We start from the raw sequence: 72,089 nt of genomic DNA on the forward strand, positions 1-72,089 counted from the left end.
ATAGAAGGAAAACAAACACTAAAACTATAAAAAGTAGGATTAATGTACTATTTGTCTCCCAAAATTGTATTCAATTATCACTTTGGTACCTAAAGTTTTCAACCAATTATCAATTTGTCCCAACCATTAACGATGATCTTCGCGTGCCACATTACCCTTTTCTTCAGCATTATTAATGCTCGGGGTAAATTGATAATGAGATGAAAAATTTAGATACTAAACTACTATAAAAAATTTAGATACCAAAGTGATAATTAGGTACAATTTTGAAGAACAAATAGTATACTAACTCTAAAAATTAAGATAATATCTTAAATCATGAATCTTGTAATCCTAATATTTATAATGTTATGGAAGATCGCACACCATAGAATAAAACAATAGAACTGACAACGTTAAAACTAGAATTATAAGGGTTGTTGCAAAATACAAAGTTTGGGTTTTAAAATAATAGCACTTTGGTCTTCAGAGTTTAAAGAAAATAAGCCTACTTTCCAATACATGAAACATGAGATTGAAATTTTGAGAAAGAAATGACACCGATAGACAGTGGCTGGTGGCGACTACGACAACGACCATTGCTTGATTTTTGAAAACAAAAATGAATTTAATGATGAACATCATCTTTTCTTAAGAGAGAGGTACAGAATTTGAAAGAGATGATAAACTAAAGAGATAAATGTTGGTTCTTGGAGTTGACCTAATTGTTATTAGAAATTATGAGCTCATATTAGATATCTTTCATGTCTACAAATAGAAGATAAAACACAACTTGGTTGCTTTTTCTATTTTTGTTTTTGCCAAGATGTCAAAAAATTAAACTGTTTTTATTTTGTTGGCAGGTACTTGTAGAAGCAAGATGTTTGTTGTTTCCTAATGCAGAAACACTAAACTGTGTTAAACACTTACATTAAAATTTCAAGAAAGCTTCTTTCAAAACAAAGACTTTGAAATACTTGTTTTGGAAAGCTGCCAGAGCAAGCACTCCAAGGGATTTTGAAGATATAATGGTTGAATTGAAGAATACCAATCAAGATGCTTATAATTGGTTGATGGGAAAGAACTTTGCTGACTAGTCAAGGTCCCTCTTCTCATTAAGGAGCAAGTCTGACATGCTGGTGAATAATCTTTGCGAATGTTTTAATAAGGTAAACCATATTTTTTTCTATATGCAGTTTATTTTTTTATTTGTAAATTGTTTTATGATTTTGTAATTGATATTCCTTTCAGCTACTTACACAAGTTGATACTGAAAGTGTAACAACCTATTTTCAGTAAAATCGGAACAGTGATTTCGGGACCACAAATTCGAGTCAGAAAGAAAATTTACTTTAATATTATTGCATGGTTTGTATGATGATAGGAAAGATGTATAAAAATTTCGATAAGAAAATTTTATCGATTTTGTGTTTAATTATAGAAAGAACCAATTTGCATGAAATGCAAAAGTTGAGTTCTAGTAGCTATAGGTATTAAATAGTTATGGAATTCAAAACTTGAGGTCCTTATATAGTAATTAGACCATTAAGAGAAGTTAGTAGATATTTTTGATGATTCATCCATGGAAAATTAGAAAAAGAAAATGACTACATTGGAAATTGAAATAAATAAAAGATGATAAATTAAATAAATGTTTAATATTATCATTTTAGATCATCTTTCCCAATTAAAAGCCATGGAAACCCTAGTTTGAGAGCTTGAAGAAAGAGAAAATTTGTTTGGCCAAATTGGGTAAGTAATCATGTCCTCTTTTTAGTATTTTTTACATTTCCAAGATCGTAATAACTTAATCTATCTATTTTAGGGATCAATTTGTAAAGATATCAAAGTATTGAAATTTTTCCATGGATGAATATGCTGAAATTTTGAAATTTGTGGTAAAAAAAAAGAAAGGTTGTTGATAGATAAACAACCTTTGTAAAGGAAATTTTGATGAAATTGTGATTTAGGGAGTAAATTGTAAAGATGTAAAATTCATGGAATTTTTTTGATTTTTGTGAAATACATGGGTTGTAAATGTTATATGTACAAATTGATTAGGCCTGGAATAAGGATTAAATTGCATGAATTTCAATTTTCGAGCCTAGGGACGAAATTAGAATTAATAAAAAATATAGAGGCAAAATAGTACTTTTGCCTAATATGTGAATTAGGTTGATTTAAATGTGAAATATAATAAATTTATTATTAAATTTATTTATGTAGATTCGAAAACCAAATACATAATTGGATCGAGGAAAATAAAAAGTATCGGATTAGTAGATTCTTATATACGAACAAGTATAGAGGTAAGTTCGTTTAACTAAATTATGTACATTTATATGTTTGAAAATGTTGTAAATATGAATGTTGAATTGTATAATTGTTATGTTTATGAGATTAATCATAAATCCGATAATGCTCGATAAATATAAAATCCTGTTTGGATACATGAAATTCGATTGGATACTGGGCCCCTGTATTGGTTGTGGTCTTGCATATGTTGCAGACACACCATGGCCCGAAAGAGCATTTCGATATTAGCTCTCATGAGCTTCCTGTTTAATGGTTCTTGCAAACTTCCCGTTATAGCTTTTCGGAGCTTCCCAATAGGCTGTGATACTACATGTGTTGTGGACACACCTTAGCTCTTATGAGCTTCCTGATTACAACTCTTCGTGAGCTTCCCGTTTATTGGCTTTTTGTGAGCTTCCTGATATGACTCGCTTGAACTTCTGGATATATGGCTATCTAGAGCTCCCTAATTAATGGCTCTTCGGAGCTACCTATTATAGGCTCGCACGAGCTTCTTAAATATTGCTCTTATGAGTTTCCTGTTTTAGCCTAGATGAGCTTTCCGTTTATGTGCTTTATCAGCATTCCTGGATATGAGTTGACGAATTTACTGTATTATACACCTTGAGTGTATTTCCCATGTATCCATCGAGTTTTCAAATGATTCAACGGGTAACGGCTTGGAAAGGGATAATATGAATTCAAAATGAATTACAATGAAATTTCTTGACATGAAAAAAAAATGATACGTATATGTTCCTTGGAAACTTGAAATGACAAATACATGTATATGGAAATGGGACATTGATGAGCTCATCCATATTTCTTGATACTTATGTGAACTGCTTAACTAACGAGCTTGATGAGATTTTATGTGTGACTAGGTTATTGATTTCATTGGTTTGGATGTACTATGAATGTTTGTTTTAAATGAAAATAATTGGTAAGTAATTTCCTATTATACGAACTTACTAAGCATTTGAAAAGCTTACTCGATTTTTTTCTCTATTTTATAGTGCTCGGAAACCCGTAAAAGTTGGAATCCGTCGGAGCATCATCACACTATCCTTCAGCTTGTTTTGGAATAAATAGCAAACTTATTTTGGTATAATGGCATGTATAGGCTAACTTGGCCAATGTTGGCATGTAAATGGTTGTTTGTAATCTAGCCATTGGTATGGCTAGTGAAGGTATGTTTAGTGAATATATATATGAGATTATAATATGGTTAATATATGTATGCTTGGTATGGTTAGATTGAATTGTAGTAAACATATTTGTCTTACAAAAGAAAAGTTTGAATACATGTGATGATATATCATATATAATGTTAATGTTGACTTGGTTTTAATGTCTTGAATTGATTGTTTTATGTATGCAAGTATTGATGTAGGTTGAAGACAAATTGGGTGAGAAAAGTGGCATTGAAAATGACCCATTTTCATCCATACGAGTAGACACACGGGCGTATGTCTCAACCGTGTGTGACATACGGCCATGCGCACAGGCGTGTGGTTTGGCCATGGTCCCTTGCATCTTTAAAATTGAGAAACAGAATGCTTTGAATTAATCACATAAGCAGAGACACGGGCGTGTGTCTCAGCCGTGTGTGACACACAACCTAGCACACGGGCATGTGTCTTGGCCGTGTGAATCCTACACTTAATTTTTTAAAATTAAATTGTCCACACGGCTTGGTACATGAGCGCGTGGCTGGTCGTGTGACCCAAGCCAGAGGGTTACACGGGTATGAACATGGGCTGGTACACGACCGTGTGCCTTACATCAAATACCCACATGGCTTAGGACACGGGCATGTCATTTGGCCATGTGAGCCACACGACCTACCCACACGGGTGTGTGACCCCTGTATTTAAAAAAAATTGAAATTTTACGAAAAAATCTCTGTGTTTCTGATATAGTCACGGTTTGTTTTTAATGCATAAATTGAGCATCGAGGGTCCATTTAAGGGATGATATGATTGAAATATGATTGGTTTCATATATGAATAATAAATGACATGAATTAATATTATTTGATTTGTAAACTCCAATTATGCTCTGTAACCCTGTTCCGATGACAGATATGGGTTAGGGGTGTTACAGAAAGTAAGAGGGAAGCCCATTATGACAATGATGGAAACAATTAGGACCAAAATTATGCTGTTGATGGTCAAAAAGAAAGAATCTAGAAATTTTAAAGGAAACTTGTGTCCAAATATCAAGAAAAACCTAGCTGCTAATATCAAATATTCAATAAGGTAAATAAATTTGTTTTCAAATATTATTTCTCCATGTATGCCTTTATTCTGCCAATATTCATAAAAAGTTGAATTGTCTCTGTCTCTACTCCTTATATGTTAAACTGTTTTTAGGTGTTTCCCATTACATGTTGTCGGGGAGAGATATCAAGTTGAATGAGGTCTAGGCAGCCAGCATGTGGTGGACCTAGTTGAACATTCTTGCAAGAAATGGGAGATCATTGGCATCGTTTGCAATCATGCAGTAACTGTCATCCATTTAAAAGATGAGAACCCTGAAACTTATGTACATAACTGCTACACTAAGAAAACTCAGCTTGCCATCTACTCCAACTTCATCAGGCCAATAAGGGTTCTAAGCAATAGGAGCTTTTGCCGGACATGCTGCCAATATTGCCTCATCCAATAAGAAGGTCACCTGGAAGACCTACTATGATCAGAATAAAAGAAATTGATTAACCATAAATAACAACAAAGTTGACCAAAAATAGGGGTACAAATGAAATGCAGTAAATGCAAGAAATTGGCCACAATAAGAGGAGTTGCAGAGTGAAAGTTGGCCTAAACCCTCCAGTAAGTCATCTGCCTTGAACACTTAGCTTCATTACTTTACTTTGCATATGAAAAGTGTTTGATGGATGACTTGACTTGTTCATGTAGGTCATAAGACACACAGTTGGTGTTCATAACCAACATATGCTACAAACTCATCAAACTGCTGCTCAAACTCACTAAGAAGCTGCCCCAAGAGAAAAACTTTCATTCAAGAGGAAATCAACTAGATAATCAACCACTATTAGATGGATGCCTTCTACTCAAGAGTCATCTGTCTCAGACCCATTGATGACACCTTACGGATCAAGCTTTACCCAATATCACTGAACCAAACTGACAAGATGTAAGTTTATTTTGTTAATTGTTTTGAGCTTATTGTGTAAATTGCCTATTATTGCTATTGATTTGTAAACTTAGGCAGATAGCTACATTTTTTTTTTGTAAATTTCCCTACAATTCAACTGAGTTCAATTGTACCGAATTGTAGGCAAATTTGAAATAGCTTGGCCTTTTAAGCATATGTAGTTACAAGTTATATAGGGTTATCTTGTTTTTGTAAATAGTTTAGCCTTAATTAATGAATGAATTATAATATTTTGCAATGTTTTATGCTTTTGTTTCATCTGTACAAAATATCTTTGTTGTTTGTAATTCATTCCATAAATTAAACTTTCCAACCTCCATTACATAAACTAAATTACAGATAATAATGCATTTAACTCACACCCTAAACCTATTTTTACATTTAACACTACCTCCACCAATGTCCCTCAAACCATTGATCTAGAAAAAACCATAAACTAGTTTTTCATTTCAACAACTATAACAAAATTACAAATAACAACACCATTAACCATATTTTTCTCTCCCTTTTTCTTGTATCTTCCATTGTCCTAACTTTTTCGAAACACCCAACAACATAATTCTTGAATGAGTCTCAATGGTGGATCAAACCAGGCAAAAAAAACAACATGCATTTTGAAACCCACTCCCATACTTCTTGCACCCAAAAAACCTCCTACCTGGATTGTCATTAGACCAAAAAGTCTTTAAATTGGCTAGGTTTCCACAATAGCATACTATAATCATAATGGTTATCTTCATTTCTTCTTTTTCTTCTTCTTTAGGCTAGGATTCTTCTATTTAGCTATTAATCCATATAAATTAATAAAAGGATTTGATATGGACATCTGATAATGGCCAACGTGACACTTTAATAGGCCACATCAGCTGTCTGTTACGTTTGTAACAAAAAATAGACTTAAATGACTAATTTGTCACTTTTCGTAAATATTAGTAATTAATTTATCACTTTTAAAAATTTATTAACTGAAATATTATTTTAATGAAAATTTTATAACCGCTGATATATTTTTCCCTTATTTTTACCAAAGTAATTTTTTAACATTTAAGCCTACTTTTTAGTATTGCTTTATTTTATTTTTTTATCTTAATGTTTTAGAACTTAAAAAGTAATGTACGAATGCTTCAAAAAAGAATAAAAAAAATTTATGTACGAAAAATAAAGAATGAGCTGCCTGCAAAATGCAAATTCAAAAGTCCCACTTCCAACGCGACATTTCCCGCACAAAGCCACTGAAACACCAGAAAACCAAAATGCACTTCAATTTCTGAACCCTAATTCCCAATCTCCCATCTCGCTTCTTAGCAAGAATGGCCTCCAAATTCCCCGACGAACCACCATGCGATACGCAGGGAACGGACGAAGGAAGCATCGCGTTCAGGAAGAAGCGGTCGCGGCGCGTTAGCTTCGCCGACCGAGAGATCACCTCAATCCACATCTTCAAGCGCGATGATGACTACGAGACCCCGCCAGACTCTACTCCGAAGCAGGCCTCTGAACCGGAAAAGGAAGTAACGGATCTCTTTAGGGATTTGGTGGATAGTGAAGACTCCACCAGTGGTGGCGACGACGAGGATGACAACGACGACGTTATGAGTGCTAGGAAGTCGTTCTTGAGGCCGATAGACACGCTATCTCCTGGTGGAAGTAGCACAGTTGGATCTGCTACCTCCAATGATGGTCAGTTTGGGCTGCATTGTTAATTTTTGTAAGCATTTTTTAGTTTAACAAAATTTTGAGTTTTCAGGAATGGTATGGAAAGCAAAATGCATAAATTGTGACTTCGATATTAAATCACATGGTTTTATGTCTTTAGTAGGTAGAAGTTAATAGTTTTTGGTGAATAGTGAAATGCTCCATTTTGCTTTTAGATACAAAAATTATGTTTGAAGATGAGTTATGTTTTAATGTTTTGTCCATCTTTTAGTAGATATGAATTGTGAATTTTCTTTTTAGCAATTTCTATGAATTTCGTTGGTGCTTATGCTGTTTGCCTAAGTGAAGGAGCAAAAAGTGTGTTTCAGTACAAAAGCAAAGAAAAATTTTGAAAGATTATGAGAAAATATGCAATTGCTTTAGATGAAAAAGTACTGGATTTTACTTCTATATGGACAAATTATGTTATACTCGGTGTTACATTTTCAATTATTTCCTCATTTTAAATAAATTGTGCTGCTGCTTTTTACTTCTTTCATTTACTTTGTATCAATTACCCAAAAAAGCAAAAACAAGCAAGTAGCAAAAGCATCATAAAATGGAGCCTAATTAATATTTTATTACTGAAAATTCTTTATGTTCTATTTATAAGAAAAATCCAATGATTTAAGCTAATAATTAGAATGGTTAATGGTGGCAATTTCCATGGTTTGCAGAAGATAATTTTTTTGGACCCGTGTCTGCAAACTTTATTCGACCTGGAAGGTTATCTGATTCTGCAGCTTCAGATGATAACCATGATATCACAATGGATTCGACAGCATTTTCGATGCATTTTCGCAGCATTTCACGATCAGAATCAGGAGATTTCAATACTTCAACGGGAGTTCCTCTTCCATCTGAAGAAAAGACTCCTTTCCAAGCTAGAACATCTTCTGATCTGGAGAGTTTTATGGTGTTAACAAAAGTGGGGAAACTAAAGTCTCCATTGGCTGTACCTATTAATAGAGATTCCAATGACATGAGTCTTGTTGGAGAAAGCATGCATCGGTATGATTATGGGAGGCTCTCTCCTGCATTAGAAGCACTCTTGGCTGAAGGCAGTGAATTTAATGCCATCTCTGCTTCTGATTCTGCTAGGCCAAAATTATTAACAGGTGCTGTATCTCATGGTAATGGTAATGACTGCATGGAACCCTTGCATTTTGGGGATTCAGAGCTCTGCACCCGTAATAATAATGATATTTTGGGTAACGGCACTTCTATTGCTCATAACTCACTGGTTGAGGCAACGAGTGATACAACAACCACTCTTGCAGCTAAAATTTTGCGTGACTGCTCGTCGAACTCAAAGGATAGTCCAGTTGCTGATGATTTTGTTGATCATCAAACTCCTAAGCAGCTGAACAAAGTGCGTTATTCTATCAACTTGGTGCTACCTAGATTGCTGTTATCTGTGTTTTGGTAATTTGTTCTTAATAATTTAATTTGATAATATCCGGGAACAAAGTATGTTCTCCTCTCAATCTAATGGTACTTCGGATTGTTTTCTCAGGATTTTGGTTGTTTTATTTTTAATATTAAATTTGATAATTTCAGTAAGTAGATTAATATGGGTTGTTGTAGCACCATGGGATTCTAGCAGTTCTCATTTATACTGTTCTTCTTTTGGATCCTAACATCTGCAGAGTTGTCATTTTCTTTTTCTTGAAATCTGGGATGTGGTTCTGTTCTTTTTAGAAATCCATGTTTCATCATGATGACATGTCATAGATGCAACTATATTGCACTTGTCAACTCAAGAAGAGTTACTATTCTAGTTTTCACCGAGACAATTTCATATTTTTCCTCTGTAGATGCCTGCATGTGGAGATGGTTAATGACATTTATATACTTAATTGCAGTTTAGTAATTATCTCCATTTTCTTCAGGAGGAACTAAGGCATGGATTTGCTCTAATTTTAGTTGTTTCAATTTCAGGGAGACAATGAGAATTCTGAAGTTCAGTCTGTAACACGTGTGTTAAATTTGGAGTCCATTGCTATCACTAATGGTACTCCAGTGAACCAGAGCAGTGAAGCTTTTCAGTTAGAGGTGGTCAGACATTTTGAAAATGGAAATCAGCTGCCAACTATTGATGGGCTGAAAGAAAATTTTCCTCAGCTGCATGGATCTCCATTAGCGGGGTCCATACATTCATTATCTGCTAAAAGACAACAAATTCTTCTGGATACTACTAATTCACCCAGACGTATGCTATTTGTTACTCCACCAAAGCAATCAGGTTCTGTTTTGAGCAAGGGAAGTATAAATGAAGGTGGGACTGTGGCTTCCAGTCTGGAAAGTAATTCTGAGTTAAAAATTCCAGAGCCTTCTTCCTGTGCTTCTGCTTTCAGTGATGGAGGTCCAAAGTCAAAACTTGGATTATCAGATTCACTTTCTTCTAGAGCTTTGTCATTCAACACAATCATGGAGGAAATGAATGAGGATTTTCAGTGCCAACAGGAAAATGCCTTCACTAATAATAGAGAGGAGAAGTTGTCTGGTGTTGGTCTGAAGCAGGGGGAGAAAGATTGCAGTGGTCTTGGAACTCCAAAAAACATTAGTAGTTTGAGCCAAGATGGAGAGACCACAGGACTTGCAAAAGATGAATATAATGACAAATCTACTGAAATAATGGCCAAAATTACTTCACCTTCTAAGTTCACTCACTCAGGAAAGAAAGCGACGAATCATTCGTTGACATCAGTAGATTCCGCAGATGCTGCACTAGTAGCTTCCACTTTTAATTCCTCGCCAAAGGATATTGCACGTGAAATCAGCAAAGATAAGAGAGATACTGATACACTTTATAAGCTTGTTTCTCCTCTAGCGAATAGGTTAACTGAGAAGTTGTCATCACCAACGGGGCATAAAGATAGTCTGTTTGGCAGTTTAAAGCTTCACAATGAGGATAATATTGCCATTATTTCTAGACAAGAGTGCAACTCAGTAGAAACCGTTCCTAGCAGTAACAATTTAACTGCAAAAGCTGAAAACAGAACACCACCAAGTGCACCGCTTGTTGACTGTTTAATAAACACTTCTGCAGTAAAAGTGGTGGATGAAAGAGAAAGTAATGGATTTGATTTGCAGAATACTTTCTCAACCTCAATGAACTTCCCTGAGGGGCCTATCAGGAAGTTGCAGTCAGGAGGCCCAGGGAAAAATGCCCAGACTGCAGTTGAAAGAACCCAGTCCAGTGAACATTTTGTTGAGGAACAGATGAAAGCTTCTGTTTATGCTTCCCCAGATGCACATGCAAGGAAAAATGAGAGGTCACCTCAAAAGGTTTATATCTTTTTCTATATCTTCTCTTGGTGTCTGTCAGAACTGCAATCAGATCTTTCTCTTCTTTCTTTTTTTTTTTTGTCAATACTGGCCCTTAATTGATACTATGGCTGACATTTAACCTCTGGTGCAATGATTGCTCAGAGTCCCTTTAGAAAGAAGCAAACTCGGAGTCCCACTTCAAAAGATCCAAGCCTAAGCCCCTGCAGGAAAGAAATGCATAATGCATTACATGGTGACAATATGCAACTCTTTGTTGCAAAAGATGTGGTATCTCTTAACTGCAGTCCAAATGTACACAGGATTGATGACTGTCTTCGAAGATCTAATCCAAGTCCTGTCCAAGACATCCAGAACATTTCAAAAAGAAAAAGGACTAGTGAAGAAGTAGCTTGTGTAGATGTGCAACATTCAGATAATAATATCCAAATGCAGCATGGTCTGAAATTTTGTAAAGTTGGAGAGAAAAATATGGACCACACATCAGAATATTCTTATGGAAGTAACATAGAAAATGAAAGGATTGAAGGTGTCAAGATATTGATGAATCAGACTGATGTATGTGTTGCAGTTCTAGGTTTGCTGATATAATAGCAACATTTTCTTTTTACCCTTCCTTTTGAATTTGACATATAGAGCTTGTATTGCAGATTTCTCTCAAACTATCAGCAGATACAAATCAGCTACTGTCTCCATGTTTAGATAAACTAAATGTAAAAATGGTACGTATCTTGCTTTTCTAAATTTACTGCATCCATTTAAACAGTTTTCTAAATGGGTTATAGATTTTGATGACATCTTTCATAACCTAAATTCCCATGTAAAAGTTTCCTCTTCTCTATGCATACATGCATGGCCTCAGTAACCTGAATGTGCAGATAAACATGTTGGAAGATAAATTGCTTCATCAGCAGAAGGTTAATATATTAGAGTTGCTTTGTTCTGAAATCCAATCCCAGCTTTTCTCAGTAAGTAAAATTGGAAACTTAGTTTTTGCAGGGATACTCATTGCTTCCTCTTACTCTAACCAAATTACACTATCATATTGCTGATACCACTCTTTTTTGTTGCTATCAGCAGGCATACAATGAATCCTGCAATATTCTACATAAAAGGTTGTTCCCCTCTGTGATTTTTATCACGGGCATATCACAAATGTCGCTAATATTGGTTTCTGGAATTGGTTTAGCATTACAAGTGGTAAAGTTGCTGAAATGATGGCCTTGCAGGGTAGCTGAAACAAGACAATTGCTCTATAGAATAGTATATGGAAAGGCTAAAATGCAGTTGATGCATGTTAAGCGTGAAAGAATGCTGGTATTTGCTTTCCTTTCTGTTTGTTTTTTTCTTCACTTCTCTTAAATGCCTACTCTCTATTACTTGATATATTTCTCATTTCAGAAACAGGTAGAGTTACTAAGAACCGGAGTTCGGGAGTCTCAAATGTTGAAGTTAAATTGTGCCAAACATCATTCTGTTTCTGCTGAAAAGGACACTAAACTTGGCGATAATTCATGTTCAGTTACATTCCTGGACAACCTTGAGGTACCCTCATCAGTTTTAAGATATGGATCTATTTGTTATGCCCTTTGCTGCTATAAAGGCTTCTGCTGGCCTTCATCTGCTTTATTTTACTATGTGTTTTCATCCTTTTTAAATCAAATCCATACAGGATTGGATTTGTATGGCACTCAGTTTTCATTTTAAAATTGTATTTTGATTTCTTTCAAAGACATTTGAGCGGATAAGAATTTGCTTAAATTAGAGTTATTATCTTGGAAGATTTTGGCTTTACATTTTCTTAAAAGTTCTATGACTTAAGAGTATGATATCTATGTTTTTCTTATGATTAATTCTGTATGCCTTAAATTTGAGTAACAATATTTGCACGCTAAGCGTGTATATACATGTCATGTAATTTTTCCAAAAAAATAAAAGAATATTTTTATGTTTTAAGGGCATTGGTTTTCTATATTGTAAAATACTACTAACATTTAGCTTGAAGCATACCTAAGGGAATATGTGAAGAACTCTTAAATCTGTTGCACTGAATGCTTCTATTTGCATTCTATGAACTATACCAAAATCAGCATTCTCAGTTATTATGATTCATGCTCTCTCTTAAAATGCTGTCTTTTACAGTTGAACAACACAGTGCCTCTTATATTGGTTTAAAAGATGTGGGTGGTGGATATTTGGTTAGCTTTGTGGATTCTATGTTAAGTTTCTTTGTATCATGACAGGGAGCCGGTGGTAAAGTTATCACGATGAAGCGTGAAGTTGAAGCTCTGGAAAAGAAAATAAAAAATTTAACCAAGTCTTTTCACATTCACTGCAAGATAAAAGGAGAACAGAGTTCTTCTGGCACTATTGAATTGGTCAACGATCATCTAAAGAAGAGAACTTGTTGCAGATTTATACGCCAGGATATTCAAGTATGTTGAGCTCTTGCTGTTTTTCTCCTTAAGTCACGGAAATTAATTTATATGACAAGAGGCATGACTTCTTGTTATTTCTTCAGTTGTGGGAGGTTGATGATTTGCAGAACAGGAATGGCCATCACAATATTGTTCTCAATTACCATGGGTTTATCAGTCAGAGGTTTTTGTTATTGTATTTTTCTCTTTCAAAGACTAATATGTCAGAAATGTTTCACGTTTATTCTTACATTGTACTGATTTGCAGTCTCACGTTAAATACTGGTCGAGGTTCAAGCATTTTTGTTGCAAACAAATTGAATGATATGAACATCAGTAAGGTAACAAAGTCAACCATGTAAATGAAGCCATTTCCCCCCCGTTTCATTTCTCATACTTATCTTTATTTGTTAATTAGAACTTCCCAAACATGGATGCTTGCTTTGCGTTTTGTTTTGTCTTTAACCATGAACCAACAAAGAAGTATGTTGGCCCCAAAAGTTTGGCACAGGAAACACAAGTAAGTACTTTTGTCTCATAATTTCACCTGTACCTTGCTTTTCTCTTCTGCAATAAAACAACTTATTTCAGTTTAACTTCTATCAGAAAAGTACACCTTGCTTATGTTTTGATTCGTGGTTGTACTAGAATGAAGATAATAGTACATATTTTTGGGTTTCAAGCAAGTAACTGTAATTTCTTGCAGTTATCTTTTCTGACTTTGCTTGTTGAACTTGAGATTTTCCTGGTGCACTTTGTTATCTCAGAAATTTCAGTGTTTCAGGATAAAGGCAATGTTTGAAACTGTTTTTATTTTATTTGTTCTGATTATGCAGAGAACCTGTTCACTTTTAAGAAATTTGCTTGATGTGGTTGAGGAAGTACAGATAGCACAATTAGAGATTAGAAATATGACTCTAAATAGCTTTAATTCTCCATCAGGTACTTTCTTTCCATCATTATGTTATTTGTAACAACATGGTTTAAATCCTTAAGTCAATGGCTTCGGAGAATTTAAAATTTTAGCCTTTTCTTTTTATTATTTTTATATTCTGGGTGGGCATTAGGTTGCTAAGGTTTGAATCAATCCTCTTGCAATTAGGCGAGGTGGTTGTTGGCTATTTGGTTCTTTTCGTCACCATAGCTTAGATGGATGACTAGATCACTTTTCTTGTTAAATATACTGCCTTTTAAGCCTGTGCATGTTCTGTCCTGCCTTGAAACTGTCTTATTTACTTCTTTTTTTTTCGTTTTAATTTTTATTGAGTGGAAAAAAATTATTAATTTTAGGCTCCTTAATGTGGATTGGGGAAGAAAACAGTAGCAATTAAAAAGAATTAGGGCTGAACAAATGAATAGGAAAGAAGATGGAACTTTAGAAACCTTAGGGTTATAGAAACCCTCTAGGTTTCTTAATGAAATTGAAAGAAATAATAATAAAAGTCCGCTGCTGTAAATTCTGTTACAGAATATACATAGGAGATTTACTTGGAAACAAACTTTCTACTCTTCCTTGCAAATAAAGTTTAATTAATAATCCTATACTTAACTCCCAAGTAATTATAATCCTAGCTGTCAAAAAAAGATATCTAATCCTTTAAATAAAATAAACTGAAATAATAAAATTTATTTATTTTTAATTTGAAGCTCCTGCGTCATTCCTAGATGTTTCTTTTACTAGTGGTAGGATGGAATAACAGTCATGAAACAAATAGTGGTCAGGTTTCTTCTTCAGTGAGTTGGACACACTCAAGGTTGAGTCTCTTGTGCAATTACCATCCAAAGTTTTAATGCTTCTATCTCATCCAATTACTTCAATTTTGTAGTAGTGTTGTATTAGGGCTTGAGCATAGCCATACATGGCTTGGCAAAGTAAAATCTCTGCTGAGTGAACTACTTTTGCACTTATATCTGTTGAAATTTAGCTTGAAACTTGATAGCACCTCTATGCTTTGCAGCTAAGCAGCTGGATTTGCAGTTTGCTTTCATTGATTTTGACAGTGGTGTAAAGGTGACAATGACTCTTGACATGACTTGTTTGAACTGGTAAAGTCTTTCATAAATTGTTTGTTAAATTTTCAATGATAAGCATTTTGCAAGGCTGATAATTTATCTTATTTCTGAATTGCCCGGTTTGGATGTATGATCATTTCATGTGGTTGAGAAATTTATGCTCTATTGAGAATGGATTAATTTGTAACCGGTAATGTCTGATGCATTATCTTATATCTGAATTTCCTGGTTTGGATGATGACTCTTGATAGCATGTGTTTGAACTGGTAAAGTCTTGCATAAACTGTCCTTTAAACCTTTTTATTGATAAGCATTTTGCAAGTCTGATTCTTTGTCTTATATCTGAATTACATGGTTTGGATGTAAGATCTTTTCATGTAGTTGAGAAATTTATGCCGTAATGAGAATGGATTAATTTGTAACTATTGTATAATTTGTATCCAGAGCTTTGATCTTCGATAGTTGCAAATAGTTTGTAATTGCTTTGTTCATTATGTTGATTTTATGCTAATTTCTATGGATTGGTTTGGTTCCATAATTAATGTAGACTTCAAATTAATGTCTTTTCATTTTCCAAAAAAACTTCTAGTTCAAAAAGTCGGATAATTTTATTGTACGAGTTCAGTTTTTTTTTAACTTTGGATTGACTGTTTACTGTATATTGAATGTTATATTATTGGTCTTGCTATGGAAGTGTCATCAATAGTGAGCTCTTTTAGGTCATCAAATTTTCCAGTTCTGGAACAGATTGTATTATAAGTGACAGATAATGATTCTTTACATGTTCAACAGATGCTGTAATTGTCTAAATATACAAATATTGGTTTTGTGCACATATGATGATTGCTTATTGTTGTATCTTATTTCATCTTTGTAAAATATTATATTATGCATCAACAAGAATCAAGGCAGATATGTTTTGTTATAATTTGTCAGCTAATTATACTTTCTTTTTTCTTGGTTTCTTACAGTGGAGTTTATCCTTCAGATATCCTACCTTATCAGTTACAGACTTCTGCCACTGGGACCGAAAATCTAGCACTCTCAGCTGAAATTAAAGCAGCAGTTGGGAACCTTAGATCTGGATATTCGAGGATTATAAGGATCTGTAGGTGTGTTTCCCAGGTGATTCAATCTTCAGGCAGGTGATGAGGGTTTCTAGCATCTTAAAGAAGACAGGAGGGACATCAACAATTTCTTGGAGTCCTTTCAATATTTGCTTGTGTGAAGCATGAAGTTTCTCTGTAAATTGTATTCTGCATGTTACAACTTGCCCTGACATCCTTAGTAAGTCATGATTACATTTCTTTCTCAAATTTGTGGAACAATTTTTTGTGGTTGTGTAAATTTTTGTCCTGGGGCACCTTAAAGTAGCCTGTTTACCTGGACCCGATGAGTTTGAAGTAAAATGAACTCTTTTAGCAGGCTAATCTCTTTTATCTTTTTCCCTATTTTTTCTCTTTGTTTTTTGTTCATTCCAAGTAGTAGTATTAATGATTTGAGGACTGACAAAGTACAGATATCCAAGACCTAATCCTAGTGAAGGAATCAACTTGTTAACATTCGAGAAATAAATCATGATGTTCAATCCCGGCATTGTGGACCGAAGTGCGGCATTTTGTATAGTTTGGACAGTGTATTTTTCACACAAGAAATAAGAGCCCTGCCCTGCTAACGAGGTTAGCTCATCTTTCCTTTGAAAAAGAAAAGTCCCCTGAGAATTAAATTTTAGTTGTTGAAGTGTGTACATCATTGTTGTTTGAAATCGTAAATACTAGGACCACCTGATTTATAATGTCGTGCTGTTTTGGACCACTTAAGCCATTGTAGGATGTTGAATGTGTTTTTTCAGAGATCGAAAATGTCTGAAATTGTGAATTTAGCTTCGGATGTACGTTCAATTGTATAGTGTATGCAGATTTATCCTGCAGTTATAGAGGTGTATATTTTTCTAATTGCCGCGTGTAGGGGTTACATTGATTTAGCAGTCCAGGTTTCTAGGTTCTAAATTTTGATAAATGGGAATCTGTATTTGAACACAGATTTTTTCTTTCAAAAATAAAAAAGGGAGAAAGAAAATCTATCCAAAAAAATGGATTTTTCTGACGTGTCTTAGGTTTGATGAGGAGGATAAGCTGTTTCTTTCACACACTTATTTTCGGGAATCAAACTTCACTTTATGCTGAAACATCATATTTACAAATCCCATATTTTTGTAATCCATTTTTTGTAATTCTCCTTTGGCATAATCTCTCGCTCTTTATTTTATTTTATATTTTCATATTGGAATCTCGAAAAAGGTACATTGGGATTTACTGGAGCAGAGAGTACTTGGTGAGTTGGTTGGTGCTATTAAACATATATAGGGGCTTTATCCCTTAAGGAATAAGGTTATATTTAATCTTTGAATTTGATAAATTTTTCTGATTTTATCTTTAGTTTTTTTTTTGCTATACATTAGTCTTAGAATTGGATATATTTTTTTAATTTGATATTTGAACTTAGATTTTGTTAGGTTACATAACATGACATAGAATTTGTGTGATATCATCATTTGATTTAAAAAAAATATATATATATATTTTTAAGGTATTTTTAAAATTTTTAAAAAATTTTAATTCTTGATTGATAAGGTGGTATAATCTTATATTATATGATCAAATTTTAACATAATTTAAATTTAAAAACAATTTTTTTAAAAAATATTAGATTTTAAAATTAAATTGAAAAAGGTTATCAAATTTCAGGACAAGATGTCTTATCTCTATGCCAAAAGTCGGTTCCATTCAGATTCTTGTTAACTAGCTTGAATCAAAAGCAGACCCTGGGGGGGATAACTTCAGATTCTTCAGGGAAAGGGAAAGAAAAGAAAGGGTTTTATTTTCAGGTTGGGTAGGTGAGAAACCTCTTCTGAGGTTCAGGTGGCTGTTCAGTCAACATTTCCCTATTTACTGATGAAAAATTGGACAGTAATTGTTGGGGGAATATGGAAAAATTTAGGAAGGGTGGGGCATGTCGAATTTTGTAGGTATAACATTAGAATATTATATTATATTAATAAAATCATTAATCATTGAGAGGGAAGGGCAGTTTGGGTATTTGGGTTTTTATAAAAAATGGAAAAAGAAAAAGTGAAGCACTTTTTGTGGGGTTAAATCTAACCTGTCTTTTCTGTGTGCATCAACTTGCTCATTACTCAATTACAGACAAATGCCTTCTGTGTGCATCAACTTGCTCATTACTCAATTACAGACAAATGCCTTATCTGAATAAATAGTTAACTATTTGTGCTGCCCTGATCTTTTTTAATTTTTTTTTATTTGTATAAATATATAAAGACAATATAATAAATGATTAAATATGCATATTTTGATTTATCTATTTTTATAATGTTGCATTATTATGTTTATTATAATTTATTTACATTTCCTTTTTTATTACAATTAAAATTGCATCTGTTCTCCACTCCGTTAAATCTTTTTCCAAACAAATTTCTCTACACTCATTCCCCCTTTCTTTTGCCACTTGTTTCTCTGCCCCTAAAATCACATTGATGCCATGGCTTAAAAATTTTGACTTGCTTTGCCCTAACTAAATATTCCTTTTTTATTTTTCAATTTTACATTTTAAGTAAATATTCAATTGTATATCAAATTTCTCAAAATAATACTATATCTTTTATTTAAAAAAACTTAACCTATGTACTTTTCACAACTGAACTAATGTATTTTTTCTTTTACAAATTAAGGGAAGGAGAATTGCATTAATTGAGTTCGAATTAAGCTTTAATTACTGCTTTTTTGTACTTTGATGTTATATATATATATGTGTGTTTTTGAATGAATATATTTGTTATATTATATAATAAGTTATGCAGTTTCAGATATTGATAATTTTTTTTAATTAATTGCCAGTGAAAGAAATAAAAGAGTATAGAAGTGTTAATGATAAGTTGGAATAAGATTTTGATTTTAATATCTTATTATTTTCTTGTCTAGGTTTAGATTGTTTTGGTAAAGTTCAATTTATTATTTAAAAATAATATTTAAATTAATTATATTATTAAATATATTTATAATTAAAAATGAATAAGAACATTTTAGAAAATGGCAAGAACATAAAGCAGCATAGAAAGAGAAACTAGGAATGAAGGTGACACTATTATTAAAGGTAAAAATAAACAGTGTACTATTATTATAATTATTGCTTTGGCTTCACTTGTTGAGTTGTTGACTAATTGGATTAAGCAATAAATTGGCTGATCCACAAGTAGAAAAGGACATTTGTAGAAAGCAAATAAAGAGGGTGGGGTGTCTTTTCCATTGGTCAAAAATATTTGAGTGTGGTTGTTAAGGTTTTCTTAAAGAAAATTACAAACACCATTCCATACCTTAAAGTTCCTCCTTTTTAGGTTAGAGGCCGCCAAGTGCACCCCCCCAAAAGCCAAAACTAATTTAAAATATCGCACACGTGGAAGATCCAATTCCATCTTACTTTAACTTTATTTCCTATTTAGATCTAAATTTTATTTCTTATGCCATCCGATGTCGTGGTTTAATTTTACAATTAATAATTTAAAAAGTTAAAATTTGGATTATTATATTAAATTATGTAAAATATGTAATAATTTGAGAAACAAAGATTAATAACATACGCCCGATGTAAATAAGATTTATATAAAACAAAACATTAACGTGTAAAATTTTATTTGTGTTTATAATACTTCTCATACACATAAAAATAATGTGAACACAATTTTTTTTATGAAATAAAACCCTATGAAAAATTATGTAAATATGAGATAAAATTGAGGCCCAACATTAAACTAAAATTATTCCTCTTATTTGTACCATCGTGACAAACTTTCTAAAATGTCACAATATGAAATATATCATTGCCAAGACATGCATATACCAAGTTCTGCATAAGATGAATTTTTAACATTATAAACATTGCATATAAATTTGTATTACATAACCTAAGAGATATAAACACGAAGAAAAACATGAAAATCAGTAAAAAAAAACATAATATCATTGAAAAATAACACAAAAATCACATTAAAATTTATATAAAATAAATTAGTAGCATAGAAGTTTATATAAATTTAAATATATGAAAAATAATAAAAACGTTAAATTAATATTATGATAATTTATTTTTTAATAGAAATACGATGAATACTTATTTAGTTTTGAAACTAGTATGGATGGTTTTGAAAATATATGTGCCTTATCTAGTTATCAAATCAAAGGTTAAAATTTATATTAATGTTACGTTTGGCAAGAGTTTTTTTTTTAATGTTTTAACATATGTAAGCAGTTTGAGAATTTTTAACTATTCATATGATTTGTTTTTGAAAAACAGAAGGAATTGCTTTTATTTACTTTGAAGATCTCTTTATTTTTTTATAAAAAATTGTACTCAATTTTTTAATATATTTTATATTTAATTATCATATATATGTATTAAATAAAAGTTTTTATATTACTACACATATAAATGTATAATTTAATTTTAGAATAATGAGTGTGATTTTTGTGTTGAGTTAGAAAGAAATGATGATGAATAAAGATTGGAACACGAAGAAGAAAATGTGATGAAAAATATGTTATTATTAAATAATAGAATAGTGAGGCGACTACTTACAATGGGATTGTCTCTACAACTAACAAACAAATGGCTTTTGATGTATAAAATTACATTAATTGTGACATGATTTGTGCTTTTCAAATGTTAGTTGATTGAGTTAAAGTGGGATTTTGACACTTTCATGCCTGTAATTAATTTACTTAGAAATGAATCAAAATTTGTGTTGTTTGTATGTGGAAACATTTATTTAAATTAATAAAAAATTAAACACATGTCTAAACAATAAACCTACCTCATTCACGACAAAAAAATTTAACAATATCCGGTCACTATTTCTAAATTCTTATTACAAAATTGTTTGTTATAATTAATAATAATTAAATACTAAATATAAATATATTATTTTGAAATTTTAATTTTATTAATATGATATTTTAAATGTTTTTGGATACAAATGAAATATAATCATTTTATTATAAAAAAATATATATAGATAAAAGAGTTGTAGTAAAATAAGCATAAGAAGAAATGGAGGTGGAAGTTGATGATAGGAGGGACCAAGAAAGGGGGCCTGACTTTTTCTTTCACGATTGAAAAGGATGGGGTCCCACTTTTTGCTTTATTTCCCCATTTTGCCTTTTTATTTATATTTTTCTAATATTTAATTTTCTCTCTCTTTGCACTTTTAGCTTAGTCATCATCTTTTTTTTCCATATACACCCACCAATTTCTATCTCCTACCTCCATAAACCCAAAACAGAGGAATAAATAATTAAATAAAACAGGGCAAAAACCTGAAAATAGAGCTCAAAACAGGGGAAAAATACAGAGCAAAAGCAGCAAAAAAACAGAGAGAAATTCTGGAAGGCTCCTTGCTTTGGGGTTTCTCGTTGTAATTTCCTTTTTATATATATATAAAATTCCCATTTCGATATTAGAGCTAGTAACCGATCTTGTCATCTTTTTTTTTCCCCTCAAGGTAAATTTCTTATTTCTCTTAAGATTAAAGCTTTTAATTTGATTTTCATTTCTGGGTCTGCTTTTAATTTGATTTTCATTTCTGGGTCTTTCTCTTTTCCTTCACTTCATTTTGATTTCATTTACGGTTGTAGATTCACTTTTTTTTTATTTGTTAGTACATATTGGTTTATTGGTTTGTTGATTGATCTCCTTTATTATTTTTTTTTGCTTAATTTGTTTGTTTGTTTGTGTGGTTTTTGCTTTGATTATGGAGTTCAGTCTTTAGATTGAAGTTCTAATTCTTTAATTTTACATGTTCTGGAATGGAATTAGTCTTGCTTGTAGTGCTTTTCATGGGAAGCTTACTCCCCTGCCTTTTTCCTTTTTATTAAAATTAAAAAATAGTTTCACTTTTTTTTTTTACTTGTTTTATTTTGACTGTTTGAGTCGTCATGGATGACTAAAATTTAATGAGGAATTTTCTCTCTTCTACTCAATTCTGTTTTGAGTGTGTCTATGTGTATTTCGCTTTTGCTTATTCTCTTATTGTATAATTTATTGTTTTCTGTTTGTTTCTAGATGCTTAGAACTGTTAACTTTTTGGCTGTCATTATAGAGAAAATTAGCGACTTTTAGCGACTTTTACTCTTAAACAGTGCTGATCATGTGAACTCTTGGATGATTAAAGTGACTTCTAGAATTTGAACCCTTCGCTATATCACTATTGTGTGATCAAATTTTAAGTAATTAAGCTACCCCATATAGTCAGTAGATGTTGATTGAGCTTGCTTTTACATCAAACATGAACTGAAATCTCTTCTAACAACAATCTTTTACTCTTCTCTATATGACAGCTATTGAAGGGAACGAAGAAATAGCAGAGTCCGGGATCATCTGAGAAGCTACTTGCCCCACTTGATGTATAGTTTGCTTAGAATCCTGTAAATTTTGGAGAAAAGCTCTAGTGTTTGGTTAGGACTAGTGTGATTGGAAAGATGGGTTACATTTGTGATTTCTGTGGTGATCAACCTTCGCTGGTATATTGCCGGTCTGATGCTGCTTGTTTATGTTTGTCATGCGATCGAAATGTCCATTCTGCTAATGCTCTGTCAAAACGCCATTCGAGAACATTGTTATGTGAAAGATGCAATTCACAGCCTGCTTTTGTTAGATGTGCTGAAGAAAAGGTTTCCCTCTGTCAAAACTGTGATTGGATGGGTCATGATGCCTCTACCTCGAATTCAACACATAAGAGGCAAACAATTAATAGTTATTCCGGTTGCCCATCATCTGGGGAACTTTCTTCCATATGGTCATTTTTTTCACAACCAGATTCTGCAGGCGAATCTGCTTGTGAGCAGGAATTAGGTTTGATGAGCATCTCTGAGAACATAGAGAGTACTTCCTGGGACCCTACAGTAAACACCATTAGCCACAACAGTGCTGTTGTTGTTGAGGTTAATGATGACTGCAATGTGGATAAGGGAAGTGGCTGGACCAGAACTTCGATTCCTGAACACAGACCTGCACCACAACTTCTGGATCAGCCAGCCGGATCAACATATACATCACTGCCCAAGGTAAATGATGAATTCTGAATATTTGTCTTTGACAAACTTAGATGCAATATCCTTTGAGGTACTTTCAGGCCCTTGATATCTGAGTCTCTTGGGGCAATATTAAAGAACTATGATAAGCTTTTCAAGAACGGGTCTAAATTTGCAAATGCATTCTGCAGTCCGTGCTTAGTGCTGAAAGCATATTTACAGCGAGTATTCTGTTATAGCTACTCCTTCTGACCAGCAAACTAGCTTAAGTGAAAACTTCTTGTTCCAATTAGTTTCTTCTGTGGAAGAACCTTATGCCAATTTCAATTCCTTCCTTTTATTGATTTCATTTTATGATGGAAATTGAAGTTCCATCCAGTTGAACTTGATTGAGTTTTCATTTAAATGTAAAAGATGTTGATCTTTCAGTAGACCTGCAGTATAACTTGAACTTTTATTCAGTTTTTTTTTTTTCTTGGCCCAAAAGCAACTCAAGTTTTACTGTAATATTACAGATGACTATTCAGAAGGCCTTCACAGTGGAATTACTATATCACTAACCTGGTCCTCAGTTATATTTGTGATCTTATGCCTTTTCTTCCATGGGTTCATAATTGGAATCTAGATCTCTCTGATTTCACCCAAATGAATTTCTTTCTGCTTCTAGTCTAATGCCATCATCTACATTGTTGAAGTATTACATTTATTTTAATTGAGAGGGAAAAGGACAGTGTGAAAGTGATGTACACAAGAAACAGGGAAAGTTGGTTGATGTTTTTGTTGGAAGTCATCAAAATTTTGTTCTGATCATAAGAAGATTGATTATTTGTAATTTTGTAGAATTTTAGTATCAGATGGTTCAAGTTCATTTTTGACACAGTAGAGATAATATATTCCCTTTTGGGAACCTTTGCTAATTTTGTACTTAATTTGCAGTTTTGTCCTCAAACAAAGTATCCTGGACTTTCTGAGGATGATCTGTACGATGACTTCAACATAGATGAAGTTGATTTGAACCTTGAAAACTATGAAGAACTCTTTGGGGTAACTCTCAATCATTCGGAAGAACTTTTAGAGAACGGTGGAATTGATAGCTTATTTGGGACAAAAGACATGTCTGCTGCTGATTCCACCTGTCAGGGTGCAGTGGCTGCTGAGGTTATCTCAATTTCTTTTGTTCTTGCTTTGTGGTGAATTTTTTAGATGTTATGAATTTTTTTTCATGGTGTTCTTGATTAGAACTTGTGATACATATTGCATATTTGAGCTATTTTCTTTTCTTAATGTGTAAAATGGAAGCATTCCTTGTCAGATTAAAATAGAGAAAAAAATTGACGATCATGAGAAGCTTTAATTTGGTGAACAGACTGTTAGTTTAGTTGTAGTTATAGTACATCCTACACAATTTCTACTAGATTTTCCATTCTGTTCCTCGAAGGAAATTATTCATTTTGGTGGGGGGATCAATAGCATCAATAACCTTAATTTCCAGACATGAGTAATGTATCCAAATGAAGTTTATTGTCCTTCCATTTGCTGTGTTTTCATTTTGAATAATGATGAAATTTCAGTAGTATCTGGAGAAAAACAATCTTGATTCTCAGACATAACCAATATAAAAAAGGAAGTTTATTTCTCCTTCCAGTTTCAGGAAAATGCTCCTCTTTTGACTGTGTCGATTATATAGCGCATTATTGGTGCTGAGATTGAGGATTCCTCAAGCTTGCAAGTACTTGATCTTTCAGTGCCTTCTTGATTATTATTAGATCGGCTTTCTTGTAAAATATGTATGTTTTAATAATCTGCTTATGAACATTGGCACTTCAATCTGCTTGGATATTACATGTTTGTTTCATCTTCGTTAGGGAGTCATATTGTACAAAATCATTCATGGTGCACTAAGAATTTCAAGTTGTACTTGGAAAATGTTCTTACAATATTCTTGTCCAGGGCTCATCCATTGGACTGGTCAATGCAATCCAGCCAGCATGCAGCAATGCGGCATCAGCTGATTCTGTGATGAGCAATAAAACGGATTCAATTCTGTGTTTTACGACAAAGCATGCACATTCAAGCCTCTCGTTTTCTGGCCTTACTGGAGAGAGTAGCGCTGGTGATTATCAAGATTGTGGGGCTTCATCAATGCTCCTCATGGGAGAGCCTCCCTGGTGTCCTCCATGTACTGAGAGCTCGATCCCATCAGCAACTCGAAGTGATGCTGTCATGCGTTACAAGGAAAAGAAGAAGACACGGAAGTAAGTATACGCTGATAACCCATATAAAGTGTACATATTTTCTAGTTATATTTAGATATAATTATTAGGTTGTTGCATTTGTTGTTTTAGTGCTTCTTGCATTAAAAATTTCTGGATTTTGAGATGTTCTTCCTTTCAATTCCTCTCCTGCGTCTGAATTTTTAGTTCTATGGATTGATGTACCACATGGGTTACTAAGTATACTATCATGGCTTGAGTTCATGTTCTCTCTTGCACTTCCTAGTTTTTTCTTCTTATGGACTTTCTCTATTGGCCTTTAAGTTTCAGTTTAGGCATGCAGCAATGGATTCACGTCTCCAAATAAAATATATCAAACCTGTAACGTTTTAACATTTGTATTTTTTCTTGTATCTGAGTATCATCATCTATAAGTTGTGTGTTTTCGTTGCTATTCTTGTCATTGAAGGAGCTTGTTTGATTGCGGTGCCCGCTAGCAAGGAAAGGTGGGTTGGCTACATCCATGTATATTTATCTCTGGGAAATGAGATATATATTCTCTTTACTGTCAGTCTCAACATTTTATTTTACCACTAGTCTTTGATTATAAAAAAACCATTCCACTTGTTGGAGGAATTTTATATGTTTATTAGTTTCATCCTTGTGGCATATGATAGGTTTGAAAAGCGAGTGAGATATGCCTCGCGCAAAGCAAGGGCTGATGTGAGAAAGCGAGTGAAGGGACGCTTTGTCAAAGCTGGTGATGCCTATGATTATGATCCGTTGAATCAAACCAGAAGCTGCTGAGAGTACAAAATTTTTTAACCATGCTTACAAAAAGGAAAGAAACACATGAATGTTAGTTTGAAAGAATTTATTATTCTTTGCCTAATAATGGAGAAATTGATGCTTGTACTTTTTTCTTTCCTGAACTAGTTATATGACAGGGTATATGTATGTATGGTTGTATCTCAGGGCCCCAGGTTTTATCAGGTGATGTTGGATACAGAACTGCCTTGAATAAATTCCCGAGGCCCGGTAATGGAAAGATTCTTGTATCAGGACATCATTCGCCGAGATCTGCCTTTGCCACCACCCAAGCCACTGCTTTCAACCTCATCAGTTCTTCAACCCATCCGTATTCATTCTCGGTGTTAGCGCTTCTATAAAAGCTGCTGCTGTCACCGCCACCACTGCGCCTTGGAATGTCTCAGTTATAGGCAAGAAAGCATGCAGCTGTAGTTTTGCGCCTTTTTTTTTTCCTTCACTTCTGATGGACATGTATGTATAGCATAGGTATTCTATTTCTAAGTTCAGTCTAGTATTTTAATTGTTTGCCAAAAGTAAATAATTGTGCCCGCTGGGTCAGACAACGGATATACACTTGTAGTTCTCTTTTATGGTTGGATTTGTACAGCACTGGATTTGATCACTTTGCACTTTGGATGGACATTGTGTGTAAACTTTTATACAAAAAAAAGAAAAAAAGAAAAAAGAAAAAAGAAAAAAAGAAAACATTTTCTACTCTTTTTTGTATCTACCCCCTTCACCATGAAACAAAGGCAATGCTTCTGAGAATCTGGTGTATCATACAATGCCAAGCAATAGAGCCTTAGGAATAATGGCGAATAACACTTTTATCCCTGTTGATGTATTGTAAGAGACATATTACCCACAGGAATGATTATTATAAGAGGGCATGGACATAACATCGATATGTATAAAAATTTCGTTAATTATTTTCAACAACTAAAACAAAATACATATTGGAAATCTGGTTTGATTACAGTAACTACCAGGATGAACGCATCATCATCAGCTATAAAAGAACCAATAAATCCATAGGCTCACTATGCTCCAATATCTTCCTTTCATGCATCAACAATGGAGCAATGAACGATCAGAGTGCAAATTAAGGCAGTATGGAGAACAATCATTCCTCTTGGTTTAATTCATTTATAAATAATAAATAGACCACTACACAAAATTGGGAAGAAGTAAAGAAAAAGGGAAAAAAATTCAGGTTCAGCTGTTATACTATGGCCTGCAAGAACACTACTACTTAATCTCAAGCTCAAAGGACATCAATCATCATCTGAACCACTATCTACAGACATCCTTCCAACATCATCAACTATTGCCGAGTCCTGTAAACAATTGGCAGAAAAAAACTTGTTACCTAAAATGAAGACGTAAACCCATGCAGTCACTTCCTGCACTCAAAATTCACGAGTAAATCAAATGATGGTGTCTACTAGAGAAAGAGAGGGACATGACTTGTGTAACAATCAAAAGAATTAGCATTCTTACCGCCATTTTATCCCAGTCCTTCAACTTAGGATTTGTTAGCATGTAATTATCACGCAATGGGGCCCAAGCAGGTCCTTCATCATTCATAGAATCAGAAGATGTATTACCCTGCATGTCATAAAGCTGCGTAAGCAATTACAGAAAAGTTTCTACAGAATCCAAATAACAAATAAAGAGGCAATTAATGTGACGTTCCCAGCAAATTATGAGCCTAATTAGATAATTCTTTTGTAGCTTAACACTGACAAGATGATACACATATATGCTAAAGTTTCGTAGATAGACCACAAAAACATCCAAAAGTACTAAGGAAAAAAGGATATCAGGAGAGATATAGCACAAATGCAAGGAATTTGTAAAATACTTAAGAAAATAACCAACCTTACTGGAATAATCGCGTGCTGGCAATGATGTCTTGCCTAGCTCTGAAAAGAAGGCTTCTTTCCTTCGCTTCCTTATCACTAGCAGGAAGCATGAACCACAAAGTCAGAAAACTGGAACTTTAAAAGTAACACACTTTTAAGGGTTATCCAGGGGCAAGCAAAGTTTTCCATAATCTTTTAAAAGTAGCATACGTTAAGTACCATGAAAATTGACATCCGCGCATAAAGAACCTAAATACTACTCAGCTCTAAATCTAGGGTATCAAGGCATAAATATTTTATGAAATCCATTTAATTTTTTCATTTGTACACCATGATAGAACTTAAAACAGCAAACATAGTTTCTATAAGCACCAATAACTAAGAACCATTCCGTTAGATTTAGAACTAGCTGCAGATACAGGAGAAAGATGAAGTTTACTTCAATAAATAAGAACCATTTCAAATCTAAGCTTTTGAAAGAATAAAGTCTCTACCATCTGATCAGATAAAAGTGACAACAGTTTGTATGTAAATGCATATAATATATATATAAAAGGCTCACTGTTCAAGGTGAGAACCACTGAGTGACAAATGTATGAGAAGACTGCCTGGTGATAAATCGATAATAGTATATCATGTCTTTTCTCACTGATCTAGCCATAAAGATGTTAGACATAACTTGAAAGAAATTAAGCAAGAAGCCAAGAACAAGCATTCCAAGTTATTTAAATGCCAAATGCCCATAAGAAGGCCTAATATACAGAACAAGATTTACATGGCAGCCGGGTATTGCACATTTCCCATAATTCAAAAAATTTGCTTTTAGATGTTCAATATAAAATTATAGTTGTAGTGATATAAATATACCTTTTGCATCTTTAGACCTCGAAGGGTCCAATCCTTTCTGAGCCTTTTGTGCTTTATTCACCTACATGATATATGAAACAACAAAAGATTACGCAGAGACTGGATAGTAATAACTATCAATCAGACTAAAAGACAAAATAAGATACTTCAACAAAGAAATTTTAGCTTCCATAAAACAACTTACAGCATTGAATAACTTCACCACTGAAATTTCCAGCAACACATAAAAAAACATAATTAGTATGAGAAGAAATAAGCAATGAACTAAGTTATATGTATAACATTAGAAGAAAATATGGTCTAAAAATACAATACCTCCTTTTGTAGCAATACCGATTAGAAACTTTTCCTGTGAATCCAATTAATTTGCAGGCTTCACATGCCCTTTCTCTGCATCCTGTAACATTAAAATCACATAGCCTAAAAAAAAGCATAACGCAAGCTGTCATTGTAAAATATTTAGCAAATTCCAAGGCAAATACCAAATGTTTTTCTTTCTTAGCTTCTCCTTTGACTTTTCTTTCAGCTTCTTCTTCAGCTAACTTCTTTGCAACAAGTTGCTTATCCCTGATAATACAGGACCCTGTAACAATTTTTAAAAAGAATTATTGGGGAAAAAGAAAACAAAATATTCTATCTGAAATGAAAAAGACCCAAGTTCAGAAAGTAGCATTACCAATGAATCATCAGCCACATTCCTCTTTATAATGTTCTTAAATGCCAACCTGAATGCTCTGACACCTTCCGTAAACCTCATAATCCCAGGTTGAATTTCACCTCCTCCTTGTTCTTCTCCTTCTGAATCATCACTTCCTTCAAAAGAAAGATCTCCGCCGCGCCCTCTCGGGGTATCATGAGAAACTGCCTCCTCCACTGTGTCTTCCTTTTCCTCCTCCTCCTCGTCATCAGAATTGTAGTCACGGGCACGTTTCTCAAACAGATATCTCATTTTTTTACTTTAAACTTTTTTCCTTTACCCTCCAACATCTTGAGCTTCTTATTTTTGGCTTTGTTACCTTTCTTTTTACCCAGATTTCTTTTCCTTTTTCCGGCTGTAAAACTGCCTTCCTCCATTGTCATTATCAGCTTCTTTCTTTCTTTGAACAGAAAAAAAAAAACAAGGATGACAAGAAAGAGAAGATTACAAAAACCCTTTTTAAACCCTAATTATACCGAGAAAACTCAGAAGCAGAACAGTCTTTTATTTTCTAAATGAATTTTCCTTCTCGCTTTATTATTACCATTATTATATTTTATTCAAAAATAAATAAATTAATTTTTATATATTAAATTAAAGAATAAATTAATTTTTATAAAAAATTTATAATTTTTGGTTGTTTGAATTAGTCTTTTCAAGAAAAATAAAATCCATACATTTCACTATTTATTGAAAAAAATTTCTCATGTTGTTTTTGTCAAAAATTTTATTCATTTTACTTGAATTAATCTTTTCGTATCAACTTGAAATATATATATGATACATTAAATGTTACTGATTACTCCAACAATCATATTAACACTTAACAATAAAAATATATGAAAATTTTAATAACAATCACTAATTTATTTTTTGATCTAATATATAATAAGTAATTTATTTTTTTTAATAAAAAGAAAAAATGCAATTCTTTTACCCTTAAATGCCAAAAACTTTTAAGTTCTTTGTTTCGGCCCTTTTATTTTATTTGCGCTCTACATTTCTTTTTCGCTTTTCATGGAATTATATTTTTTGTAGGCAAAATTAAGCATATATGTTAATTTTAAAAAATATTTAGGATATTAAGTTTTTTTTTCCTTAATTTAAGAGCATGGATCGATTTTGAGAGAGATGGCAATTTCTACAAGAAACTTTCTGGGGGGACATGGTAAGGAGAGAGGGTGAAACTTATATTTTCCTAAAAAGAATAAAAGAAAATGGGTGGATTTTGATCTCTTTCAAGGCAAATAAAGAGAATTTATATTTTTCCATTGATTATTTCAAGATTCTGTGGTATAACTTATTTCGGGAATCCCTTCTTTGAATTCTCTTATAATACATTTTCCTTCCCCCTTTAAAACCCACCTCTTCAAATTTATCTCCATTGCTTAAGAACTTTTTGGTTTTCAGATTTTATTCCCATTTCTCATATGGGGTTTCCCTCATTTTCTTCCATTTCTCTTTATTTTTTTTATTTATTTCTTTTGGTGTTGAATTCCAGTTGATTTAGGAAGAAAAAAAAATCAGAACTTTCCTATATGGGTATCCCTCATTTGCTTAGGAAATAAAGTCCCAGTTGGGTTCTGCAGCTTTAGAATGTTTCTCATCAAGTTAGTTTGCCATTTTTTTGCTCATAAAAAATATAAAAATCTAATCTTTTTGCAAAATTTCAAATTCTTTTTCAAAGCTATGCATAAGCTTGGGTTCTATAAATCAAAAGAAGTAGCGATAACATGGAAGATCATGGGCATCGCCATAATAGTTCTGTTCTTAGTGGTGATAACATAAAAGGATGAAAGGATTGGAAGAAGAAGAGTTGAGGAAGATGACACAAGAGTTGTGCTTGTAAAGGTTGACTTGAAAATTTATAATATTAGGCTCCATTTGTTTGTCAGTAAAATGTTTTTCGAAAAATGATTTATTTTTTTTATAAAAATTTATTTTTTTGATGTTTAGATGAATCTATGTGTAAAATATTTTCTGTTGTTTGATAGATTTCTTAAAAATATTTTTCAGAAAAGCTGTTTTTACATATACCAATAAATTTATATGCCATATACATAAGTAGTCCGGATTACATGTGTTGGTTTTTTTAGCAGAAAACTAAAGGAGAAAAAGAAAAACGAATGCAAAATAGTTTGAACAAGAAGAAAATTGAATTTGATCTCCAAAAATCAAATCTTTTTCATTGCCTTAGAAGCATTTATGTTACAATGAAATATGGTAGTTACCTAATGTATAACTGCTCTCAGTAATACATGACAAAAAGCTTAGCTACACACAAAATGTAGCTGACATACCAGCTATAACATCAAACATAAATTAACAACTACTCCTACTAACTTTAAGTATAAATTACAAAGGAACTAAATCAAGTTACAAATGAACAAAATAAACAAAATGCTTCTGCTTCTCTGGTTCAGCTTGGATGCTGGTCTGTATGCTGGTTTGCTGCTGGTTTCCTGTTGCATTACAGGCCAAAGTTCAACAACATCTTATACCTTACTTACTAACAAAGTAGTACATATTCCTTTTAGTGCATTAAGGGGAATTATGATTATGATATGTTGACATCAGAAGAACCTATATATTCTTAAAAAGTAAAGATATGAAAAAGCATAGTGTTGAAATGACTATTCAATGACATTAAAAATAATATCTAGGTGTCTAAAATTCAAATTTAAGGGCATAAGCAAAGCAAATAACAAAGACAATGTCACCACAAAAACTGTAAACTAAATGAAATATCGTAAAGGCTGATCCAGAGATAAAAAATAAAATCTTTATTTGAAGTTCAAGGTCTTTGAAATGAACATACCCAAGCAAGCAACAAGGTATCTTCTAAAGCAATACATTGCAAATGATTTATAGCAATCACGTAGAATCGAACAATCAACACTAATTGATGGATGCACCAATGATACAAACTGTTAAAATATTTAACGTTTATAAGCAATAAAATAATCAACACAAAATATATACCGTACCTTGAGGTCTCGATGGTAAACACCCTTGCTATGGCAGTAATCCACAGCATTAATATGCTGTTGAAAATACTTTCTAGCTTCATCTTCCTTCAACCTTCCTTTGCTTGCCTGGCAGAGGAAGATAACAAGACAATAAAAACCAAATTAATATATAGTAATAAAACGTTGATACACAACTGAGATTTGATTCCTGAAGCACTTTTACATTCCAAGAGTAAACACAAATTTCTTACAATTTTGTCAAAAAGTTCACCACCAGTCACAAGTTCCAGAACAATGTATATTTTCGTCTTGCTAGCCATCACTTGTACCAAGAATATTGCTAGAATTTACCAAGAAATATAGCCTTACCATACTTAAAATATTTTTTAAAAGCCAAGTGGAGTCTTATTTTGACAAAATGCAAGTCAAATTTGAAAGAGAGCAAACGAGAAGCAAGGAAAAAATGCATGGAGATCAATAAAGTAACTAAACTAGTAAAACTTCGTGCCAAACCTCATACAAGCGGATGACATTTGGGTGTATGATGAGTTTCATTGTTGAAATTTATCATTTAATCTGCAAATGGAAAGAGAAAGAAAAATGTAGCATGCATAAGGTAAAACATAAATAAGATTCATAAGGTAAAAAAAATCCATCGCTTAATACTATTTTGAAGAATAGTTTTTTTCTTTTTGGGTAAAACATTAAGCAACCAAATTAGAGACATTCAAATAAGTTAATCTCAATTCAGAATTAAGTCAAGCTCACAAATAAAACATGTATAATTGCCACCAAACTGGAGGACATGTTATCCGGACTCCTCATTTTTCCTAAAATAAAGCATACCACATATGTGCTCAACAAATATTCAAAAATGAGTATGGCGGATTGATCCTCCACTTAAACAAAGGAACTTAGAAAATGTTTAGCAAACCCATGTCAGACTCATACCCATATCTAAAACTCACCACAGAGTTGAGTAACATAGCATTGAGGGGAATAGAACCTGATAAAGAAAAGAAGAAAAGAAATAAACTAAATTATCTTGTATTGACTAAGTTGAATTATACCTTTGAATTATACCTTCTTTTGCAAGCTAATTTCTATTCCGCAAAAACTCTAGGAAACATGCATTAGAGCCATCTCTCCACCTATCAACACTTTCTCTATTGACTCAAATAGCTTTATATTACTAGCATATTGATTTTTGTTCTTTTTTTTTATCAAATCAAGTCAAAAGGGCAAATCTTTGGATTTAAGTTTGAAATGAAATGATAAGCAGAAACAAATTGCCCACACCAACCCAAGAAACGATCAAATTTATGGCAAGATGGATCAAACATCGAAATACAGAATAAAACCAAAACAAAATATGGTATAAGTAACAATCTTAAACGGAATTAACTCACAAAATTCCTAGTACACAAGTCAGACAACAAAGGGGGTTCCGCATTTCGGAATAAGATCCCTTCAATATCAATGTTTCCAGAAACACAAAATAAATATAAACTAAAAAATAAAAATGCTAGAAATCAAAGAACGATCATCGTCTTAAGCCAAGACCTAGCGGACCCAGCGAAGAATTCATGGTAGATTTGCCTGAGAAAGAGAGGAAATGAAACATAATATGCTGAGAAGAGAAGATATGCGACGGACTTTTACCTGGAAGAGAATATGAAGAACGGAACAAGGAAAAGGAATGAAGAACGAAAGAAGAAGAAAAAGCCTTACCTGGATGACGGAGGAACCGAAAAAGGTCATTGACCAAACTTTCTCATCATCGTTCTTCAAAATCGCGCAGCTCTTGAGGAATTTAGGGCAAGGGGTAAGGTACCTGGCAATGGCACTGATTTGCAACCCAATGGGAAGGGGAAGAGGAAGGAGAAATGGGAGAAGAATGTGTTATTTTTTGGAAAATGTCTTACCGAATTTAAAAGGATAAGACATTTTCCCCAAATTGTAGGTCATTTTTGGAAAATATTTTCCAAATATAAAATGTTTTCAAGCTTCCAAATATCGTAAAATCAGGAAAATATTTTCCAAAAAATCAAATCCTTGCAAACAAACGCACCTTTAGTTGGAAATTTATAAATAATTTTATTATTCACAAAAAAAATTCATATGGTACATCAGTTAACAATTTCAATTACAGTGTGCAAAGTGTGGGAACTTTATTTTTCAGGCGTTTAAAATGAAAATTTTTAAAAGTTGGAGACTATTTATATTGTAATCTGTTTAACTCAGCCTAGACATTAGACCCAAATTCGAAAGATTACATTAGTTGTTAGACCCAAATTCGGAAGATTACATTAGTCACCAAAATGACTCAATAAGCTATCGAAGTTTTGAAAACAATCATTTTAAAAACATTTGTTAGTTTTGGAAGAGAACTAGGTTAATTACCAGTTTATTTACTACCCATGATTCTTCATTATAATTTAACAGCGGAAAAGTGATAGTAGTTGTGTTTTTAATAAAAAAGTGAAGTTCATGCATAATTAATTAATGTTCATAATTCAAAGTTCGAAATTCATATTAAATGCCATGCATGCTAAAAGAAAATAAAACTTAAAAGTCTTATGCCACAGTTCAAAATAAAATAATACAATCTCTGAATAATTAAGATATAATAATAAATCTAAAATATATAATCAACTAAAACTAAACCGAGACGAGACCCTCTGAGTGTCATGTCCGCATCCTAACCTGGTGGGTTATCTGTAGAGATGTAAATAAAAAGGGAGTGAGCTATGAAGCTCAGTTACGGAGTTATAGACCCAAATTACGGAGTGCTACAACAAATATTGGAATATTCACACACAAATTATAATATTGAATTCAATTATCATCAAATTAATCCAAATTCATACATAATAGAAGTTATTAGTAAATGAGAGACTAAATCGAACATTCAAACATAATTTAATAGATTCGAGTATGATTAAGGACTAATCTAAATTTTTTTAAAACTTTGGAACTATAACACCCCTAACCCATATCTGTCGTCGGAACAGGGTTACAGAGCATTATCGAAATTTACAGATCAAATAAACAGATAAATCATATCATATAACATTTATATCAGAAACCAATCAAAATCAATCATATTGTCCCTTATGTAAGTCCTCCAGGCCCAAAACATAATTAGAAATAAGTTAGGACCAAACTGGGTACTCAGAAATTTTTTTAGAAAACATAAAAACTTTTCTTAGGTGTAGGGGACACACGCCCGTGTGGTTCACACGGTCAAGAGACACGCTTGTGTCTCAGGTCGTCTGGGTATTTGAATTAGGGTCACACTACCGTGTCCCAGCCCGTGTCTAAACTTGGGAGCTTTCTGACTTGGGTCATACGGCAAGCCACACGCTCATGTGCTAGGCCGTGTGAGCATACTAATTTGCATAAATAAGGTGCAGGGGTCACACGGCCAAGCCACACACCTTTGTGTCAGGTTGTGTGAATAATTTGAGCATTCTGTTTTGCAATTTAAAATATGTAGGGGACACACAGCCAACGCCCGTGTACTAGGACGTGTGATCACTTTTGAGTATATTGACATGTACAAATTTTTAAATATAGAGGACACACGACAGTATTACTAGGTCATGTGTCACACATGGCTGAGACACGCATCTGTGTGGACAAATAGACTACTTTTCTAGCCATATTTCTCAGTCAATTTGTCTTCCACCTACATTAACACTTTAACACTTCAACAATCCACAACAAAGCATTTAAATCAAGCCAAACCAAGTCATATACATGACATATCATCATATATAACCAAGTATGTAACACCCCAAACCCGGCCCAAACGTTATGGCCGAATCTGGCAATGTCACATGAGAGTGTTTTTGGAAAACCGTTTTGATACAAAAAAATCTGTTAACTTAGGTCGAGAAAAACGTGAAATAATCAAACTGTTTGAATACATGTCTTTGTCGCGGAAGCTTTTGAAACCAATATATATTTAAAACCCATTTTTATTTACGAAACCTCTTAGTTTATTTTAGGAAAACCATATTTTAGTGTTGCAGATAATGTTCCAAATCATAGTTCAAAAACCCAAATTAAAACCAAGAGTCCAAGTCCCTAATTACATCAAAACTCCCAAAAATACTAAGTAAAGCAAAAGTATTAAGTTCATAAACCAAAATGTATGTGGTCGTGGTCATCGTCGAGTCCTCTGCTGTACCGATCCGCCTACTGCTGGGGGTTATCTGAACAGATAAAATAGAAGGGCTGAGTTTTTGCAAACTCAGTGCGTACATCCCCATAGCTCAGCATGCATACAGACAGATCACAGAATACAATCATAATTCGGGCCAAAGCCCTTAACAGATGCGGTATGGGCCTTGGCTCACTCAGAACAAAATCAGATATATCATGCATACAGATCAGAATAACAGAAACATGCCCACCAACCCTGCACACTAGTTTCGTCCAACCCAACACACCATATGGGGATAAAATTGACCCACATATCCCTGCACACCAAATATGGGGATAAAATCGACCCATCCAACCATACACACCATAAAGTACCGTAATGCGGCACATGTCATAATTATGCAGCTTAGCTGCCAGATAATAGGCTCAAGAAGCCTTTTAGATACTTCCTTCACTTCATCAAACCCATCCTAATGCAATCTATCATACAATATGGCATGCTATAATGCAGGTTAATAGTCATACATTTACATTCAGAATAGAACAGATAAACATGCTAAGTATAACACGCTAGTGTATATATCACATAATCAGATCACAATAATATGGGTCTAAGATATCCTTACCGACCCTATGACAGGTCACACTTGACTTGGCCGACCCATGCAACCTTACAGTACATTTCAAAAAAATAGGCTCACATGCCCATGTGGCATGCCCGTGTAGGCCCACACACCCGTGTGGCCCACACGACCTGACCCAAAATTTCACACGTCCGTGTGGCCCACACGGCCTATTTGGCCGCGTTTGTGTCTCTCACACGGCCTCACCAGCCATCACACGGTTGTGTCCGTTGTGCCCGTGTCACCCGCGTACGGCCTGGTTCATCGATCAGACGCCTATGTCTTGCCACACAGCCTACTACACGGGCGACCATATGCCCGTGCGGCGTCGATAGAGAGCTTTTTAGCTTTCGTTGAATCCTGTTTTCTGTGCAATTGGAGTACACACCTAGATCATTTTTGGTGTCGAAACACTTCTGAGCACTCAAGAACCTTCAACGAACAACGGTGATTCTCAGGCTCTTAACTCTTTTAAGAACGATAATCAGTCCCAAATGTCGAAAAACTGCAGTAGCACTATAGAACGGATTGAGTAAGAGATAGAAATGAGGGTTTGGAAAACAGATTTTTTCAAAAGAGAAAAGGGAGATTCAACTCAAAAATTCGACAGAGAAAGATAGAGAGAATGTTAGAATTTTTTCTGAAAAATAGCGAAAGGTTTTTTTTTCCAAAAAGAGTGTAACTAGATATTATCCCCCCTTGATTTCCTCCCACTAACTCCACAACCAACTCAACCACTATAGTCTTTGAGTTCAACTCAATCACTTACATGGCACCAAGCAAAAATATAACGCCCATGAATCGACTCGAACTCCAAACCTCCCTTATTCCAACACTCCTTTTTAACCACTAGGCCAGTAGGTTGATTCTGTCATAAACTTAACAACAATTAAGCATAAGCCTATTGAACCAGATTAAGCCTTTATTCAGAAAAATATCAAAATTTACCTAATGCAAGGCTTGAACTTGAGACCTCTCACATGCACCCAGAACATTTAACCACTGAAGCAGATACAGAGTTATGTGTCATATACTAATAGTATCAGAAATATAAATTTTGGGGCGTTACATCTCTACCCTCTAAAAGAAAATTTCTTCATCGAATTTTACCTGATCAGAATAGGTGAGGATACTGCTGACACATTGAATCCTCCGGCTCCCAACTAGCCTCCTCAAAACTATGATTCCACCATAGCACCTTCTATAAAAGGATAGATTTCCTACGCAGAACCTTAACGTCGTGATCTAGGATCTGAACCGACTCCTCCTTGAATGTTAGATCTGGTCTAACCTCTATCTCCTCCACAGGCACAATGTGTGTGGGATCAAGGCAATAGTGTCTCAACATCTAGACGTGGAACACATTATGTATACGATCAAACTCCAGAGGTAACTCCAACTGATATGCGACTGGCCGTACTCGCTTTAGAATCCGGTACAACCCAATAAATCGAGGGCTCAGCTTGCCTTTGCGACCGAACCTCAAAACTTTCTTCCAATGCGAGACCTTAAGGAAAACCATGTCCTCTACAAAATACTCGATGTCCTTCCTCTTCAAATCTGCATAGGACTTATGTATGTCAGAACATGTCTCAGATACCAATTCCGGACCCAGAACATGTCTCTCACCCAACTCAGTCTAGCATAAGGGAGTGCAACACTTACGACCATACAGTGCCTCATAAGATGCCATCTGTATACTAGACTGATAGCTATTATTGTAAGTGAACTTTGCTAGAGGAAAATACTCCTCCCAATTGCCTTAGAAGTCAATCACACAACTCCTCAACATATCCTCCAGTATCTGAATCACCCTCTCTGAATGACCATCTGTTTGAGGATGGAAAGCAGTACTGAAGTCTAACCTTGATCCCAGAGCCTCATGAAGCTTCTGCCAGAACCGAGACATAAATTGAAGATCCCTATCAGTGATGATCGAGACAGGTACCCCATGCAACCTCACTATCTCAGAAATGTAAAGTTTGGCCAACTTCTGTAGGGAGAAGTCTGTCCTAGCAGGAATGAAATGTGTAGTCTTGGTTAATCGATCCATGATAACCCAAACAGAATCCTTCTTAGTGGATGTTAGAGGCAACCCACTAACGAAGTCCATCGTTACTCGCTCTCTTTTCCATATTGGTATCTTAATCGGTTACAGCAAACCCGAAGGTAACTGATGCTCAGCCTTGACCTGTTGACAAGTTAAACAGCGAGCAACAAAGTCGATAATCTCGCGTTTTAACTTGGCCACCAGTACAACTCTCAGAAATCTCGGTACATTTTGTTCCCACCAGGATGCATAGCATAAGGGCTACTATACGCCTCCTTCAGAATCGATTGTCGCAAGTCACCATCATTCAGTACACAGATCTGTCCCCGGAAACACAAGACCCCATCATCATTAATCCCAAAATTCGTAGTAACCCCACTCTTCATCTGATGAAACCTCAACCCAAAAAACTTATCTCCCTCTATTTAGCCCTGATCTACTCCATCCATGTCGGCCTTACTTGCAGCTCAGCCAATAGACCCTTATCGTCGAAAAGGCTGAGTTGAGCGAACATCTCTTTTAATTCGGTCATAGCTCTATTACTTAACGCATCGGCCACCACATTGGCCTTACTAGGATGATACTCAATACTGCTGTCATAATCCTTAAGCAGTTCAACCCATCGATGCTGCCTAAGGTTTAACTCCTTCTGAGTGAGGAGATATTTGAGGCTCTTGTAATCAGTGTAGATGGTATACTTCTCACCGTACAGATAGTGCTTTCAGATCTTAAGAGCAAATACCACTGCTGCCAATTCCAGATAATGCGTCAGATAATTTGTCTCGTGAGTCTTGAGCTGACGAGATGCATAAGCAACAACTTGACCGTCTTGCATCAGGATACAACCCAAACCCACATGCGACGTATCACTGTAAACCACAAAGTCCTTACTGGGTTCAGGCTAAATCAGAATAGGTGCTTGAGTTAACACGGTCTTGAGCTTCTCAAAGCTCTCCTGCTGTGTACCGGTCCATACAAAAGAAACTCCCTTTCACAGTAACTTAGTCATCGGAGCAGCAATCAAAGAGAACCCTTATACGAAACGTCGATAATATCCTATCAACCCTAGAAAGTTACGGATTTTAGACACACTCTTTGACTTTTTTCAATCCAACACAGCTTCAATCTTACAATGATCCACTCAAATCCCCTCCGTAGAAACTACATATCCTAGAAATGTCACTTTCCGAAGCCAGAACTCTCACTTGCTGAACTTCGCGTACAACTATTTCTCACGAAGAATCTGCAGAACCACTCTTAGATGCTCAATGTGCTGATCCTCTGTCTGAGAATACACCAAGATTTCATCGATGAATACTACCACGAACTGATATAAGTAGGGCTGAAACACACGATTCATCAAGTTCATGAATGCGCAGTGCATTAGTCAACCCAAAGGGCATAACTAGGAACTCGTAGTACCCATAACGACTGAATCTGAGCCTTAAGTTCAGTCAGCTCTTTCGATGCCATTCGATAAGAGGCGATAGACACTGGAGTTATACCTGGAATTAACTCGATACCAAATTCTACCTCTAGACTTGGAGGCAATCCCGGTAGTTCCTTTGGAAAAACATCTGAAAAGTTCCTTACAGGTCGGATGTCCTTAACCGAAGAGTCCACAGAATTAGCAATACTGACCTAAGCCAAGAATGCCTCACACCCCTTCCTTACTAACTTCTCTGCCCTCAATACAGATATCACATTAGTCAGATAATCTCGTCGTTCCCCAATCACGACTACCTTAATATCCTTCTCGGTCCTCAGAATAACCCTTTTCGTAGCACAGTCCAAACTCACTCAATGTTTAACCAGCCAGTCCATGCCCAAAATCAAAACAAACTCTCCAAATGGAAGCTCCATCAAATCAACCAGAAATACAGTCCCTTGGACCTCTAACGGAACATCTCTAAATAGTTTACTAACTTCAATAGACTGCCCCAACAGACTCATTACTACTATCTCACTAGAAGTGCTCTCAAACGGTAACCCCAAGGTCTCAGACACTATACTAGCTACGTAAGGGTGTGTAGAGCCTATGCCTTTTAATGCAAAGTAAGGTACATTAAAAATTAAAAAGTACTCGAGATGACATCTAGAGTATCTCGATCTTCACGGCGACGTGCAGCATAAACCAGTGCAGGCTGCCTAGTCTCAGTTGGTCCAGTACCTCTGCCGGGTGTTCTCTATCCTCGGCCCATGCATTACCACCCTGAGCCTAACCACGACCCCTAAGTGGCTGCTAAATTACCCTTGGTGGCTGTGTAATCTCATTAACCGAAGCTTACATCTGATTAATCCTCAATAGACAGTCCTTAACACGGTACTTAGTAGACCCATACTTCAAACACGCTCTAGTAGCCCTCCAACACTCGCCTGGATGGTGTCTATTACAGTGCTGACAGATCGTCACTCTAGAAGGTTCAATAGTAGGCCCAACTCTCAAGGGGCCATTAGTCCTGGCCTTTTTCCTAGGCCTTATTCCAGAATTTGAAGGCTCTACATCCCTTTTAGCCATCCCTCTGTTTTGGTTTTGACGCTTAGTGCGCTTCACTTCCTCGCTGATCTTCATCTTTTCAACCAGTGCAAAGAAATTCTGCTCCCTTTGAGGAGCTATCAGAACTCGCAAACTATCTCGGAGACCATCCTCAAACCGCACATAGCACTCATACTCGGTCGCCACCATGCCCCTCGCATAACGGCTCAGTCTTAGGAACTCGGCCTCATACTCAGCCACTGAACGATCACCTTGAGTAAGATTAAGGAACTCCCGCCTCCTAGCATCGATATAACTGGCCTTTACATATTTGTTTTGGAAAGTCGTCTTAAACAGGTCCCATGTCAACCGGTTGAGCTAAGTACCCTCCTAACTATCAACCACCATTGATACACTTCATCGGGAAGCAGTAAAACAACCCCCTTGAGCTTCTGCTCAGCAGAAAAATCCAAATCATCCATAATGTGCTCCGTGACCTCCATCCAATACTCTGCCACATTATGAGCAACTCCAGCATTGGACCGGAGTCATTTCGTAACCGACCTGCGGCCCCCAAAACCAGTGTTGGGTCTAGTGACCCTCTCCAAATTCCGTAGCATGGCTTGAGACAGTGCGTCGTCCCCAACCGTGCTATCAAATGACCCAGACCCAATCTCTATCGTAGGTGATATCGGCGTCTCACTGGTATCTAGATTCAAAATCGTATCATACGCTAAGGACTCAGCTTGAGCCCTTCTACGGCCTCTACCTCGGCCTATAGTACTACGTCCATGAGTACCACGTGAGCTCATCGTAATTTCAAATTAATCTGTGTTAAAATTTTATGCAAATTAGTTTACAATTTCATTATTTGTTAACAAATATTTTATGCAGTAAAATTATCAGAGTATTCAGAGTCTATTATTGCAAGTCGTAGTTTACTACGATTTTCAATTTACACTACTTAGAGTGTTTCGATAGAGTCTACAACCTACTGTAGTTTCATAACATACATCAGTATTTTCAAACAAATCCAAACAATATATTTTACGCATGCTTTCAGACAACAAAGTTTCAGAAACTTACAGGATCGATGTCGGAGACTCGGTGTACCACGATTTATCAAAATTATTTCAGATCGTTTCGCAAATCATTTCTTAAAACCAAATTTAAAACCCCATCCACAGCCAGGTTTTATAACCTGGCTCTGATATCACTAAATGTAACACCCCAAACTCGGAATAAACATTATGGCCGAATTTAGCAATGTCACATAAAAGTATTTTTGGGAAACCATTTTGATACAAAAAAAATCTGTTAACTTAGGTCGAGAAAAACGTGAAATAATCGAACTGTTTGAATGCATGTCTTTATCGCAGAAGCTTTCGAAACCAATATATATATTTAAAACCCGTTTTTATTAATAAAACCTCTTAGTTTTTTTTAGGAAAACCATATTTTAACGTTGTAGATTATGTTCCAAATAACAGTTCAAAAACCCAAATTAAAACCAAGAGTCCAAGTCCCTAATTACATCAAAACTCCCAAAAATATTGAGTAAAGAAAAAGCATTAAGTTCATAAACCAAAATGTATGTGGCCGAGGTCACCATTGAGTCCTTCGCTACACCGATCTGCCTACTGCTGGGGATTACCTGAACAAATAAAACAGAAGGGGTGAGTTTTCACAAACTCAGTGTGTACATCCCTACAGCTTAACATGCATACAAACAAATCACAGAATATAGTCACAATTCGGGCCTGAGCCCTTAACAGATGCGGTGTAGGCCTTGGCCCACTCAGAATAGAATCGGATATATCATGCATATAGATCAGAATAATAGAAACATGCCCACTAAACTTGTACACCAACTTCGTCCAACCCAACACACCATATGGGGATAAAATCGACCCACCTATCCCTACACACCAAATATAGGGATAAAATTGACCTATCCAACCCTACATACCATATAAGTACCGTAATGCGGCACATGTCATAATTATGCAACTTAGCTGCTAGATAATAGGCTCAAGAATCCTTTTAGATACTTCATTCACTTCATCAAACCCACCCCAATGCAATGAATTATACAATATGGCATGCTATAATGCGGGTTAACAATCATACATTTATATTCAGAACAAAATAGATAAACATGCTAAGTATAACACGCTAGTGCATACATCACATAATCAGATCACAATAATATGGGTCTAAGATATCCTTACCGACCCTATGACGGGTCATAGTCGACTTGGGCAACCCGTGCAACATTACAGTACATTTCAGAAAAATGGGCTCACACGCCCATGTGGCTTGAACGTGTGAGCCCACACGCCTGTGTGGTAAGCACTGCCCAAATTGGCCCCGACCGTTTGGATCACACGACCTAGCCCAAAATTTCATACACCCGTGTGGTTCACACGTGTGGGCCCACACGACCCATTTTGCAGCACTCGTGTCTCGCACGCGGCCTTGTCATCCATCACACGGCAGTTTTCATTGCGCCAGTGTCATGCGCGCACTACCTGGTTCGTCGATTACACGCTCGTGTACTGCCACACGGCCTACCACACGGGCGACCACACGCCCGTGTGGCATCGACAGAGAGCTTTTCAGCTTTTGCCGAATCTCATTTTTTATGTAATCCGAGTACACACCTGGATCGTTTTCAATGTCGAAACACTTCTGAGCACTCAGAACCTTCAACGAACAATAATGATTCCCAGGCTCTTAACTCTTTTAAGAACGATAATTAGTCCCGAACCCCGAAGAACTGCAGTAGCACTACAGAACGGATTGAGTAAGAGACAGAAATGAGGTCTTGGAAAACAAATTTTGTTAAAAGAGAAAAGGGAGATTCAACTCAAAAATTCGGCAGAGAAAGATAGAAAGAACATCAAAATTTTTCTTGAAAAATAGGGAAAGGTTTTCTTTTTCCAAAAAGAGTGGAACCAGATATTATTCCCCCTTGATTTCCTCCCACTAACTCCACAACCAACTCAACCACTACAGTCTTTGAGCTCAACTCAAACACACACGCGACGCCAAGTAAAAATATAACGCCCATGAATTGACTCGAACTCCAGACCTCCCTTATTCCAACACTCCTCTTCAAACACTAGGCGAGCAGGCCTATTCTGTCATAAACTTAACAACAATTAAACATAAGCCTATTGAACCAAATTAAAGCTTTATTCAGAAAAATATCAAATTTTTCCAAATGCATGGCTTGAACTTGGGACATCCCACACACACCCAGAACACTTAACCACTGAAGCAGATACAGAGCTATGTGTCATATACTAACAGAATCAGAAATATAAATTTTGGGTGTTACAACTCTAACCCTTTAAAAGAAAATTTCGTCATCGAAATTTACCTGATCAGAATAGGCGAGGATACTGCTAACGCATTGAATCCTCCGGCTCCCAAATGGCCATCTTAGAGCTATGATTCCACCATAGCACCTTCACTAAAGGGATAGATTTCCTACGCATAACCTTAACGTCGCGATCTAGGATCTGAACCAGCTCCTCCTCGAATGTTAGATTTTGTCTAACCTCAATCTCCTCCACAGGCACAATGTGTGTGGAATCAGAACGATAGATAGTGTGATGTGGCTCCGACCAGCTTCCAACCTTAATGAGCTTCCGAGTTACTATAAAACAGGATAAATAAAATAAAGTAAGCATTTAGTGCTTAGTAAGTTCGTATAACATTGAAAAATTAACTTACCATTTATTAACATTTAAGGTAAGTATACAAGTAATATCCAAATTAACTTGGCCAAAAGCCTAAACACATATCATCATGTTAGCCATGTAAACACATATAATAACTCAAAAACATAGTTGAACATAGTCACCAAGCAAGTTCCATACATGTATCATCCATGTCATATTTCAACATATCATGTAATATTATTTCCATGTAATTTCATGTATACACTGATAACAATTTGTATCAGATTCACATTTTCTTACAATAGAACATTACCCGTTGAACCATTTAAATATCGTTGGATACACGGGTAGTATACACGAAGTGCACAAATCTGTAATCCATCAATTTATATACAGGTATGCCCATGCGAGCATGTAATCGGGAATCTCTTTCGAGCCATATGACGAGAAGCTCATGTGAGCTATGTAACAGGAAGCTCATGCAAGCCAATATCAGGAAGCTCATGTGAGCCAATATCGGGAAACTCGTGAAAGACATATATCAGGAAGCTCGAGAGAGACAAATGTTGGGATGCTCATAAGATCTGTGGTGTGTTCGCAACATATGTAGGAACACAACCAATCCGGGAACCCTTAATGACAATGTCATTTGTATCCATCAAATTTCTTAGGTTCAAACGGGACTTGATACTTGTCAGATATTTTTGGATATGTAATCAATGCTTATACATAGAAATTATACATTTCACAAACATAAAATTCAATTTAAACATATAACCATACAATTTAGTTACACAAACTTACCTCGACAATGTTCGTGAATACAAAGGCTACTAATCTGATACTTTTTCTTTTCCTCGATCCAATTCCATACTAGGTCTATCCGAATCTAATTAAGCAAAATAAGCTTGCTTGCACTCAATATCCATAGCTAGGGTTTTCATATTTTATTTTAGGAAAGATGATGAAAATGATGATATTTTTATTATTTAATTCATTTATCGTCTTTTATTTCCTTTTCTTTATTAGATTTTCCAATGATGAATAATCATTATTATCTACTAACTCCTTTAAATGGTCTATTTTCCATATAAGGACCTCTAATTTTGAATTCCATGGTTATTTGGTACCTTTAGCTACTAGAATTCAACTTTTGCATTTTATGCAATTTGGTCCTTTTCATCAAATTAAACATGTAATCGGTAAAATTTTCTTAACAAAATTTTCATACGATATTCCTATCATATTGTAGACCATGAAATAATATTAAAATAAAATTTCTTCCAACCTCAAATTTGTGGTCTAGAAACTACTGTTCTGATTTCACTGAAAATGAACTATTACAGGAACTAAGTATTGATACCAAAGTAACAAATACTGACACTTTTATGATAGGTATCAATATTATTATTGGTATCGATATGGTTTTTCCATTCTATCATTTTCAAAACACTATTCATTTGGTCAAGTATCGATACCTTTGATCGATACCTTTGTCCCTAGCATCAATACTTTTACCTAGATGGCTAAAATAATAAGTTTTATGTAGCAATCATGCTTAAAACTATAACCCAAATTCAAGGATGCTTATAAGCATATCATGAGCCCTATAAATAACCAATTTCAACATGCTAAATACCATATTCAGTCATTTTCAAACCACAATTCAACCACTTCAAAGTTAGCATTCAACTTAACACCTAATCATGTACATTCAAAACATGACACTATGTTACATGCATTTCATACCAAACTTTATATGCACCTAAAGTACCCTTCATCTCTCAATCAACTTAACCATTATGCATCATTATTCACTATGTTAAACTTATCAAACAATAGCTCAATCATTCTCATTCAAACATAGTCATTCACATCAATGCTAAATACATATCATATGTGTCGAAACCATTTTTTTGAAAAACGGGGTCGACTTTGGTTTTGAAAACAAAAAATAAAAAATAGGAGTAGCCACCAATCCTTTTTATGAGGTGTGATTGGATCACCTCGTGATCGTTTTAATAAAATGTTTGATTTACTAGAACAACGTTTTTGGTCTACGAAATTTGAAAAATAGGCTCGGGAGTCGGTCACGTACGAGGAAGGGTTAGCACCCTCGTAAAGCCCAAAATTGGTACCTAATTGATTAATTAATGTCTTAATGTCAAAAATTGAAAACTCGAGAAGAAATTAAAATACGATCCCTCTTTATTAATGTTATTTAAAAAATGCTTGAGTAAATCGAGACGCATGTTAAGGACCCTTTCATCTCGAGGTAATAAAATGTCACATCCAGTAAGTTAGGACACAACATCTCGATCCCTTGAGAATAAGCTTGCCTTTTATTTTTTAAACTCATGTATTTTAATTTAAAAAGGATATTCAGTTATTTAGGTTAAATGAGAAAAATCGAAACCCAGTACGTTAGGGCACAATTTCTCGAATTTCTAAATACAGAATATTGCCTTTATTTAAAAAACTTTTTTATGCGTCGGGTAAAATTAATGAAATATTAAAAATGATATACAATATGCGATAAAATGTTATAATAACAATGATGTAATTATAAAGATGAATACAATATTAGTGGACTAGTCTCGATGAATAAGTAAAGTAATAAAACAGAAATGCATGATATAAAAACAAGCAATCATAGCATATGAATGTTTAAAATGCATGGAATAACAAATGAACAAGTAAGTAAAATAGATATATATATTGTCAAGTTTAGATTTTTTAATGTAAAAATAATAATAATAAAATGTGTGAGTAAAGGGATAAATAAATAGAAACAATAAATAAATATTAAGAAAAATAATTAAGGAGTATAAAAAATAATATATAAAAATTTAAAAGATAATATATACAATAGTTTAAAATAAATAATATATGAAAAAAAATTTAAATAAATAATATATAAAATGGTTCAGAATAAACAATATATATAAATTTTAACATAAATAAGATATAAAACAGTTTGAAATAAATGGTTTATAAAACAATTTAAAGTAAATAATATATAAAATAATTTAAAATAATAATACAAAACAAATTAAAATAAATAATATGATAAAACAATTTAAAATAAATACTATATAAAAAAATTAAAATAAATAATAATAAAACTGTTCAAAATAAATAATATGAAAGATTTATAATGAATAAAATAAGTAAGTTTAAAAATAAATAACATATGAAAGATTTAAAATAACAAAATAAACAAGTTTAATATAAATAATATGTGAGAGATTTAAAAATAAATAAAATAAATAAGTTTAATATAAACAGTATCTGAAAAAAATTTAAAAGATATAAATCAATAAAAAATTTGCAAAAAAATGGTTGAAATCAAACGAATTAGGGATTAAATCATAATAAAAATGAAATTAAAAGGTAAAAACTATAACAAAATAATTAAATGAGGATTAAAATCAAAAGGCACGCAAAGGCCGAGGAGCAAATGGGTAAAAAACCCATCCCTGGACACGTGTCCACTTTTCAGCGCATCAGTGGGTCATGGACCCGATCGAAAACCAAACAAAATTCTACAGTCAGATTTTAAAAAATAAAAAATAAACAAAAAGACTAAATTAAAAAGAACATAAATTAGGAAGGACCTAGGTTGTAAATAACCTATCTAACGAAAACACGTGGATCCCCCTGTGGAGGGTCGGGTCGCGCATGGGTGGCCTTATACGACGCCGTTTTGTGGCCACTGAAACAGGCCCTAAACGACACTGTTTCGCATCTTTTATAAAAGCCATTTTTTTAAAAACACATTTTGCTATTCTTTTTAAAAAAAAAACAAAACACTCTCACATATCCTCTCAACCCGTTCCCTTGGCCGGCGTGAGTCTTCTGATCAACCACCGTCGCATCGGCCACCAGTTGCTGGCGTGGGCGCCGCCACGCACGGCGGCCGAAACTCAAAAAAAGGTAATATTTTTATTTTTTTTGCTATATTTACATATATATATTGTTTTCAAAAGAAAAAATAAAGAAAATATGTTTGTATGTATAGTCGAAAAAAATGAAAAATAAATGAAAAATAAATGGGACCTTGGCACGTTTGAATCTGTTTTTTCCTTCTTCAATGCTGGCTATTTTTTTTTGTATTCAGGTATATGTTTAAAACACTGATTTTGCATTCATAATGTCCTGATTTTTTTGTATTCAAAATCCCTCCATTACAATCGTTCGGTGATGGCTTTTATAGCCAAACAAATACATTATTTCTATTGTTATTGTTATTGTTTTGCCTCTGTTTCTCTGTTGCTTTTGCTGTTTTTCTGTCTTTTCTTATCTGTTTGCAGGTTCGAGTAGCGTGCGCACTGGTGGCAGCAGGGAGGCACATAGGAGGCGCGGCGCAAGGGCATTAGGGTTAGGGTGTCTGAAAAAATTTTAAGTTTTTGGGCTATGGGCTTGTAATGTTCTTGGGTTTATAAAATTTTAGATTTGTAATTGGACTGGATTGTTTAATTATTTATTTGGTTTTGTTTATCTAATTTGGGCTTGAGTCGGGCAAAATAGGCCTATTACAATATGCACATTTCAAAATCAAAGCCTCTATTTATATAACCATCTAAACATACAACCAAAATGCTTTCATTGGCACCAACAAAGAATTAACTCAAGTTATATACAAATCATGTCTTAACCATTGCATACCACAAACTAAATCATATAAATAATATCATTCAAACTTGCCATTCTCATTAACCTTCTAAATACCAAAGTTGGCATAAACCATACCAGACATATCAAGCTACCAAAGTACCAACATTCAAATTTGACTAAAAATGAATCACCTATATACATGCCTCAAAACCAAGTTTTAAACGATAAAAAGACTACATAATCAATACCGAGATAGTGTGAGCTTCTCGATGATCCTCTTGACACATTACGCAAGTTGTCACTATAGGGAAAAAGGAAACAAGAGAGTAAGTATTACAAATGCTTACTAAGTTCACAGGTATTAAAACCCAATAACTTACCTCATGTTATAATTATACACTACATGCTACTTAGCTTGATAAGTATACCTATCATGGCAAATCAAATATTAAAAAGGTTAGTTCAACATTTATCATACCATATAGTAACTCAATCATATAACATTTCAATTCACTTGATTCAATATTTCATTATCGTTCATAAAACAAAAAATCATTTAATCAATTCACTATCTTAATCATATCGTACAATCTATTTACCAGTAATACATCCCATTTCAAATTAAGCCAAACATTATTTTTCATTTCATAGTTTGAATTTTCAATCGAATTCATATAAAATCATATAAACTTCATTTCCATTTCATATAATTCATCTTTATACCAAATACATATATCAATTGTCAATTTAATGTCATTTACTACTTCATTTCATAATACGAATTATGAATCACATTCCATCTCAATTTCCAAATTCATGGATTCATTGAATATAATTAATCAATGTTCCCAATTCATTCCATAATTTCATATTTCATTTCACATCATATACTATTTCAAATATCAGATATTTCATTTTTACCATTTATTTCTCTATTAACATGACTTGGACTAGGATGAATACGCAGATCCAACCAACACACTAATACCCATTGCATATCTGATAAATAGAAATAATAAATTGTGCCTTGTACTGGCCGATAAAACCGACAAATAAATGTACCCAACATGGGTCAGTATAACCAAAAAATGGGGTGCTTAACACTCCCCGACACGTAGTCGTATAACCCTGAACTCTTCCTATCTTATGGAATGCCAACCATACCCGACCCTGCCTGAACAATTAATAAGGTAATAGTTTTTCACATTCGTTTATAACCAATTCTTCATTTCAATATCAAAATCAAATTCATCTAATCCATAATTCTCATTTATAACAGTATATTTCATCATCACAATAGCACAATTTCACATTTCAAATAATATCTAATATTTATGAATCTATTCAATTCACTCTATATCACTATCAACTAGTCTAAATCAAATCAATCTAGCTCATTTCATCAAATCATCTCATAACATATTCTATTTTAGTTCAATTTAAAGTCAATTCCATAATTATTTTAATTTACAATTAATCGTATTCAATTTAATCCCCTCACTCATATTTTTGTACCAAATTTTAAACAATTAAAATTTTAGTTAAATATAATTACAATTATAATTCTAAATGCATAACCATTTAACAAAAATATATCGTATAAGCTTACAAGGTCAAGACAGCAAGCAAACAACCCTCTAAGGATTAATCAACAAATTTTGTCATTTTCCCAACCAACTTCAATTTGGTCTAATTTTTTTATCTATTCAATAATTCAATTTAATTTATCAATTGCAAACATCTTATATCATTCTATTATAAGTATATATTAGTTTAATTTTATTATTCGAATAACCCCTAAACTTGTTTATTTTATTTAATTTAGTCCCTAAAACTGAACTTATCACATCTTCCGAATTTGAACTCCAAATTTTAAACCCACTTCAATTATGTCTATATAAAGCCTCCTATTGTCAAATTTACAAAAAAATTATACCAATTTCAAGATATTCACAATTTAGCCCTTAAACTCAAAACTAGCAAAATTTACTTAACAAGTTAATCCTATTTCATTTCTAAGCTTCAAAATCTACTATCAACATTCAAAAGCTTTAATTAACATCAATGGAAACTTTAAAAATCTTTAACAATTTTTGAAAATGGAGATACGAGTTAATTAGACCTAATTGCAATGATCTCAAAAATATAAAAATTATTAAAAACAGAGTTAAGTTTGACTTACATGCAAAGATTTTTGTGTTGGCCGAAACTTGGATGTAACACCCCAAACCCGGCCTAAACATTATGGCTAAGTTTGGGGTGTTATATTTAGTGGTATCAGAGTCAGGTTGCAAAACTCAGGTTGTGCAATTTTGAGTTCCAAAAATTTTATTTGAAAAAGATCTGATTTTCAATTAATTTGGATAATTTGAGGAAGTATGTGGTACACCGAGTCTCCGGTGCCAATCCTGTAAGTATTTCTGAACTTAGATAAAAAAGTTTGAAAATACTCTAGTTAGTACTTATGATAATTTATGCATAAAATATCTGCTAATAAATACTAGAACTGATGCATAAAATTTTATAATGTAGATAAAAATTTAAAATTCACGATGAGCACTCGTGGAACTCACGAATGTGGTATTTGTGGCCGTGGTAGAGGCCGTACGGGGGCTCGAGCTGAGTCTTCTTCTCTAGGCAGTATGCCAAATTTAGATTCGAGTGAGACACCAGTTTTGCCTGCTGCTGAGACTGGGTCTCAAAGCCGTTCGGCTGGGGACGACGCACTATCCCAAGCCATGTTGAGGGTATTGGAGAGGGTCGCTGGACCCCATTCTGGATTTGGGGGCCGTGGGTCGGTAACCGAACAACTCTGGTCCAATGGTGCTGAGTTGTTTAGGAGTGTCACTAGAGTTGCCCCTACTGTGGCTGAGTATTGGTTGGAGGCCACCAAGAGAATTATGAGCGATATAGACTGTACTCTAGGGCAGAAACTTAAGGGTGCAGTGTCTTTGCTTCGCAACGAGGCATATCAGTGGTGGTTATCAATAGAGGAGGGTACTCAGCCTAATCGTTTGAACTGGGACTTCTTCAAGACTGCCTCTCAGGGAAAGTATATGGGGGCGAGCTATGTGGATGCTCGTAAGCGTGAGTTCATGAATCTCACGCAATGTGATAGATTTGTGGTCGAGTATGAGGCTGAATTTCTAATGTTGAGCCGTTACGCTCGAGGTATTTTGGCGTCTAAGTACAAGAAATGTGTTCAATTTGAGGACGGTTTGAGGGATAGTTTGACGGATAGTTTGAGGGTTCTGATTGCTCCGCAGAGGGAGTGAGAATTCACAGTTCTGGTTGATAAGACGAAGATAGCCGAAAAGGTTAAGTGCGTTGAGCGCTAGAATATGGACCGTGAGAGAGACAAGAATAAGAGGGATTCAAAGCCCTCTAGTTTAGTTCAGAGGCCTAAGAAACAGGCCAAACCTAATGGGCCTATTAGAGTGGGGTTTCCTATTGCTCTTATTGGGATTCAATCATGTAGTGACTGTGGTAGGCGCTATCTGAACGAGTGTTGGAGGAGGTTAGAGGTTTGTTTGAGGTGTGGATCTTTGGAGCACCATATTAGAGAGTGTCTACAACGAGCTGATCAGATGCAAGCTTCGGGACTGGGTTCTGTACAACTTCAGAGGCCAGTTTAGCAGCCACCTAGGGGCTGTGGACTGGCTAGGAGTGGTAATGGTATGGGTCATAGATAGAGAGCATCAAGCAGAGGTACTAGTCAGACCGAGGTAAAGCAGCCTACACTGTTTTATGCTGCTCGATGTCGAGAGGATAGAGACGCTCCTGATGTTATCATAGGTGCATTCTTTATTTTTTATGTACCCTATACTATTTTGATATACATAGGTTTTACACACTCCTATGCAACTAGTATTGTTTCTAAAAACCTAGGGATTTCTGTTGAGAGCACTTCTAGTGAGATTATTGTACTGAGCCTGTTGGAGCAGTCTGTTTGGGTTAGAAAACATTATAGGGATGTTCCGTTAGAGGTGCAAGGGGCTGTATTTTTGACAAATTTGATGGAGTTTTCGTTTAGGAAGTTCGATTTAATTCTGGGTATGGATTGATTGGTTGAGCACCAAGCCAGTTTGGATTACACGACTAAGAGGGTCGTTCTGAGGAATGAGGATGATAAAGAGGTGGTTGTAATCGGTAAGCGTCGAGATTATCTGTCTAATGTGATCTCCACTCTTGTGACTGAGAAACTGGTTCGAAAAGGGTGTAAGGCGTATTTGGCTTATGTTAGTGTTTCTATTTCTAGGGACTCTTCTATCGGGGATATCAGAACAGTGAGGGATTTTTCAGATGTCTTTCCTAAGGAGTTACCCGGTTTACCTCCGAATCGAGAAGTTGAGTTTGGCATTGAGCTTCTACCGAGTGCATCTCCAATGTCTATTACTCCATACCATATGGCACCGAATGAGCTTACAGAGCTTAAGGCTCAACTTCAAGAGCTTCTGGATTGTGCTTTCATCCATCCTAGTGTGTCTCCGTTAGGGGCACCGGTTTTATTTATTAAGAAAAAAGATGGGACCATGAGGATTTGTATTGATTATTGACAACTGAATATACTGACTGTAAAGAAAAAGTATCCATTTTCGAGGATCGACAATCTGTTTGATCAGTTCCAAGGGGCTTCAATGTTCTCGAAAATAGATATCTATTTTGGGTACCATCAGCTTAGATTTGAGGAAGTTGATGCTCATAAGACTGTATTTAGGACTTGTTATGGACATTACGAGTTCTTAGTTATGCCTTTTGATCTGATGAATGTTTCAGCTGCATTCATGGATTTGATAAATTGAGTCTTTCAGCCATGTCTGGATCAATTCGTCGTGGTTTTCATCGACGATATTTTAGTTTACTCTAAGACCGAGGATGAGCATGATGAACATCTTAGAGTAGTGCTTCAGATACTCCCTGAGAAACAACTCTACGCTAAGTTGAGCAAGTGTGAGTTCTGATTGCGTGAGGTGACTTTTCTAGGGCACGTAGTTTCTGCTGAGGGGATTCAAGTTGATTCGAGAAAGATCGAGGCTGTGCCTTATTAGAAACAGCCTAAGAACGTATCTGAGATCCACAGTTTTCTAGGTCTTGTGGGTTATTATTGGTGGTTTGTCGAGGGGTTCTCACTGATTGCAGCTCCTTTGACTAAGCTTCTGTACAAGGGTGTTCCTTTTGTTTGGACGATTGTGCAACAATCGAGCTTCGAGAAGCTCAAGTCTATTTTAACTCAGGCCCCTGTGTTGATACAGCCTGAACTGGTAAAGAATTTGTAGTCTACAGTGATGCGTCGCTGTGGTTTTTGCGTTGAAAATCTGGAGGCACTATCTGTATGGTGAGAGTTGTATTATCTGTACTGATTAAAAGAGCCTTAAGTATCTACTTACCCAGAAGAAATTGAATTTTAGGCAGCATCGATGGATTGAGCTGCTCAAAAATTATAACTGCACTATAGAGTATCATCCTGGTAAGGCCAATGTAGTGGCTGATGCTCTAATTTGTAGACCGATGACTAATTTGAGAGCAATGTTTGCTCATCTTAGTCTATTCAATGATAGAGGTCTGTTAGCTGAGTTGCAAGTTAAGCTAACTTGGATTGGGCAGATTTGAGGTAAGCAGTTAGAGGATGAGTTTCTGGGTTTGCGGTTCCATCAGATTTAGAGTGGCAATACTTCTGATTTTAGGCTGAATAAGGACGGAGTTCTGTGTTTTTGAGGTTGGATTTCTGTGCCGAATGATTTTGATCTTATGGAGGCGCATAGTAGCCCTTATGCTATACATCTTGGTGGTAATAAGATGTATCACGATCTTTGTGGGTTGTACTAGTGGTCGGGTTTGAAACATGAGGTTACAAATTTTGTTACTCGATGTCTGATGTTCCAGCAAGTTAAGGCTAAGCACCAGTTGCCTTCAGGTTTGTTACAACATGTTAAAATTCTCTTATAAAAATGAGAACGAGTAACGATGGACTTCGTTAGTGGGTTGCCCTTGACACCCACTAAGAATGATTCCGTTTGGGTCATCGTAGATCGATTGATCAGGTCTGCTTATTTTATTCCGGTTCTAATAGACTACTCCCTACAAAAGTTAGCGAAGCTCTGTATATCTGAGATTGTAAGACTGCATGGGGTTCATGTTTCGAAAATATCTGATAGAGATCCTCGTTTCACTTCTTGATTCTAGAAGAAATTGTACGAGACTTTGAATTCGAGATTTCAGTAGTACGTTCCATCCTCAGACCGATTGTCAATCTGAGAGGGTGATTCAGATACTGGAGGATATGCTTCGGAGTTGTGTAATTGATTTTTGAGATAGTTGAGAGGATTTTCTGCCCTAGCTGAGTTCGTCTACAATAACAGCTTTTAATCTAGCATCCAAATGGCACCTTACGAGGCTTTGCATGGTCGTAAGTTTCGTACTCCGCTACGTTGAACTAAGTTAGGTGAGCGTCAAATTTTGGGTCCTGAGTTGGTTTCTGAGACTGAAGATAAAGTTAGACTGATTCGGGATCGTCTAAAAGTGGCTTCTGATAGACAGAAGTCTTATGTAGATTTAAAGAGGAGAGATATCGAGTACTCTATGGGTGACTTCGTTTTTCTTAAGGTTTCTCCGTGGAAGAAAGTTCTGAGATTCGGTCGTAAAGGTAAGTTGAGTCCTAGGTTTATTAGGCCATATTGGATTCTAAAGCGTGTGGGACCAGTCCCTTATCAGTTGGAGCTACCTCCAGAGTTAGACTATATCTACGATGTATTTCACGTCTCGATGTTGAGGCGGTACCGATCTGATCCATTTCACATTGTTTCTGTTAAAAAGATTGAGATTAGACCGGATTTGACTTTTGGGGAAGAGCTGATTCAGATTTTGGATCGTGATATTAAAGTTCTGAAGAGGAAGTCCATTATGTTAGTAAAGGTTTTATGGCAGAATCACGACATTGAGGAAGCCACGTGGGAACCTGAGGACTCGATGCGTCAGCAATATTCTCATATGTTCTGATCAGATAAACTTCGAGGTTGAAATTTCTTTTAGGGGGTAGAGTTGTAACGTCCTAGTAAAATAATTTCTGTTTCTGTAAATATCTACAAAAATATGTATTTGCTTCAGTGGTTAAGTGTTCTAGGTGTGTGTGTGATGTATTGGGTTTAAGTCTCATATTTGCCAAATTTTGTCATTTTTTTTATCCTAGCCTTACCGTTGTTGAGTGGGTTTATATTAAAATCTCTGTTAATTCATATCAGAATGAGCCTGCTGGTTTGAGTGGTAAAAGGGTTGGTGTGTTGGAGGTCTTGTGTTCAAGACCCTACATGAGCATGGAAGTTAATTTTTGCTCAGTTGTGTGTTAGATTTTTTGTGGAATTGGGTTTCTGAGAAGGTTGTTTGTTAGTGGCTTAGTGGGGAGAAATTTGTGGTATTTGGGAGTTAATTATTATTATTTTTATTCTTTTTTTTTTAATTTTTCCCTTTTGCTCTTTTATTTTTCAATTGTTGCTTTCTTCTATTCTGTTTTGATCGGTCATTACATACCTGTAATTCGCTTCCTTCGGTTGTTGGTAAGTGGCTTTAGTGCTCTGTAGTTTCGTTTTCCAAATTGCCGACTGGAAGTTTATATTTTTTGTTTTGGCAACAGTGAATCGTGTAGAGCGGGGTTCTCCTCATGCTGATTTGTAGTCGAAATCGTATGGGGTATTGGGGTAAGTGATGAACGGTTGAATTGGTGTAACGCCCCCACGCCCGAGACCATCGCCGGAGTCAAGCTTGAGGTGTTACCGAACATAATTTATCGAATTAAGAACTTCGAATCATTTATTTCTACATTCACAGCTTTCTAGCTACCTGCATCACAGTTACAAGAAAAACCATATCTCGAGTTACAAAACTCGAAATCAAGATCCGTAAATTTTCCTTAAATCTAGACTCATATATCTATTTACTAATTTTTTTCTAGAATTTTTGGTTGGGCAAATTAATACAGTTTATTAGTTAAACTTACCCCTGTTTCAGGACTTGACTAGATTGACCTCTATTTACTACGAACCATATTTCTCTCTGTGAAAAGTTTATATGACTATGCCGTTTATTTATTCCGAAACTTGACTCAATAAAGATTCCAAGAATATAAAATACACTACCTAATTATTTTTTTACAATTTATGGTAAATTTATAAAGTTGGAATAGGGGATCCAGAAATCGCTCTGGCCCTGTTTCACTAAAATTCAAATATCTTATAACATATAATTCCTTTACTTGTTTCATTTGTTTTATATGAAACTAGACATACTAGGCTTCAATTTCATATTTAATCCATCACCAAATTCAATTTCTATGATTTTTAGTAAATTTTCAAACTTATGTCAGTGTTGCTGCAATATTCTGTTTATGGCAAATTTCATCTTTTCATGAGTTTTTATGATCTAGATAACATATTAAACTTCCATGACATCAAACATGATCTAACTTAGCATTTTCCATGACTTATCATTATTAAGCATTTTCTCAACCAAATCATGGCCATATCACAAAATTATTTATACAAAATAGGTGTATTGCTATACATGCCATACTTAAGTTTTACAAGCCATTTACCAAAAAGAGTCCTTCGGATAGTGTGATCGAACCTTCGACCTGTCCCGATTCCTAAGTCGGCTTGTTCAAAACTACAGTGAATGAAAAGGAGGGAGTAAGCATAAATGCTTAGTAAGTTCATATGCAAATAACAAGTAACATAACCATACAAATATACCAAACAACCTTAGCATGGTATCACCAAAACATATATCACATTTCTAAACATCATTCATCATCTTACCACCTTATCGTTGTTGTATCTATTTTCAACCCGAGGGCTAAGTACATACCTGTCCAAAGTGTCCATTTCACAACACTTACCAAAACGTCACTTGCATCTTAAGTGTTCTTCCATTTCACTAGAAATTTTACCCGTTGAACACATCGGAATATAACTCGGATACATGGATAATTTGCACATAAGTGCCACATATGTAATCAAGCAATCATGTAACCCGCCCCTAAGTGAACTCGGACTCAACTCAACGAGCTCGGGCGTTCGCATCCATAAGTGAACTCGGACTCAACTCAACGAGTTCGGATGCCTAGTTACATCTCACGAACTCAGACTCAACTCAACGAGTTCGGACATTTCACATCCATAAGTGAACTCGGACTCAACTCAACGAGTTCGGATGTTCAACCATCCTAGTGACATGTCACTTGTATCCTAATCTATTCCTAAGGTTCAAACGGGATTTTCCTCAAACACATCTCCTTGCCATCTTCCGTAAAATATCGAAACCAATACTCGGTAGCACTTTATATTTAACAAATAATACACATAATTTGCATTTTATTCGAAAATAACCACAAAGCATATATTTCATGATAAAAATCAGCATATCATATAATTAACATCAATAACTTAAAAATAACAATTATGCTACCTTATTTACACATGAACTTACCTCGGTACAAAATTTTTAACAATCGAGTCTATTCCTCGTAAACTTTGTTTTTCCCTCGATCACGACTTGAATTTTGTTTCTCTTGATCTATAATACCAAATTAATCTTATTTAATACATACATTCATTAAAACGGTCCTTAATACGAACTTTGGCAAAATTACCATTTTGCCCCTAAACTTTTGCACAATTACACTTTTGCCCCTAGGCTCGGGAATTAAACTTCATCCCTTATTAGTATGTTTTATGACACGCTGATCATTTTTCTCTTCTATGGCAACATCAAATTCTCACTCTAACATGTATTTATGACTACTAAATATTTTTACCGATTAAGTCTTTTTACTCATTTTCACTCAAAACCGAGTAGCACAAGTTGTCTAACAAAATTTAAAACCTCATATTCTGTCATAAAACACCAAAATACACAAATTTCACCTATGGGTATTTTTCCAAATATGAACCATAGGTTGAATTATTGTTAACATAAGCTAAATCGAGCTACCGGGATTTCAAAACATAAAAATCATTAAAAACGGGGCTTGAAATCACTTACTATGAAGTTTGAAAGTTGAAGAAACCCCAGCTATGGAGGAGAGCAAAAATCGGCAGAACAATATGGAGAAGATGATCATTTTGGGTTATTTTTCCTATTTTTATTTCATTTAATATCCAAATGACCAAAATGCCCTTACTACTAAACTTTCCAAAAATTCATTCCATGTCCTAATTTTGTCCATGAACTTAAAATTGGTCAAATTACCATTTAAGACCTCCTAATTAATATTTCAGAGCAATTTCATACTAAAAACTTCTAGAATGCAAGTTTTGCAACTTATTCGATTTAGTCCCTAACTTTAAATTAAACTCGTTATGCCAAAAATTTCTTCACGAAATTTTCACACAATTATGCAATCATATCATAAACCTAAAAATAATTATAAAATAATTATTTCTATCTCGGATTTTTGGTCACGAAATCACTATTCTGATTAGGCCTTAATTCGAGATATTACAATTGGACTTTTGTTAGTTTTCTGGTTTTGGATTAATCTTGGTTTTAAATTGATTTTGGGGGTTTGTTTTGTCAATTTTAGGTGTTGTTTGGCTCGAGGATGTTTTCGCATCGAAAGCATACCAAGTGTGTTCCCAAAATGCAGAAAACGAGTTTCAAAAAAAGCAGAAAAACCTTACTGTCGTTGCCACACAGGTGTGTACCTGGCCGTGTGACTGGCCGTATACGAGACACGGCTGTGTGATTGACGAGGGCATGGTCGTGCGCAAGACACAGCAGTGTGGTGGTGTGAGTATGGCCGTGTGGACCACACAGGCTTGGCCAAATTAGGTGTGTGGGTTTTTAGGCCAGGCCGTGTGGGCCACACGGGCAAGGCCAATCTGGACGTATGGGCCCACATGGGCATGTGGGGCTATTTTTATAAAAAAATTTCCTAGGGTCGCATGGGTTGTTTTGATCGACTTTGGGCCTATCGCAGGGTCGGTTAGGGCTAACCAAACCCTAAAACTATGTGATCTGATAGTCTAATATTCTATTCTGAGTATGACACTGTTATACATGTCTGTTTAGTCTGATGTATATGTATATATTTGATATCTATAAATGAGCATGTAAGTGTGATTATTCTGATTATATATATATCTGTCTGGGGTAGGATTTGTATACGTGGAGGAAGTGTTCTATATGGCGATCATCGCCTATATTCTGGTAGCTTGGCTACACATTATCTGATATGTGTTGTAATGGCACGATATGGTGAGTAGATATGGGTGGGTTTTTTTAACCCCACATAGTGTAATGGGATGGTCGGAGTTGGTGTGTAGAAGATGGGGGTAGGATTCTGTACATCTATTTCTGTTATCTGAATCTAAATCTGACTGTGTATGTGATTTCTGTGTATAACATGTCTATGTATGTTGGGTTATGCACTTAGTTTTCATAAACTCACTTTTTTTTACTTGTTCCATTCAAGTAATCCTTAAACTTAGGTGGATCGGTATGACGAAGACTCAGCGATGACCATTCGACTGTAAGCTGTTTAAATTTAGTAATTTATGGTTTATTTAAAATTCTGGATTCATTTGAGAGTTTGTAGTTTGTGAGTCTCTCTGGATTGTATGGTTTTTAACTATTGATTTTGGTTTTGTTTGTTTGATAATTTGCATGCTTGGACAAAATGTTTAATGAAAACGATGGTTTTACGCAAATAAAGGTTTTCTAAAAATACAAACCAAATTTCCAAAATGTATTGGTTTTATTTAACTTCCGCTATAATTTGTGTTTTGGCAAATGAAACAATTGAATAACATTTCCAACAATAGCTATAAAAATAAATATGGGTTTTAAGAACTTGGATGATCTATCAAACAACTACATGAGTTTTTTCGAAGTAACACTGTTTTCAAAACCCTTCTTTGTTACACTCTCTGGTTCAGCCATAATGTCTAGGTCGAGTTTGGGGTGTTACATTGGAAGCTTTAAAAATGGCTTCCTAAGCTATGATTTTCTAATTTTGGTGGTGGGAACAAAAATGAAAGATGATACACCATTTTTTATTATTTTTAATTACCTTATTTTATTAATTTTCCATTTTTAACTAATAAAATTTTAAGTTAAACATTCCGCCAACCATCCATAATGTTACATTATGGTTTAATTACAACATAAACCCTTTCATGTTTAATAATTAAACCATTTAGTTAGTATAATTAAATAATGATTAAGTTTTACATCTTTTATAATTTAGTTCTTTTTCCTTAATTAACTATCTAATCAATACAATTTTTTAACCAAAATTTAACTTACTCATATAATATCTCCATAAATATTCAAAAATAATATTTATGAGCTTGGTTTATGAAAATGAGGTCCAGATACCTAATTTACCAAAATCACTAACTTTCGGTACGCACCACTTGAACTTTGTCTAACTGGTCAATTTATAAAATCTATTAAACCACGATTCACTATTATACTGTATTTATATTATACTATATTTAACTCATAAATATTAATTAACTATATCTATGGACTCTCTTGTCAGAAATTTGGTCCCGAAATCGTTGTTTCTAGCACTACAGAAAAACGAGTTGTTACAACATAGAACAATACACAATAGCAATATCAGAATATCGATATTTCAGACCACTTCAACAATGTATACATATATATATGTCATCTCAGAAAATTCACTTTGTATACACATGCTTTATGAATGTCATACAATTTTGGTTGAACAAAAAAGATCCTACCCCACCTCTACACACCATAATGAGAGTTCCCCTAAACTCCAACCACCTACATATCAAGTTGCGGTTTTACCACCACTGGTTACACAGATAAAATCTGCAATTAGGCTGTGGATACATAGCAAAAATTTGCAGATGAAACCTGCCACTAGGCTATTGGTGCTTAATAAAATATTGTAAATAAAATATGTCATTAAGCTGTAGATGCACAACATATTTGCAAGTAAAAGTTGTCGATAAGTAGTGGATGTATAACAGATTTGCAGTTAAAGGAAAAATACTGTCATTGGCCTATGGGTGTACAGTAAATTTGTAGATAAACTACCACTTCTTCCTTCATACATGTCGTCCTACCTCATGCAATATGCAATATGACAAGCTCAAAACGGATCAATGCGGTAGCATTTAATTATACTTTTAACAGAATAATATGGTAGCAATCAATATGCTTATAACAATTCAATATAGTGGCAAATAATATGCTTATAATAGATCAACTTAGTAGTAAAAGTCATGCTTATTAAGTGTTCACTTTAACAGTGTTATAAAGCATACTATACTTACAGTCACAAACATTGAAACAATAGTCATACGTATTGTTCACAATTCATGGAAATATATAAACATCATATTAATACGGTCAATCAATTCATGGGTTCCAACATAATTCATATTATCAAAAACTTAATTGAATAAAATAAAAACACTAAAATCAATTCGAGAACCATTTAAGGGCTAAACTAAACAAAACATAAAAAATTTGGGCCAAAACAGTAAAATTTGAGATACAAAGGACACATGGTCTGTGACTAAACTGTGTGGAATGCACTGGACCGTGTGGAAGGGCTACACGACAGTATGGTAGGCCGTGTGGAAGGGTCTAAGTCGTATGAGAATCGAAAAACTTAGGGTTTCAAAGGGACATGGTTGTGTGAGGGGTAGTGTGGTCCACCATTGTGGCCCTACTCCGAAGTATGATTTGTCCCAATTTGCTTGTAAAAGAACACACACTTGTCTCCAAGATCTCGAACCTCATTTCTCGCGCTTAAATCTGGTCCAACTCACCTGAATCGAGTCCTTCAGATGACAATTTTCACATAGGTTAACATTTTCTTTCTAAAATTTATCAAGATTCATCAGGATTAATGAAAAGATTCGATATAAAACCGAAAAAGATCATTTACTCACTTGTAAGATTATTGTTACATAAAAATTCTATGAAGATTCAAATTCAAACATTGGGATCGAGTCATTCTTACTGATTATTGGTTAAGACTAAGGTTGATGCTAATGGCAATTATGAACCCGATAGGAAACGATTCAATCGAGATTTGATTATGTTTTAGGAAGCAAAAATAATTCTAGCAATGGAGAGAAAATATGTTGTAAAGAAGAGGATGAAAAAGAAAAAGGGGGGGAATATAATGAGAGAAAAGGACCAACTTCTAATAGGATTTGAAAAAAAGGAAAATTGAAAACCAATTAAGAGATAAATTGATTAAATACCTAGGGGTTGGAAACCCTAGGTGCGGCATGGGTGCTTTTCCCAAATTTTTGGATGAAAAATAATAAAAAAATGGGATTGGGTAAGGGAGGGGGAAACAAGCATGTTTAATGATTTAGGTCGTTGCCTATTCTTATTAAATTTTTTTAATACTTATTTTAGTGTGACTTTTCATCCTAGTTTGCTAATTTTTTTTTTAAAAAATAGGAGTGATAGTTGTTGAAGACACCAAATATAAATTTCCTACGCTCTAGCTAAACTAAATAGTAATATAGAGAAGCAAGGTCAATCCCACAGGGACCAGGATTCCTAATATTGCTTTTTGCATGACTAGATTCCAAAGTCGTGGTAGTTGTCGTGCCTACGATATGTAACGTGATGTGCTGAAAATTAAAATGAATGGGTTTTAGTTTATTAAGGTTAAAAATATAAAAATAAATAGAGCAAAATAATAATTGAATTATAAATTCAAAATTAAATAACTAAAATTAAATTAGATAACCAAATGTGCAAATTCTTAGCCTTAGACTTAGAACATTACAAACTCGAGTTAATCCTTGAAAGTGAATTTTTCTTTTGAAACGATAAGTTGGTTATAGAGATTAAGGACGCCTTAATCGCTAACTCTTCCTTGTGTAGTTGATTCTGGTACGCCCTACAAACCAACCCTTACCGACTATCTAACCACGTAACACGCGTCTGCAATTTAAGATCTCGGCAGCCTTGTGATCTAAAAAAGCCTAACTCTAATTAATGACCTCAACCGCGTGGATCTTTTAAATCCGATCACTATCTCCCTTGACAGAATCCATCTGGCCTTTTCCCACCTAGACACGCCAATTTGTTCGCGAGAACTCGAACACGGCAGACGACCATCTCGTTTTCCCAACTGTACGCCAAACTACTCCAACCCAACGTACACTTTTTGAGTTGAAATTGAATTAACTTTAAGGGATGATTGTGACTATCCCATATTCTGGAGAGAGAATGAATATCGTGCTATAAGGTTTTAGCGCGGGTTCATTTCTCATGATTCTCGATTGGAATAATAACTGGCCTAAATCTAAACGAAGATTAGTTGAGCATGAAATTAATCATACTTGATTAGATTATGAGAGTGGATTTCAATGAAAGATAATAGGTGGAGAAGAGTGAGGACTAAAAAGGAAATTGCACCAATGTATAAAAATCGTAAAGAAATGGCAGAATGTTTGACGCAAGAATATGCTAATTGCCTTTTCAAATTCAAGTGTATTCTAATGCCACAATTACAAGTCTTTATATACTTATATACACCTCGCAAAGAACAAATTTTAACATAATTCAAAGAACCAATTTTAACATAATTTACTCCTAGAATCATGCTTAACAACCAACCACAATATTATATTTTCGGAATATAGAATTTATCAAAGTCAAAAGTCTGATTTTTTATTAGCCCAAAAATAATTCTTCAATTTTCAATTCAGCCCCCAACTTGCTTTTTGTTGTAATTTAGCTGGATTTTGCTTGTTTTTGAACTTCAGAACTCCAATTGCATCCCTGATAAAATTTAAGCAAGAAATCAAAAGGTTGGTAGCATTCTATTCAAAAATTGACAAAAATTAGGTGCATTAAACATATAAAATTAATTTGCTATCAAGGAGAGATGTGGTTTGAACCTAAAACCTCTAATGAATGTATAAACTACTAAACTATCAAGCCTAAAGCTTATTTCTTGCTTATTCATTACAATTGACCCCCTATATTGTGGGTCTGACATATGTAATTTACCTTAAAAATTATTTAAAAAGTCTATAAAAATAATTAAAAAAGCATAATTTTTTATTTAAATATGTATAAATCTAAAAAAATTAAATTTAAAACTAAAAAAATTAAACTAACATTTCTTGAAAATTTTTATTATATAAAAAAATCTTAAAATTTTCAAACTAAATTCGATTTGTTTTCCACCGTTGATGGATACCTTTAATCACATTAATAACTTCATGTTATTTTATCAAGAAATTGCTTTGCAAAATTTATTTTGTTGTATTTATTCTCAAAGTTCTAGCAAAATACATCTCAATTTGTTTTTTTTAAGATTCAAATTCCACTATTAGATCAATTGTTGCTGCTCGAGTTTTTAAAAAACAAAATCTAGGCTTGTAACATTACTTTCATTTTTTAGAATCATAAAAACTTCTATTATCAATGGTCTATTTACAATATTTTCTTGATAATTATAAAAAGAAAAAGGAGAACAAAAAAAAAAGAAAGAAGAGGGAAAGAGAGGAGCAAAATGTCCTATTATATTGCCTCGATTCTTAGGTAAGTTTCATTTATTGAAATTTGAGTTTTTTTTTAATTTATAATACAAAGCACCCTACTTCTTTTCTAAACCCATTTTTCTTTTTTGTAACCCCAATTACTTGATTGATTAGGCTTTAGAATAACTTTCAATTTTAGAATTTTAGATTTTTTAAATTTATAATACAAAATGCTCTTCTTCTTCTACAACCCCATCATTTGCTCTCTCAAATCAAGTTCTTTCAACTATGAATAACACACACACACACACATATATATATTAATTATCTAGGAAGAGCGGAGTCGACGCCAATCTGCATGAAAAAGGAGAAAAGAAACAAGAAAAGGCAAAGAAAGATGAATATAAAGAGAGAGTAAAACAACAAAGTAAATGAAAAACAAAAGTAGGATCAAAGTGAATGAGTATTTAATGTTTTCTTTTTGTGAAAGTTCAAAGATTGTGATTTTTTTATGAGATTGAATGTGGGAAAATTAACTGCAAATTTTTTTTGTTTTCCCGTGCTACAATTTATTTTTTTATGAATTATTTATTTATTTTTAAGACTTTTTACATTTTTTACAATTATTGTTAAGGATATTTTAAAAATACCAAAATGATTTTTTAACTATAGTTCAAGGACCAAATTAACTATTAACCCTTTAAATTATGATGCAACATTACTTTTTTAACTAAATTTAATAGTCAAATCACAGAATTATAGAAAAAAAGATAAGTTATTTGAGTTGCAAATAAAAAAATGAGCCTGACCGGGTATAACTAGGCCAGTTCGTGGAAATTGGAAATAAAAACAAAAAGTCCCTTTTGCATGAAATCAAAGTGATATTCTTGTTATGAATATATTATTAAGTGGATGTCGATCATGATTAAGATAAAGTTTTAATGTACTTTAAATTCTAATAATTATTAGAATTAGATCTCTACTTCTTTTATACTTCTTATGCCTATAAATAGATACTCTGATGAAGCACTGTGATCACCCTTTTTTATCAATAAAGTACATTCTCTATTGCTTTCATATTTTCATTTTTCTTTATTTTTCCCATCTCTCTTTATTTTATAACACGTTATCAGCACGATCTTGCTCAAAGTGATAGATTCTTTTATCAACTATCAAATTTATCTTTCATGATTTTCAATATCTTTGACGACAAGATGCAAAGTTTTTATAGGAAGTTTCTTTTATTTAATGTTTCATATCTGATTATTATTTTTCATTCTTCTTTCATTATACATTATCATTATTTTGATTAACTTATTTTACTTTTTGTTCTTAAGGATGGTGAAAGATTTGATACTGTTATCTATATGAAATCGAGAAGATGCTTATAATCACTACTTCTCATCCATGATAACGATGTTGAAAGATTCAATCTCAGAATGAATTATGGTTTTTATTCTTGATCTTTGATTTATTGTACAAGCATGGGTAAAGTATAGATTTGTGCTTGTGATAATAGTCAAGGTGATGACAATGATGTTAAAGATCTTCAGATATATTTTACTATATTTTATTTATTATATTATGTTTATTATAGTTGATAAATAATCATGAATAGATCGATTTTGATTTGAAATCTCACACATGTTTGCGATGGTGATTATGAAATAAAGAATCTATTGGGATGTTTATAAGTTCGCCCTACTAGATTTGTTGCATTCCCTGAAGTGAATGTAAATATAAAGAAAATAAAACATACAATTATGGACCACTAAAAGTGAGAACATAGTAATAAATAATATAACAATGAGAGTTCTCAAGATAACTCTTCAGAGGGTAAAGATAACTTATGTTATCAATGTGATATGGAATATTATAGGCCACATATGTGGCGTATGCTCAGATATTTTATTTTTATTAATATTCTTTGAGGAAGGATATGAAAATGTAGTAATGAATTCTATCAGTACAGATAGGAAATATTTATCTTATTTGTTATTGAAACAAACAAATATTATTTCAATATTTGATAGTATAAAATAAGTTGAAAGCTCTAGAAGAGCTAATATATCACTATCTAAAAAGCAAAAATTTGTAATGGTTAATGCATTACTTTTAAGAGTTATTTGTAATGGATCTCATATTGAGATTGTAAATGAGGAAAATATTATATTTCATATGAATAAAAAAGGGGGATTTGGTTATTAATTTATATTTATTTTATAATTTTTGTGATATTCTTTTGTCATCATCCCTATTAAAGGGGTTGAAAGCAAAATATTTTATTATAAAAGATCTACTTATGAGTAATAGAATATTATAATTCTATCTAAAGCTTATTATGATTTGATGCACCTAAAGTTGCAATTTTTTTAAACTATGAGTATAGCTCTACAATATTCAGAATAAGTTCTCAATTAAAATTACATAGTAAAATATTACTGATGAGAACGTGCAAAAGAGAAAACTTATTTATGAAAAGTCATTGGTTATTTACCTATTGTACACTTGGAAAATAAGATTCACTCTCAAAGTTTTTTATTAATAGATTTTTGGGTATTTGAAGATTTTGGCATATTCCCTGAACCGAATATTGCATATAATTATTTAGAAATTATATTTATTGACTTGGTGACATTATAGACTTCACATTGATTTATACATTTCCAGTTGTAAATGTCACAATAGTACTTATATGTAGATACAAAATAAAAGGAATGATAATAAAGTTATCAATTTGTTACAATTTACAATTTAGTACAATTGAAACACATGTTAAACTAAACTAGAAGTTTACTAATATAAATGCGTTTACTACTTGACGTGACTAGTTAACCATCCTGGATCGTATAGGATGCAAAAATTAATTGAGAATTCATATGGACATCCATTAAAGAACCAGAAGATTCTTTAATTTAAAGAATTCTCATTTGTTGCTTGCTCTTAATAAAAAATTGGTTCTTAGAAACTCACTAGCTAAAGTTGAGATTTAATTTCTTGTATGTTTGAAATGAATATGGGCCCATTCATCTACCATCTGGATGGTTTTGATATTATATGATTTTGGTAGATACATCTATAAAATAATCACATGCGTTATCAACTCGCAACCTATCATTTGCGAGATTGCTTGTTTAAATGATTAATTTCAGATTATACAATTAAAACAATTCATCTCACTAATGTTGGTGAGTTTACATCTCAAGTTTTCAATGATTATTGCATGTCAATTGGGATAAAAGTTGAACATCCTGTAACTCATGTTCACACACAAAATGATTTAGCTGAATTGTTTATCAAATGCCTCAAACTAATAGCTAAACCATTACTTATGAGAACAAAACTTTTTATTTCAGCATGAGATTCATGCTTGTATTGATTTACATGTTGTACACATCAAGCCAATAAATTATAAATACCCCCCATTACAATTTATTTTTGGTCAAAAGCCAAATATTTCCCATCTTACAATTTTTGGATGTGCGGTATATGTTCCAACTGCTCCACCACAATGCACAGGTCATAATAAGAGATTGGGAATGTATAGTTATATGAATCTCCTTATAATATTTTTGAGCAATTAATTCGAGATTTAATTGTGACATGAGTTGTTAGTTTTCCCAACATTAGGGGGGAGAAACAATAACTTGTAATGAGTTAAAAGGAGAGTAATTGAACCAGAAGTTCAATAAGGATAACTTATTACAAGTTAACTGTTAGATGTATTTACAACCTTAAAGAGAATAACCAAGTGTTATATATCATCTAATATTTTAATTTGAATCAAAGTCTCAGTAGGACAATCAGTTAGAATAAATAATAGATTGATCGGTTCCAAAGATGAAGATTATTCTAGATGGTTATATAGTGGAGGCGGGTGCTCTAGAAGAGACCCAAGGCATAACTAATAAGTAAAATTCCAGAAGATATTCAGTTACCTAAAACGGAATTTTAAAATAATAAAAATAAGAGATCTCAATAAGCTATATCAATTCGAGAAAATGTGGAATTGAATAATAAAAATGGTCATAATGATTTTGCATGTAATATTATTATTGAAATAATGAAATAAAAGGAGGATCTTAAATAAATCTATTGAGAAATATAGATATGGAATAAATTGATCAAAATAAAAAGATGCAACTCAAGTATAATTAAATTTGTAGAGTTTTTGGACTAGTAGTCCAAATATCTAAAGGTATAAAGCCAGTGAGGGTGCAATTGAAGTAGTTTTGCAAAAGCAGAATAAAAATATGAAGTTTTTCACTAAGTCCTAGCATTGATTATGAAAAGACATAATATTCTTTTGTGGTGGATGCAATAACCTTTAGATATATTATTAAAGTGACAATTCATAAAAGATTTAACTTGCGTTTAATGTTTATTGTTACAACCTTTTATGAATCATTATATAGTAAAGTTTATATTAAAATCCTTAAAGGATTTAGGATGCTAGAAGCATATTGAAATTCTCGAGAAATTATTCATTTATATGAATTGAAATAATTTGAATAAATGTGGTAAATTTGACTTAGTGAATAGTAGTTGAATGAGGATTATAAAATGATCCAAAATACCTATTTGTGTTTTTTTAAAAGAATCACGATTAAAGTTTGTTATGATTATTATTGAATCTCATGAAGAGATCAAAATATATTTCCCCAAATTTCCCTCACTCGTAACTTTTTAAAAAATGGTAATATAAATGCTTATCAAATACATTCAAATACTCATTTGAAAAACTAGTATCCAAGATTGAATATGTAGAATATGAGAAAATATGTGATGTTTTCATTAGGGGGAGTAAATACGCGTTGCACTCTTTTTCCCTTAATCGAGGTTTTGTCTTATTGGATTTTCCTGGTAAGGTTTTTAATAAGGCAGCACATTATGCGTATTATAGATTATGTACTCTTTTTCCTTCATTAGGTTTTTATCCCACAGGGTTTTTCCTAATAAAGTTTTAACGAAGCACATTATCTATCAATGGACATCCAAGCGGGAGTGTTATGAATATATTATTAAGTGGATGTCCATCATGATCAAGATAAAATTTTAATGTACTTTTAATTCTAATAGTTATTAGAATTAGATCTCTACTTCTTTTATATTTTTATGCCTATAAATAGGGACTATGATGAAGCATTATGATCACCCATTTTGATCAATAAAGTACATTCTCAATTGCTTTCATTTTTTTTTTGTTATTTATTCTCCTCATCTCTCTTTATTTTATAACAATTCTTTCTTTTTTTGTTATTTGAGATATTTCTTTAGAGCCCTTGTTTTATTTAAAATATAAATGATATAGAATATAATATAAATGAAATTAATTACTGATAAAAGTTCTATATCTCTATAGAAAAGTTGAGTGAAAAAAATGCAATAATTTGATAACGTTAGTGACTATTATGTAACTTTTGAAAGTTGGGTGACCGAAATATAATTTTAAACAAAGATTAGGAATGATTGGTGTAGTTTACCCAATATTAAAATAGGTAAAAAAATTAACGGCATAAATTTTAAAAAGTAGGTGGTGTATCTATGGTAGAGCTGATCATGGGCCGGGTGGCCCGGCCCG

At 33.9% G+C, this 72,089-nt stretch overlaps 5 protein-coding genes and 1 pseudogene across 10 annotated transcripts; 3 read left to right on the forward strand and 3 right to left on the reverse strand.

The window, feature by feature from the left end:
• The first annotated feature begins 6,593 nt into the window (after positions 1–6,593).
• On the forward strand, positions 6,594–16,300 carry LOC107924504 (uncharacterized). 4 transcript variants are annotated; one of them, XM_016854988.2, is made up of 16 exons: positions 6,594–7,134; positions 7,827–8,521; positions 9,091–10,440; positions 10,585–10,998; positions 11,091–11,162; positions 11,319–11,408; positions 11,518–11,555; positions 11,670–11,757; positions 11,842–11,985; positions 12,684–12,875; positions 12,962–13,041; positions 13,126–13,198; positions 13,276–13,377; positions 13,694–13,799; positions 14,816–14,903; positions 15,842–16,300. In XM_016854988.2, exons 1-16 carry the CDS (start codon positions 6,765–6,767, stop codon positions 16,017–16,019), a joined length of 4,080 nt encoding a protein of 1,359 aa, XP_016710477.1. In that variant the 5' UTR covers positions 6,594–6,764; the 3' UTR covers positions 16,020–16,300. The 4 variants fall into 4 exon arrangements, with proteins under 4 accessions (XP_016710477.1, XP_016710478.1, XP_016710479.1 ...); XM_016854989.2 differs by having other exon boundaries at positions 11,521–11,555; XM_016854990.2 differs by having other exon boundaries at positions 6,623–7,134; positions 7,830–8,521.
• Positions 16,301–21,139: 4,839 nt separating this feature from the next.
• On the forward strand, positions 21,140–26,614 carry LOC107924378 (zinc finger protein CONSTANS-LIKE 9). Of its 3 annotated transcripts, none has more exons than XR_001691774.2 (6): positions 21,140–21,441; positions 22,277–23,002; positions 23,906–24,127; positions 24,920–25,224; positions 25,860–26,040; positions 26,158–26,614. XR_001691774.2 is itself a non-coding variant. In XM_016854799.2 (6 exons), exons 2-5 carry the CDS (start codon positions 22,418–22,420, stop codon positions 25,987–25,989), a joined length of 1,242 nt encoding a protein of 413 aa, XP_016710288.2. In that variant the 5' UTR covers positions 21,160–21,441; positions 22,277–22,417; the 3' UTR covers positions 25,990–26,023; positions 26,158–26,614. The 3 variants fall into 3 exon arrangements, 2 of the variants coding, with proteins under 2 accessions (XP_016710288.2, XP_016710289.2); XM_016854799.2 differs by having other exon boundaries at positions 21,160–21,441; positions 25,860–26,023; XM_016854800.2 differs by lacking the exon at positions 26,158–26,614 and adding an exon at positions 25,652–25,688 and having other exon boundaries at positions 21,160–21,441; positions 25,860–25,996.
• A 287-nt stretch (positions 26,615–26,901) lies between these two features.
• On the reverse strand, positions 26,902–29,947 carry LOC107924379 (RRP15-like protein; annotated as a pseudogene).
• Positions 29,948–31,663: 1,716 nt separating this feature from the next.
• Positions 31,664–34,307, reverse strand: LOC121209790 (CBL-interacting protein kinase 23-like). Its single transcript, XM_041081276.1, has 5 exons — positions 34,122–34,307; positions 32,903–32,966; positions 32,642–32,712; positions 32,409–32,516; positions 31,664–31,883 (listed from the first exon to the last, which is right to left on the reverse strand). Exons 2-5 carry the CDS (start codon positions 32,943–32,945, stop codon positions 31,788–31,790), a joined length of 318 nt encoding a protein of 105 aa, XP_040937210.1. The 5' UTR covers positions 32,946–32,966; positions 34,122–34,307; the 3' UTR covers positions 31,664–31,787.
• A 6,151-nt stretch (positions 34,308–40,458) lies between these two features.
• Positions 40,459–42,521, reverse strand: LOC121209979 (uncharacterized). Its single transcript, XM_041082031.1, has 7 exons — positions 42,290–42,521; positions 42,096–42,220; positions 41,522–42,030; positions 41,317–41,405; positions 41,046–41,275; positions 40,656–40,838; positions 40,459–40,518 (listed from the first exon to the last, which is right to left on the reverse strand). The coding sequence occupies exons 1-7, from the start codon at positions 42,519–42,521 to the stop codon at positions 40,459–40,461; spliced, it is 1,428 nt and encodes a 475-aa protein (XP_040937965.1).
• A 10,046-nt stretch (positions 42,522–52,567) lies between these two features.
• On the forward strand, positions 52,568–53,290 carry LOC107923367 (uncharacterized). Its single transcript, XM_016853566.1, has 2 exons — positions 52,568–52,710; positions 52,855–53,290. The coding sequence occupies exons 1-2, from the start codon at positions 52,568–52,570 to the stop codon at positions 53,288–53,290; spliced, it is 579 nt and encodes a 192-aa protein (XP_016709055.1).
• Positions 53,291–72,089: the final 18,799 nt, after the last annotated feature.

This window comes from Gossypium hirsutum, chromosome A11, assembly GCF_007990345.1.
Source record: "Gossypium hirsutum isolate 1008001.06 chromosome A11, Gossypium_hirsutum_v2.1, whole genome shotgun sequence".
Taxonomy (NCBI): Eukaryota; Viridiplantae; Streptophyta; class Magnoliopsida; order Malvales; family Malvaceae; genus Gossypium; species Gossypium hirsutum.

Coding starts and splice junctions, on each gene's coding strand:
- LOC107924504 (XM_016854988.2), top strand. CDS start 6,765: ATGGCCTCCAAATTCCCCGACGAACCACCATGCGATACGCAGGGAACG. Junction 11,758..11,841: donor TTAAGCGTGAAAGAATGCTG/GTATTTGCTTTC, acceptor TTCTCATTTCAG/AAACAGGTAGAGTTACTAAG. Junction 12,876..12,961: donor TTATACGCCAGGATATTCAA/GTATGTTGAGCT, acceptor TTATTTCTTCAG/TTGTGGGAGGTTGATGATTT.
- LOC107924378 (XM_016854799.2), top strand. CDS start 22,418: ATGGGTTACATTTGTGATTTCTGTGGTGATCAACCTTCGCTGGTATAT. Junction 23,003..23,905: donor CATATACATCACTGCCCAAG/GTAAATGATGAA, acceptor CTTAATTTGCAG/TTTTGTCCTCAAACAAAGTA. Junction 25,225..25,859: donor GAAAAGAAGAAGACACGGAA/GTAAGTATACGC, acceptor GGCATATGATAG/GTTTGAAAAGCGAGTGAGAT.
- LOC121209790 (XM_041081276.1), bottom strand. CDS start 32,945: ATGAAACTCATCATACACCCAAATGTCATCCGCTTGTATGAGG. Junction 32,713..32,902: donor TGTCATCCGCTTGTATGAGG/TTTGGCACGAAG, acceptor TCTTGGTACAAG/TGATGGCTAGCAAGACGAAA. Junction 31,884..32,408: donor TTTACCATCGAGACCTCAAG/GTACGGTATATA, acceptor GTAATGCAACAG/GAAACCAGCAGCAAACCAGC.
- LOC121209979 (XM_041082031.1), bottom strand. CDS start 42,521: ATGAGCTCACGTGGTACTCATGGACGTAGTACTATAGGCCGAGGTAGA. Junction 42,221..42,289: donor GGTCACTAGACCCAACACTG/GTTTTGGGGGCC, acceptor ATAATGTGGCAG/AGTATTGGATGGAGGTCACG. Junction 41,406..41,521: donor CTATTGAGGATTAATCAGAT/GTAAGCTTCGGT, acceptor AACACCCGGCAG/AGGTACTGGACCAACTGAGA.
- LOC107923367 (XM_016853566.1), top strand. CDS start 52,568: ATGAGCACTCGTGGAACTCACGAATGTGGTATTTGTGGCCGTGGTAGA. Junction 52,711..52,854: donor TTGCCTGCTGCTGAGACTGG/GTCTCAAAGCCG, acceptor TGAGTTGTTTAG/GAGTGTCACTAGAGTTGCCC.